Below are 72,089 nucleotides of genomic sequence, written 5' to 3' on the forward strand. Positions count from 1 at the left end.
CAGTTCCCACCTGAACAATGATAATTGTAGAAAAAGGAGATCCAGCACCCGCAGAAAAAAATATTTATATAAAAGACATTTTATTAACATTTTGTCTAAAAATAAGGTAAAAAAAAAATATGAAACACTTTTTCCTACGTTTCGAGAGATATAATATCTTAATCATAGTAATGAACTGATAAGAATGAATACCAGATTCAGGACACACTGCCCAGTGAATGCTGTCTTCATGGGTGAAAATCAATCACACCCACATAAGGAAAAGTGAAGAGAAAAGGCATGCTAAGAATAGAGCTGAACCAATCAAAAATGCTCCAATTAAACAACAAATCTCAAAGCCAGATATATAACTATCGATATAGGATGTCAAGATTCATCTTAACCCCTTATAAACTATTTTTGTTTTTTGCTCCCCTTCTTCCCGAAGCCCTAAGGGACACAGGAAGCAGGGAACATGCTGGCGAAGATGCCGAGTGGCCGGGGCAGTGAACATGTCGCCGTTCCTGCATGGAGGAGAAACGGAAACCATGTAGTGGTGCCAGCCCAGGTGTTACATCCACGGCATTTGCTGATTTGTGATGTTGGTTTTTCATTATTGTTTGGTAATTTTATATGGAGAAAAAGAATCTTATTCTCCCTCTAGAATACAAAGACATCGAAATAAACTGTTATGTACAATGTATAAGTGTAATCGGCCTGTGGAGTCAGAGCTTGTAATACAGCTCAAAAATATAAACTTCTCCCAGAGACATCACCAGAGCCTGTGGATCAATTGGTTTATCGCCTTCATTTAATGATGAATGTTGTGGGTTAGAGTACAGGGGCAACTTGCAAACAAAAAAAAAAACATTCATGTATTTGCTTTTCATTATTTTTTTGTAGTTTTATAGGAACAAAAAAGTCTGACTTTCTTCACCTTTAGTATACAGGATATGTAGAAATATACTGTTATATACAAAGTATCTGTATGTACCTGTATAATCGGTTTCTGGGTTCACTGCCTCCAAGATATGCAAAGATGACCAAATTTTTCTATCTACATCATCATGGGCTTTGGCTCATAACTACAGTTAAGCATATCTAATCCCACTGTATGATACAACCCACAGAGCCAAGTATCTAATCCCATCAGGTGATACCTCCAGCAGAGCAGCATATCTAATCCCATTATGTGTGATACCATCCATGAGCTGAGCATCTAATCCCATCATGTTTTATATAACCCTCGCAGAGGCGTGTATCTAATCCCAGGGTGAGGTACACTATCTAATCCCAGTGTGCAATACACTCTGCATATCTAAGGCTACGTTCACATTTGCGTTGTGCGCCGCAGCGCACAACGCAAACAAAAACGCGGCAAAACGCACGCTAAAACGCTGCGTTTTGCGCCGCATGCGTCGTTTTTGGCCGAAAGTTGGACGCAAAAAAAATGCAACTTGATGCGTTTCTTGCGTCCAACGCTTGCGGCCATGCGGCGCAAAACGCAGCACAACGCATGTCCATGCCCCCCCATGTTAAATATAGGGGCGCATGACGCATGCGGCGGCGCTGACCGCAAATGTGAACGTAGCCTAAGCCAGCCTGTGAGACACTCCATATACTGTGATACCACCCTCAGAACAAAGTATCTAATGCCAATTTCTGTGATACAGCCCACAGAGAAGCGTAGATAAAGCTATCATATGTGATACCGCCAAAGAGCCGTAAATCTAATTCCAGCCTGTGATACAATCCGCGCATCTAGCTCCAGCGAATGATACACTGTATCTAACCCCAGCTCTTGGATACCCTCCACCTATCTAATTTAAGATAGTGACACACACCACGTATCTAACCCCAGCGTGTGATATACTACGAGTAGCTAATCCCAGAGCCTGAAATTAGAAAACTATAGTGGAAAATATAAAATTATTATTTTTTCATATTCTGTACCATTAAAAAAGGTAACATTTAAAAAATATATAAACATGAACACTGTTTTCTTCAGTTGTTGAAAAAAAATTGATGGCACTTTCCCTTTAAGTTTATTGCACATTCGCACTTTACTTCTAAACTTTTCCACCACAGACAATAAATTTAACCTAATAAAGTCCTCAATGCGGGGGAAACATTGATTCCCAAATATTTTACAGACACTTCCTCAGCCACAACTTGTCTCTGTCACATGTATGTATTGGGATGAAGACTGGTTTAGTCCCATTGATTGTTAGATACAGATCACACCACATATTTATTTGTCCTACAGGCCTTCACTAGTGCACCACTAATCTCCTGAAGAAACAGAATATCAGCTTATAATCCTGAAAAAACGCAGTAAAGTAATAATGATTTAAAAAATAGAAGTGTTAATAGTCTATTTGAATCTATTATTAAAATGCAAAGTGATTAAAAACAAGATAAAACAAAATCAATATTTGGTGATGGTCCTTTGTCAGATCTTCTAGGTACTTGTCCCTTGTACACAGTTTCTGAAGGAGCTCAGTAGGAGGTTTTTATAAACATCTTGTAGAACTAACCACTAGTGTTGTGCGATACCGTCCGATACTTGAAAGTATCGGTATCGGATAGTATCGGCCGATACCCGAAAAGTATCGGATATCGCCGATACCAATACAAGTAAATGGGACACCAAGTATCGGAAGGTATCCTGATGGTTCCCAGGGTCTGAAGGAGAGGAAACTCTCCTTCAGGCCCTGGGATCCATATTAATGTGTAAAATAAAGAATTAAAATAAAAAATATTGATATACTCACCTCTCCGGAGGCCCCTGCACCTCACCGCTGTTAACCGGCAGCCTTCTTTGCTTAAAATGAGCGCGTTTAGGGCCTTCCATGACGTCACGGCTTCTGATTGGTCGCGTGGCGGTCACATGAGCGGCACGCGACCAATCAGAAGCCGTGACGTCATGGAAGGCCCTAAACGCGCTCATTTTAAGCAAAGGCGGCTGCCGGTTAACAGCGGTGAGGTGCAGGGGCCTCCGGAGAGGTGAGTATATCAATATTTTTTATTTTAATTCTTTATTTTACACATTAATATGGATCCGATACCGATTGCCGATACCACAAAAGTATCGGAACTCGGTATCGGAATTCCGATACCGCAAGTATCGGCCGATACCCGATACTTGCGGTATCGGAATGCTCAACACTACTAACCACAGATCTTGTGTGGATGTCACTTGTGGAAATACTTGTCTCCTCATGTAATCCCACACAGACACAATGATGTGAGATCAGTAGTGTTGAGCATTCCGATACTGCAAGTATCGGGTATCGGCCGATACTTGCTGTATCGGAATTCCGATACCGAGATCCGATATTTTTGTGATATCGGGTATCGGTATCGAAACAACATTAATGTAAAAATGTGTAAAAGAGAGAATTAAAATAAAAAATATTGCTATACTCACCTCTCCGACGCAGCCTGCACCTTACCGAGGGAAGCGGCAGCGTTCTTTGTTTAAAATTCGCGCTTTTCTTTCCTTTACGTGAGTCCCGGCTTGTGATTGGTTGCGTGCCGCCCATGTGACCGGGACGCAACCAATCACAGCAAGCCGTGACGTAATTTCAGGTCCTTCAGGATTTTAAAATTACGTTCCGGCGTTGTGATTGGTTGCGTCGCAGTCACATGGGCGACGCAACCAATCACAGCAAGCCGTGACGTAATTTCAGGTCCTTAAGGATTTTAAAATTACGTTCCGGCGTTGTGATTGGTTGCATCGCAGTCACATGGGAGACGCAACCAATCACAAGCCGTGACGTCACGGGAGGCTGGACACGCGCGCATTTTAAAATGGGCGCGTGTCCAGCCTCCCGTGATGTCCCGGCTTGTGATTGGTTGCGCCGCGATCAACCAATCACAAGCCGGGAGGCTGGACACGCGCGCATTTTAAAATTTTAAAATGCGCGCGTGTCCAGCCTCCCGGCTTGTGATTGGTTGACCGCGGCGCAACCAATCACAAGCCGGGACGTCACGGGAGGCTGGACACGCGCCCATTTTAAAATTTTAAAATGCGCGCGTGTCCAGCCTCCCGGCTTGTGATTGGTTGCGCCGCGGTCAACCAATCACAAGCCGGGACGTCACGGGAGGCTGGACACGCGCCCATTTTAAAAAGCGCGCGTGTCCAGCCTCCCGTGACGTCACGGCTTGTGATTGGTTAATGGCGGCCATGTTGCCGGGACGCGGACCAATCACAGCAAGCCGTGACGTAATTTCGTCACGGCTTGCTGTGATTGGTCCGCGTCCCGGCAACATGGCGCCGTGACCAATCATAAGCCGGGACGTCACTGGGGGCTGAACACGCGCGCTTTTTAAAAAGCGCGTGTGTCCAGCCTCCCGTGACGTCACGGCTTGTGATTGGTTAATGGCGGCCATGTTGCCGGGACACGGACCAATCACAGCAAGCCGTGACGTAATTTCGTCACGGCTTGCTGTGATTGGTCACGGCGCCATGTTGCCGGGACGCGGACCAATCATAAGCCGGGACGTCACTGGAGGCTGGACACGCGCGCTTTTTAAAAAGCGCGTGTGTCCAGCCTCCCGTGACGTCACGGCTTGTGATTGGTTAATGGCGGCCATGTTGCCGGGACGTGGACCAATCACAGCAAGCCGTGACGTAATTTCATCACGGCTTGCTGTGATTGGTCCGCGTCCCGGCAACATGGCCGCCCTGACCAATCACAAGCCGGGACTTCACGTAACCAAGTAAAAGCGCGAATTTTAAACAAACAACGCTGCCGGTTCCCTCGCTGAGGTCCAGGCTGCGTCGGACAGGTGAGTATAGCGATATTTTTTATTTTAATTCTTTCTTTTACACATTTATATGGATCCCAGGGCCTGAAGGAGAGTTTCCTCTCCTTCAGACCCTGGGAACCATCAGGAATACCGTCCGATACTTGAGTCCCATTGACTTGTATTGGTATCGGGTATCGGTATCGGATTGGATCCGATACTTTGCCGGTATCGGCCGATACTTTCCGATACCGATACTTTCAAGTATCGGACGGTATCGCTCAACACTAGAGATCAGGGCTCTGCGGGGACCATAACTTACTTCCAGGACTCCTAGTTCTTATGTACAATGAAGATGGTTCTTAATGACATTGACTGGATGTTTGCGATCATTTTTCAGCTTCAGAATAAATTATATAGTTACATTTACCATATGTAATTTAACATTTAGATAGTAAAAATAAATTTTTACTTTCTATTTTATACTGTTTTGTGGATTCCTATTGGTGATAATGAGGTATTAGTTGATAAGTTACTCAAAATAGTCAAGCAAGGGAATAACACTTGAATATTTTAAGAAAAATACCGTAAGCTCGCAACCCACGTCAAGGGTCCTCATTGTCTTGCGAGACCCTAACTATCTGAAAAATGGTCTAACTACCTAGTATAAACTGAAGAGACTGCTCAGGTCTACACAATGAGCCAGATATTCAAGCTGTGTTTGTGAGTCTGAGTAGTCTTCTTGGGTTTTCCTTGTAGACCTGAATGTTCCTTTTCAGATCATCCCAGAGATACAGCAGAGACTCGAGAAGAAGTGTTGTCTGCAGCTGGGATGAGCTAAAAATGCAGATCTGAGTGTGCCTAGGTGACCAGGTGTCTGTGTCTCTGTGTTGCTCAGTGGTCCCATTCAGATCATCGAAAGAGCAGAGTCTGAGAAATGAGTCTGTTAAGCAACTGGAATGGATAGAAGTGGGTCACTTGAGTATACTTAGTGAACAAGATATTTTTGCACTCTTGTGGACCTGAGATGTTTTTTTCAGATCATCCCAGGGAAAGAGCAGAATTATGAAAAGATATATGCGATGAGCTGAATAGGCCAGCTCAGATCCACTAGGTGAGCCAGAAATTCTGGCTCCACTCATGGATCTGATGGTCTTTTTCAGATAATCCCAGAGACAGCAGAGTCTTGGAAAGGAGTCTGGTTTGCAACTGGGATGAACAGAAGAGGCCCACTTGAGTCTGATAGATGAGCCAAGTGCTCCAGCTGTGGTCCTGTACAGATCATCCCTGGGACAAAGCAAAGTCCAGAAAGGACTGTGGTCAGGCTGGTGATGAGACCATATTATAGTGATATTTGCTACATCAAGTTATCTGAACTGGCAATGGACATCTGCATATATGTGCAATACTTCCCTGGGTGCAGATGAAGTTTCTGGAACAGGGTGGTGTACACTCCACGGGTAATCCTGGAAGCTCTGATGGATCCACGTCTTTTGTTGTCAGTGGCACTCCCTGGTCTCTTTTCTCCACTTCTTCAGGAGTGTCACGAGGAAGCTGTACATGATATAAGCAGACAGCATTTTTGCAGCAATCCAATTCACAAAAAAACTAATATAAGGCAGTGTTATCCTCCCCAAATGAAGTTCCACACATTCCAGTAAGGATCTCTTGTTACTTCCTACTTTATATATAATAACGGATCCATTACAAAAAAAATCCAAAAATAAAAAAGTAAAAAAAATTGAAGATAAAATTGTTGCTTAAAAAAAACAGTAAATTAAGATGAAGGAAAAACAGGAATAATGCAGATATAAAAAGTGTTTATTCTAAAACTGGATTCAAATTAAAGAATCCTTTTTAAAAAGTTTACTTTAATACTATTTTTTTTCTTCCATTTGTAACAGATGCATGAATATAATACTGATATGTTTCAAATCGATGAATACTTGACAAGTAAACCCAGCCTAAAAGGTAGGATGTGAAGTGAAACAGTCATTAAACTTTACTGACGGGTTTCCATTAACTTACGAAGATTAAAAATCAAGTCGTAATCCATAGCCATCTCTGCATTCTACAACATTCTATAAAAATCACCCATTATATTAAAAATTACAAGTGTTTCATGGAATACTCACACTTTATAAAGCTTTTTTTGCTTCTCATAATTGTGGTCCCCTCCGGAGTTTCGGCCACCAGTATCAGGTTAGAATGATCGCTCTGCGATGTCCTTCCATGAAGCCTTTTGAAATTTCCACTTTGGATCTAAGAGTCAGTGCGATGCTTTCTGCATGAATCAACATGATTGGATTGTAGACTTCTGCTCCAAGACTTAATGTGCTGCTTTCCCGCTTCTGTTTCATCATAGACTGAAGCTATTGGCTGTCCTCCACAACTTCTATTACCAAATCTTCCTCCTGATCCTCCATGTTGGTGCCACACTCCAAGACATTTATTTTCCAGGGAAAATTGAGGTAATCGAAGACAGACAGAATTGGATGACGAGAAGACGGACATTGTCCAAGAAGATTGCCGAACATTTTTATGGCTTCTCTTGAAAACATCTCCCAATGAGCAGGTGGAGGAGCCCGGTCTGGACTTTTCTTCCAGTTTATGTACACTTGGTACATTGTGTCGGTCTCTATTGCTTCCAGCCAGGGGAAATATCCAGTTGAAATAACAAAGAGAAGTACCCCAAAAGCCCAAGTGTCTATAGCAGGGCTCAAGATTAAATATTCCCCTTCTTTCAATTCACATAACTCTGGAGCCATGTACGGTATAATATGTGACATGGACGACACATAGGTTCCCACTGGCTGGGTCAAGCCAAAGTCACTCAGCTTGATTTGATAACAGTCCTTGTCCATGAGCAACACATTGTCCGGCTTCAGGTCCCTGTGCACCAACCCTCTAGCATGCAAATAGTCAAGAGCCCAGGATATCTGCAATGCGCACCTCTTGACTGCCTCCTCGGGAATTCCAACCTGCAGAAAACAAATCAATATCATGAGATTTGCTTATGTATTTCCTTATCTAAAGCAAAAATACTAAAATTTGAACATTTTGATGTTGTTCGGACAGTGAATGCTGCAGTAGGTAAAACTGATGCTGTGATGGTCATGTTGCATCAAAAAGTGCATCGTAATAAAAGCCTATTCCACGCTTGTGAAAGGCTTACTGTATTCCCAAAGACCCCCATACACATTAGTTAGCTAACTGGCTATTATTTATGGGGGTCTATATAAAGTATGGATGTATTGTATGAGAACATCTAGAGTCGGTCTTTCTTACCTCACTTTGGATAATATCATCCAAGGTTCCCGCCGTTGCCAACTCCTGAGTCAGCACATAGTGGTCCATCGTGCCAATAAAGATGGGATATGTGTCAATAATGTTCGGGTGGTCAGAGAGGGTGATTGACAATGACAACTCCATCAGAAAAGTTTGTAGATGAGTTCTGTCCTTCCTCACCAATTTCATGGCCAGTGGTAGTCCTCAAAAAAAAATAATACACAAATAAAGAAAAATGTATAATAACACGAGTTTAATCCCAAGCTTACCACTATAAAAATGATGCCACATGTGTTTGACGTCTACTTATCCACTTTTTACTTCAAAATTACATAAAAATTTGATTAAACAAAACAATTACTTTAGAGGAAAGTCCGGGAATCACAGACTGAGGCTGCCATGAACATTAGAACAAAGTTGACCGAACCAGCCAATTTGGCAGATCAGGCTGAATATCTGATGTGCTTCGGGTCCTTCCAACTCTCAGACAGATAACAGGGAACAGAAAGATAGAAATTGAATACAGTTTTTTTTTTCCTAAATGTCACTATCTTGACGAATACACACAAGATTTATTATTTCTCTGGCAGTCACCTCTCTAAACTCACCAGTACAGAAACATTAGGCTCAGCTGTGGGTATAAAGATTGAGCAATTGGAGTTAAATCTCATGATATTTTATTCCTGCTTGGAGATATTTTTGACAGCCACCGTCTAACATTAAAACACAGGAACTCAAAATAATAATAATTTTTGTGTTCTCTATAGAAGAGCCACTGTCTGAGTTACCTAGCAGCCATCTATCTCCAGTGAGGAGAAGAAAAAAAAAAAAAAAAAAAAAAAAAAAAAAAGGACAGAGACTGAACTCCAGCTTCTTAATCCTTTTGTCTCTCAAGGTCTTCTGTCAGGTAGACAATGGATGGTGCAGTCTATTGATATTTTTAGCTGGACATTTTTATGACATAAGAGAATAAAGTTGACCATACACATGGATATCTGTCTCCAGGCCATTGGCAGATCCAGCTGAATGTGATGAAAGCTGATAACAATCGGATACTGATACACAGAAGAAATAAAGCCCCACATACTGGCAGTTATGAAGGTAACATTTGACCCACACCTATTTCTCCTGACCTCCCTATTGTCATATGATCCCTTTTTAAACCAACTATACACGTTAGATATTGATTAAAATTTGTCAAATTTGGCAGGTTTGTATGATTTTGCTCCTATGTGTATGGGGATTTTTCAGCTGATGTTACTAAAATTATGTGGACCTACCAATCAGCTACAGATAAATCTCATCTCCATTGCCAATTAGTCATTATTAAATTACTATACATGTATATAAATTACCACTTTTATGCCACTAATGTTCATAAATGACCATCTTTGTTTTTGCCTTGTTCACTTACCTGTAAGTTTGGTCTGTGCCAGTAGAACTTTTCCATATGACCCTTGGCCCAGCTCCTTGATGACATTGTAGCATTCAGAAATCTCCAGAAGTTCCAAAATTTGGAAGGCGGCCATTGCTGCTTGAAAGTTGGTGATTCTTTGTGCTTTCCAATAGAAGCTCAGTATGACTCTACAGGAAAATATAAGGAATACGATTAATACAACATCATGTGGTGATCACAATCCTCAGTTCTTTGGTCAGCTATAATAATTTAGAAACCAATCATAAACAGAAAGATGTGCCAGTCAGGGAAAGGATGGTTGACAACGCTTGTAAAAAAATATCTTAATTAGCATATTGGTTGTCAGCAACTTTTCCATGAAGCCACTATAATTACAGAAAAGGTAAAAATTAGAATAAAGCAAAATAGTTCTATGAAAATACAGAAGTGTTTGTATCTAGAGATTACTTTTTTATATTTTTGAGGATTAGGAAAAGCAAGAAAAATAGAATATGTAACCAATGTAATGTTACTACAAATAGGAACAATTGTTGTATGGTTATTTGGAAAGAAGACCCCCAAACTCATAAAAAAGAACACCAATGGATATACTATTGAAGAGTGATCTTACCTGGGTCGAGTTTTTGGTGAAGTTTATAAGATGGGTTCTGCTCCAAAAAGTTGAATGATGTCGCTTTCTTATGGTTCGGTCAGAGAGGTCCTATCTCCACAGAGAAGTTCTCAGGAATAAGTCCACAAGACTCATGAACTTCTGGCTTTTATAGGTAGGCAGCTACCTGGCATTGATGTCCATCCTCCTCATTGGCCAATCGGATGTCAAAAACCCTCCATTGAATTACAGATGAATGTGTCACCTAGAACATGGACATTCAGGAGACTCAACTGTCAATGAATTAGCTGTGAATAGGCTCACTGAAAAGTTGGTTGTGCCACAATGGTGTCAGGGTGGTGCCTACCTTAGTATTGTTTGTGTTTCTATTAAATTGCTAATATACTGTTCTGAATTTATTCTGCCCCCTACAGTCACATCTCACCTTCCCAACCACCTGCTGCTTTCTCTTAAAAAGAAACTGGACCCATGTTTTTATATAAATATACATTTGTCATGTCATGTCAGAGAGGCATCTGTTTTTCTCTTGGGCAAAAAATATCCAAGCTTACCCTACCCATTAAATAGTAAAAACGGACAACACCTGGACAAAAAAACATGGACGTCATCCGAGTACCGTTTAATTTTATGGACCTTTTGTCTTGCAAAACAGATCAAAAATGGAGATGTCACAACCTTTTTTCATCCTGTTTTTCCAGAGAAAAAAAGGACACATGGACAGCCCCATAGCCTGTAATGGGCACGTGATCTATCCATGAAAAACAGACATGTGATTGATAATTAAAGGGTAGGTGCTGCAATATTTTTGTATTAACTTTAAATTTTGCATTGTGTTTATTTACATAATCAATTATTTTCAATCCAAAATTAAAATTTTAACTAATATTTTTAATTATTTTTGCATTATTTTGAGGGAGAAAGGAGCAGTGCGGGCAGCGCAGTGGTGAGGTAAGTATCCGATGTAGTATCTAATCCTATGCGGAGTGATACGGATTCTGAGCTGTGTATCTAATCCTTTTCTGCAATTAAGGAAAGAGAGCGCACATAGGGCAATAAAAGTGATAATTTTGATGACAATATGCGGTAGGTGCACTCACCTTTAATGGTTGTGAAAGGTCACAACCCCTTGCAGGATATGAGAGGAAACAGTGGTCGCTGCAGACTCCCCTGGATACCAATGTCAAAAAGAAGGAAGAAGACGACCCGGTTTTTCCTCAGGGCCAAAAATTTACAGTATCTGTTTACAGCAGTGGTTTTATACAAAACCTTCATGGCATCACAATTACAAACAAACAGACATCACTTCCTGTGGAAACGCCCCCTCCAACGCCAGAATGTCATACGACAGTTACAATGACTTTTTTTCAAAATCTAAACTCTAATAAACCACATTATACACCCAAACAATCAGTCTTTAATTCAAAAGAAATATATATATATAGATAAAAATGATCACAACATATTAAACATTTTTTTGAAAAATGCAGCTAGCTTGAATCAAACTCACAAGTCTTGGGCAAGTCAGAACACTTAGGAATTACCATTACCATCATACCATCTCTCCACTTGATGGGAATTGTCGAGGTTTCATACAAAACCTTCATGACATCACAAGCAAACAAACATCACTTCCTGCGAAAACGCCCTCTCCAATGTCAAGATGTCACACGACAGTCACAATATCTTTATATCAAGATATAATCTCTGATAAAACACATTAAACCCCTAAACAGTCAATCTTTAATTTAAAACCGTGTATAAAACCTATAATCAATATATATTAAGATGTTATAAAATAAAATGGCTGGACTTGAACCCATAGGTTTTAGGCAAGGAAGAACACCAAAGACTTCCCATTACCTTTATACTAAATCTCCATTTCTGGGGAATGGATGTGTGATTAGGAAATCTGTTGGGCCACTAGGGGCAAGAAACCATAAAGGATGGCTTATCAAAAAAGATCTACCAACTCATTAAGACCATTTGGATGAATAGTATCTAATTTGTATATTCAATACACTTCTCTCTTATTTAGACACTGTATTCTATTTGGGGTATCTGCTGGTACATGATCTATCGGTGTAACTCGTATTGGGGCTTTATTCCCATGTTTGTCAAAGCAACGAAAAGACAAGCCATGTTTCAGGTACCCCTGAGAAATGTTGTGTCTATGTGAGTTCATCCTTAGGCCTCTTTCACACTTCCGTCTTTGCAGATCCGTCACAATCCGTCAATTTTTGAGAATGCAGGATCCAGCCAAAAAATTAGCAGGATCCTGCATTTTCCCATAGACTTGTATTAGCGACGGATTGTGACGGATGGCCTTCCGTTTCATCCGTTGTGCACTGGATCAGTCATAAAATAGCGGTCCATCATGCAGAAAAAATGTTCATTGTAAAGTTTTTTGTGCACGTTGGAAAATCGGTCTGCTGACTGTCACACACAGGAATCCAGCAACGGATCCAGTTTTTCCCTACTGAGCATGCCCGGAAGGATTTCCAAGTCCGGGAAAAATTTATCTTTCTTTCTTTCTTTCTTTCTTTCTTTCTTTCTTTCTTTCTTTCTTTCTTTCTTTCTTTCTTTCTTTCTTTCTTTCTTTCTTTCTTTCTTTCTTTCTTTCTTTCTTTCTTTCTCCATTGAAATTCAGGCAAGAACACAAAAGCGACGCATCCGTCAAAACACTGGATGCGTTACACGTTTTTCACAATTTTCAAAACATACGTAGGTCCATCGCAACAATACATTACAGCGCCCGCCAGAAGACGGAAGTGTGAAACAAGCCTTGAATGTTGAGGCTGTGTAGTGCGTCCCACATATTGTTTCCCACAGCAACAAGCAATTAGATAAATCGCAAAACTGGATTGACATGTTAACTTAAAATGAATGTCATCTACTCTATCACTATCATTATTTGAGTGAAAAGTATTCACGTTATCACAAATCCAAAGGCAACACAAGCATTTTTTATTTTTACATTTGAAGGAACCTCTTAGACTTAGAGGCTACTGTGAGGTGCTAATTCCTGCATAAGGGGCTCTTTTTTTTATCTCCCCCATCCCTAATTCTACTGGGGGCTAAAATATTTTTAAGGGATGGCGCCCTCCTAAAGGTAACCACTGGTCTAGTTGGTAATACTTTGACAGACCGGGTCATTTAGTAGAATCTTCCAATGCTTCTGTATTGTCTGGATATACAGTAAAAATTAGATACTATTCATCCATATGGTCTTAATGAGTTGGTAGATCTTTTTTGATAAGCCATCCTTTATGGTTTCTTGCCCCTAGTGGCTCGACAGATTTCCTAATCACACATCCATTCCAGAAATGGAGATTTAGTATAATGGTAATGGGAAGTCTTTGGTGTTCTTTCTTGCCTAAAACCTATGGGTTCGAATCCAGCTATTATATTTTTATAAAATCTTAATATATATTGATTATAGGTTTTATACATGGATTTAAATTAAAGATTGACTGTTTAGGCTGCCATCACACTATCAGGATTTGGTCAGTATTTTACATCAGTATTTGTAAGCCAAAACCAGGAGTGTAACAATTAGAGAAAAAGTATAATAGAAACATATGCACCACTTCTGTATTTATCACCCACTCCTGGTTTTGGCTTGCAAATACTGATGTAAAATACTGACCAAATACTGCTAGCGTGATGTCAGCCTTAGGGGTTTAACACTAGAACTACCGGAGGGGTCATTTTGACCCTTTTGCTATTTCTTTTTCCTATAATTTCTAAAATTTTAACAAATGAGTTCTGAGTTTTTGTGACTATTATTTATTCATGGTAGTGTATATTTTAGGACACAAAAATGAATTGAAACTTTTTCAGGGGTCCGGATTTTACAATTCATACCTATAAGTACTGAAGGGGTCAATTTGACCCCATACATAGAAGTAGTAGTAGGCAAGTCTCCTAACAACAAATACATATGAGACTACTTTGATGAAGAATGGTGACATCACTCTTACAGTTTACCAAGGTAAGCCAAATAAGAATGTAATTTTGCTCAGTAGTCTTCACCCAGATGTAGCAGTTGGAAACAACAAGAAAAAAACGGAAATGGTACAATTTTACAATAAAACAAAGGTTGGAGTGGACACAGTAGACCAGATGGCTCGAAAGTACACCACAAAATCTGGAAGCCGCCGATGGCCTGTTCAGGTGTTTTGTAATGTACTTGATTTAGCAGCTATAAACGCAACTATACTCTATAAAACAGCAACTGGGAGTAAAATTAGCAGACGGGAGGTCATTCTTCAGCTTCATGCTATGACCATGTAAAAGGAAAATGCGTGCTGTACTTGATCTTAACACTGTTCCTACTAAGTTAAAATAAATGTTCTTTAATTTGTTGGCAACAAAAAAGTTATTTTTACTCCAGAGTCAGTACTTTTGAATATGGGTCAAAATAACCCCTAATGGTAGTTATAGGTATTATGAAACCTGCGGTAGTTCTAGTGTTTTTTATCAGAGGTTATATCTTGATATAAAGATATTATGACTGTCGTGTGACATCTTGACATTGGAGGGGGCGTTTTCGCAGGAAGTGATGTGTGTTTGCTTGTGATGTCATGAAGGTTTTGTATAAAACTTCAACTATTCCCAACAAGTGGAGAGATGGTATGGTGGTAATGGGAAGCCCTAAGTGTTGTGGCTCGCCCAAAACTTGTGAGTTTGATTCTAGCTAACTCTACTTTTCAAAAAGATTTTTAATATGTAGTGATCATTGGTTTTATATATATAAATATATTTCTTTTGAATTAAAGACTGATTGTTTAGGTGGATAATGAGTTTCGTTAGAGTTTAGATTGTGAAATAAAGTCATTGTAACTGTCGTGTGACATTCTGACATTGGAGGAGGCGTTTTCACAGGAAGTGATGTCGGTTTGTAATTGTGATGCCATGAAGGTTTTGTATAAAACCACTGCTGTAAACAGATACTGTAAATTTTTGGCCCTGAGGAAGTGGAAGATTGCCACGAAACGCGTCGGCACAATAAAGCTTTTAAGAACATTTCCATTGTTGTGTGGTCAGCACGGATACATTGAAAAACCCGGTATTCTTCTTCCTTCTTTGTGACATTAATACTTTTCTGTGTGATACTGACTCTGAGCCGTGTATCTAATCCTATTCTGGGTGATACTGACTCTGAGCCATATCAACAAAAGCGGATTTAGATCCCATTAACCGCACGAAGAGAACCATATAAATAAAAGCAAGATATCTTTATTAAATAATAAACATAAAAACAAAAAAACAAGATCTGATATATTACAACAAAGTGTCCTGAGAGAAATAAAAGGACCTACACACTATCCATAGAAATAGCGGCAATTTAGCCAGTTACAATAGTATGTCCGCATAATTTACCATACAAAAAGCTAGATGAGTAAGCTATAATACATGCTGGTAAACCATAGTATTATATACAATACAGAAATACAGGGGGAAGTAATAGTTCTCCCACGTGCCTAAGCAATAACCCCGTCCATACATTGAATCCTAAGTCCCCACCATAATCCTCCTTCGCATCTGAGAGAAGGGACCTGCTCCATTACGGTACTATCCTATTCATATATATATATATATATATATATATATATATATATATATATATATATTGTCCATTGTAAATGCATATCATAGGAGCTAGAAGGAGGATTATGGTGGTGACTTAGGATTCAATGTATCCTATTCACCACCAATGTATTCAACAGCAACAGCGCGAAACGGCCGTCGTCCGTCTCGTTCCTGCACAACCCCGCTCCCCTCGTGACGCCCAAGCCTTTCAAGTGCCACAACCTATAATGGTTTATTTTATCTAATAAAGAAATGAAGATTCGCTGGTGAGTGCTGCAACTTTTTCTTTTCTCATATACTCGTTTGGATCGCTGTTAGTTCCTGCACGGCACCACCTTATTCTTCTTTGGATTGCTATATCCCTGTAGCTAAAAGAAAGATCTTCACGCTAAGACAGTTCATAAGTGGTTGCTACTTCTGTGCCAGTGTATTCTCTGTTTGTATGTGTTTTAATAATGTTTAAGTGTCTTATAGACATCTCTCCATTACTAAGCTGTGGGCTTGATGTCACCGGACAATACAAAGGTGACATCAACCCCACAAATATGAACCCCACTTGCCACCACTACAGGGCAAGAGGGAATCGCCGGGGAAAGCGCCAGAAAAGGTGCCTCTAATAGAGGCTCCATTTCTGGGGTGGCTGAGAGCTGATGTTTTTAGCCTAGGGAGGGCAATATCCATGGCCCCTTCCTAGGCTACTAATATCAGCCTGCAGCTGTCTGCATAGCCATTGCTGATTATTAATTATAGGGGTACCCCACATCATTTTTGGGGGGTTCCTCCATTTTAATAGCCAGTAAAGGCTATGTATACACTTGTGTCAGTGTTTGAGTGTGAGCATCAGCACACTCCCCCATAGACCAGCACACTGCTCTTCTGAAATACTCTGTGCTGCTGTCACCCTGCTCATTCCACCATATATCTCTCACTGTGACCCCCTATAGACCAGCACACTCCCATAAAGACCACACATTATACCGCCACATATATATATATTACATAATACTGCCAAATAGATCACACATGATGCCACCATACAGGGGTTGGACAAAATAATGGAAACACCTAACGTTTTGGCATCATGATCTTCGAACATGTGATAAACATGCAAACCGTGACATATGCTAATGTTTTGTAGTTGATTATTTGTGTTATGTGATATGTGTATGTAAATTAACTGTTTGTTTTGCATAATTGTAAGAACATTGATGAGAACCTGATACCAATGGCAGACCTCTCGGATTTTCAAAGAGGCCAAATTGTTGGTGCTCGTATGGCAGGCGCTAGTGTAACAGAAAGTGCCCGAATACTTGGTGTGTCAAGAGGTACTGTCTCCAAAGTAATGACTGTGTTTGAAAGAGATGGAAAAACGTCTGCAGCAAAGCACAGGTCTGGCCGAAAGTCAAAGTTGACTGAGAGAGACCGTCGGACTCTAAAGTGAATTGTGAGAGAGGATCGCAAGACCACGGCTCCGAAAATCACTGCTGAGCTCAATGAACACCTACAGAACCCAGTTTCCACGAAAACTGTTCGTCGGGAGCTGCACAAATCTGGATTCCACGGAAGAGATGCAATTAGAAAACTGCTGCTCTCAATGACAAATGTTTCCAAGCGTTTAGAGTGGTGTAGAAACCTCCAGAATTGGTCGCTCGAGCAGTGGAAACGTGATATTCTCAGACGAATCATCATTTACCCTATTTCCGACAACGGCCGAGTGTACGTTTGGAGACAGCCGAAAGAAGCATTCCATCCAGACTGCCTTCTCCCAACCGTAAAACATGGCGGAAGTTCTGTGATGATCTGGGGTGCTATTTCGTGGAGATGTCCCTTCATGGAAGAATTAACAGCTGAGATTATTTAGGCATTTTGGGCGACCAAGTGCATCCAATAGTTCAAGCACTGTTCCCGGAGGGGAACGCCATCTTTCAGGATGATAATGCACCAATTCATACAGCTAGAATCGTTAAAGCATGGCACGAGAAACATTCTAATTAAGTTGAGCATCTCATATGGCCCCCACAATCCCCAGACCTCAACATTATTGAGCATTTATGGTCGATTTTAGAGATTCAAGTTAGATGTCGATTTCCGCCGCCATCGTCGCTCAAAGAACCGAAGGTTGTTTTAACTGGAGAATGGGCTAAAATTCCTTTGGAAACAATTCACACCTTGTATGAATCCATACCTCGGAGAATTGAGGCTGTAATCGCTGCAAAAGGTGGACCTACACCATATTAAACTAACTTTTGTTGATCTTTCCAGGTGTTTCCATTATTTTGTCCAACCCCTGTATATATTTTTTATATAGTACTGCCATATAGACCACACTTGATGCAGCTAAGTATTATGTGTGATAAGTATTATGGCATTATGTGTGATCTGTATGATGGTATTAAATGTGATCTGTATGGTGGTATTATGTTTGATCAGTATGGTGGAATAATATAAAACTATATGACAGTATTATATGAGAACCATATTGTGGGATTATCTGTGATCTCTGTGGCAGTAGTATGTGAGAATTGTATGGTGGTATTATGTGTGATCTATATGGCGGTATTATGTGTGATCTATATGGCAGCATTATGTGAGAAGTATATGATGGTATTATGTGAGAACACTATGGTGGTATAATAATAATAATAATAATAATAATAATAATAATTAAATTTATGTAGCGACAAGATATTCCGCAGCACCTAACAAATTATAGAGGGGACTTGTACAGACAATAGACATTACAGCATAACAGAAATCACAGTTCAAAACAGATACCAGGAGGAATGAGGGCCCTGCTCGCAAGCTTACAAACTATGAGGAAAAGGGGAGACACGAGAGGTGGATGGTAACAATTACTTTAGTTATTCGGACCAGCTATAGTGTAAGGTTCGGGTGTTCATGTAAAGCTGCATGAACCAGTTAACTGCCTAAGTATGTAGCAGTACAGACACAGAGGGCTATTGACTGCATAAAGTGTATGAGAATATGATGCGAGGAACCTGATTATGGTTTAAGTTTTTTTTTTCTTTGAATGGGCCACACAGGGATAGTTAGGTTAATGCGTTGAGGCGGTAGGCCAATCTGAACAAATGAGTTTTTAGGGCACGCTTAAAACTGGGGATTGGGGATTACTTGTATTAACCTAGGTAGTGCATTCCAAAGAATCGGCGCAGCACGTGTAAAGTCTTGGAGACTGGAGTGGGAGCCGAGGTTCTGATTATTGAGGAGGCTAACCTGAGGTCATTAGCGGAGCGGAGGGCACGGGTAGGGTAGTAGACTGAGACCAGAGAGGAGATGTAGGGTGGTGCTGAGCCATGGAGAGCTTTGTGGATGAGGGTAGTAGTTTTGTACTGCATTCTGGAGTGGATGGGTAGCCAGTGTAATGACTGGCACAAGGTAGAGGCATCAGTGTAACGGTTGGTGAGGAATATGACCCTGGAAGCAGCATTCAGGACAGATTGGAGTGGGGAGAGTTTGGTAAGAGGGAGGCCGATTAGTAGAGAGTTACAATAGTCCAGACAAGAATGAATAAGTGAAACAGTAAGAGTTTTTGCAGAGTCGAAAGTAAGAAAAGGGCGGATTCTAGAAATGTTTTTGAGATGCAGATAAGTAGAGCGAGCCAGTGACCAGATGTGGGAGGGGGAATGAAAGCTCGGAATCAAGTATGACCCCAAGGCAGCAGGCATGTTGATTGGGAGCAATGGTGGTAGGTTAGTAGAGGAAAAGAACACGAGGAGTTCATTTTTTGACAGGATCAGTTTCAGATAGAGGGAGGACATGATGTTAGAGACAGCTGCAAGGCAATCACTGGTGTTTTCTAAAAAGGTCGGCGTGATATCAGGAGAAGAAGTGTATAATTGGGTGTCGTCAGCATAGAGATGGTACTGGAAACCAAATCTACTGATTGTTTGTCCAATAGGGGCGGTATACAAAGAAAAGAGGAGGGGGCCTAGGACTGATCCTTGAGGAACCCCTACCGTAAGGGGAAGGTGAGAGGAGGAGGAACCAGCAAAAGATACAGTGAAGGATCGGTCAGAGAGATAGGAGGAGAACCAGGAGAGAATGGTGTCCTTGAGGCCGATGGAGCGGAGCATAGTGAGGAGGAGCTGATGATCCACAGTGTCGAATGCTGCGGAGAGATCCAAGAGAATTAGCATGGAGTAGTGACCATTAGATTTAGCTGTTATTAGATCATTAGAGACTTTGGTGAGGGCAGTATCAGTAGAGTGTAAAGAGTGGAAACAAGATTGAAGAGGGTTGAGAAGAGAGTTATCTGAGAGATAGCGGGTAAGACGGGAGTGGACCAGGCGTTCGAGGAGTTTAGAGATGAAGGGAAGATTAGAGACAGGTCTATAATTAGCGGCACAGTTTTGATCGAGGGATGGTTTTTTAAGTAATGGATGTATGATGGCATGCTTAAGTGAGGAGAGAAAAATACCGGAAGTGAGAGAAAGGTTGAATATTTTTGTTAGGTGAGAAGTGACAGCCGGGGAAAGGGACTGGAGGAGATGTGATGGAATGGGGTCACTGGTGCAAGTGGTTGGGCGAGAAGATGCAATATAATGTGAGAACACTATGGCGTTATTATGTGTAATCTATATGATGGTATTATGTGAGAACTATATGGCGGCATTATGAGTGATCTACATGGCGGTATTATGTGAGAACTATGACGGTATTATGCAAGATCTAAATGGCGGCATTATGTGAGAACTACAGTATATGTCAGTATTATGTGTGATCTATATGGTGGTATGTGAGAAAACCATGGTGGTATTATGCGTGATCTATATAGTGGTATTATGTGAGAATTATATGACAGTATTATGTGTGATCTATGTGACAGTATGTGTGATCTATATGGCGGTATTATGTGAGAACAATATGGCAGTATTATCTTCAGAAAGGGGACCCATTCTAAGGTGGTTCTTGCTGAGCATCTGCACACAGGTCTGGGGTAATAGAGGGGGCAGCATGAACTCCAGTTAGGTGCAGTCAGGGGAGGGATGGTGAGCAGCTGAAGAGAGGGGTCTTATTTGTATCATTACTATATGGCTACATTTCCCCCAGCTTGCTTCCCAGCGTCACCCTGGACTATGCCTGTCGCCTCGCTTTCACACATTGCCAGGACAGGATGGAGAAGACAGGATCTGAGGAGGGGAATGGGGTCTTTGATGGCTTGTTCTGATCCAGACTTTGCATGCAATCAGCAGAAATGTTTCCTTGATTTCTGCGGAGCAGACAAGCAGACTGTCCATCCATGTGTATAACAGACAGCGCTCTACATACAATCACTGGCTGCTCTGCTGGATACTGTACTGTTGAGCCTTGTATCTAATCCTTTCCTGTGTGATACTATTTGCTGAGCCTTGTATCTAATCCTCTCCTATGCACTCCTCTCCCCCCTACATGTCTCTCTCCCCATGGGTCGCTCTCCCTCCTATGCACTCCTCTGCTCCCTGCATGTCTCTCTTCCCATGGGTTGCTCTCCCTCCTATGCACTCCTCTGCTCCCTGCATGTCTCTCTTCCCATGGGTTGCTCTCCCTCCTATGCACTCCTCTCCCCCGCATGTCTCTCCCCACGGGTCTCTCTCTCTCCTATGCACTCCTCTCCCCTGCATGTCTCTCCCCCCATGGGTCTCTCTCCCTCCTATGAACTCCTCTCCCCCCTGCATGTCTATCTCTGGACCAGCAGTCTTCTCTCCCGACCACCTGACTATCCTCCATTTTAAATGAATCTGCTGTTGGGGAACAGTGAAGATTCTGGCCAATATTAATATGATTGTTATTTATAAGGCAGTAACTTTGGGGGTTTGTCAAGTAATGTATAGAGGGAAACTCCTCTCATAACTCTGCTGCCAGCTCTGAATTTTCACCCATATGGGGATGAGGTTCTGAAATCTTAATGTATTTTCACCTGTAAATTGTTGCAGGTTTACAACATAAAATCCACACAAGCTTCATCCACAGCTGTAATGCTTGGACACTTTCTTAAGATGCTCATGTCAGCTTTACCCCGATACTACAAGTCATTTGATTTTCGGATTGCTGGCAGAATAAAGCCACACACCTACATTTCACTTTTCTCCTCTATATCCCTGTGTTATGTCACATGGATCTATAATAAATAAGAAATGGAGGGCACCGCAAATAAATACCAAGAGGGAAGGTTCACCGTGGGCTTGAAATGAAACATGAAAAAAAGGAAGAAAAAGATCATGCCCACATAAATAGGAACACCTCCACGTATAACAATATCAAAGTTGTGTTTTATTGGCAAACCTCAAAAGATATATACATGTGAAGAACAAAAACACACAACGCAGTTAAAAACATGTAAAAATTGCAAACATGCAAAGAGTACCTATTCATATGTCATGCCCTAGTATAGGGGAAATGACAACCCACAAAACATGTATCACCCACAACAAAGATGTCAAAATAATATAACTGCAAAACCATAGATGATACAGAAACTCATGGCCACTTTATGCAAAAAAGAAGCGAAGAGGCGAGCAGCGAAACGGCGCCCGTTGGGCAGGAGGGAAGGACACCAGGCACAGGACACTATCTGGCGGTAAGCTCTCTGATTATATCAAGTCTACCTATTGGCATTAGCACTTGCTATCAATACGATCTTGCGGCAAGCTCTTTGACCACATGAAACTGTCATTATCGGTATCAGTAACTATTTCAGAATTTACACTAATATATGGGATAATGACTGTCTTCTGTGGTTAAACCGCACATTTGTATATCCACACATGGGGATAAGATATTGGCCCCTATTATAGAGAGGATTTGGTAGACTGAGCTTCATTACACTATTATATATTGAGAAATATATCTGCCTGCTTTCTTTATAGTTTATTAATTATTTGTTACATGCCATCTTTGGTACATATAGCAGGAGCAATTATTGGTTGCTAATTTATATATATTTTATCTTACAAATTGTCCCTCCCTATGGAGGTTTTTTAGCCCTGTTTACTGATTAGGTTTTTACAAAAAAAATTTCTTTGTAATAAAATATAATTTTTTCAAAAAAATTTGCTGCCTACATCACTTACTATCCATGTGGGCAATTGTACCTAGATGGATATTGTTGTTTAGGTATATAGATAGGTATATAGATATAATTACGTGAACAATGCTTTCATGTTTGGGTTTTTTTTAATCGAACTTCAATTTTTTTTGCACATTTTTTTCTATCAATCACGAACTTGCCACATATGTAATCAATATTGAGTGATAGTCTCACGCTCTACACAGATCCATCTGAGATCTCGTCCAAACAATTTATTGATATCTAACCTAATACGATACATTTTAAAGAAATTCACATGGACACAATTTTCTTTTTCTTTATGAATAATTATTTTTTTACCGACTTTATTTAATGATACTTGTGTTTTTTGTTATATTCATTTTTGATGTATGAACTTTATTCTCTACAGGCAGCAATGTGGCTCAGTGGTTAGCACAGCAGCCTTGCAGTGCTGGAGTCCTGGGTTCTAATCCCACCTTGGACAGCATCTGCAAAGAGTTTGTATGTTCTCCCCGTGTTTGCGTGGGTTTTCTCCGGGTTCTCAGGTTTCCTCCCGCATTCCAAAGACATACTGATAGGGAATTTAGATTGTGAGCCCCAATGAGGACAGCGATGATTATGTGTGTAAAGTGCTGCGGAATATGTTAGCACTATATAAAGATTATTATTATTTCCATTTTTCCTTGGCACCCTTTTTGAATTTTTCATTTTTTCATCCGCATGCTATATGTTGTTTTTATTTGTGTTTGTCCTGAAGGAGGCGAGTGACTCTGAAACTCGTGGACATTAAACCAGCATTCCTTCCTTCCATCTTGGCTTGTCATTCATTCAGCAGCGCAGGATACTTCCATCTTCCTTGACATATTCCACATAGGTGTCCTTTGGAAGCTGTGGCAGCTGGGATTTATGCATCATTTACCCTTTGATTCCCCTTTACTACTCAGATAAGACCCTATTTCGCGTTTGCATTCTTTTAATGAAAAAATCTCCATTGAATTACTGACTAAGGCGTCTCCTAGAAGATGGACATTCAAGTAGTTCTAATTGATATTTAAGTAGTTAATAGACAAAGGAGCTGGTTGTGCCACATTGGTACCAGGGAGGCCCCACCTTAGTATTGTTTGTGTTGTTGGTAAATTGCCAAATGCCAATGTAATCAGTTCAGAATTTATTCTGCCCCCCCACAGTCACATCTCACCTTCCTGACCGCCTGCTGCTTTCACCAAAAGAGAAACTGGTCCCATGTTTTTATATAAATTAGTCATTTGACCCAACATATCTTGTAGGATTGTCTTGTCCCAACTGACATTATTATTACATGAAAATAACAGAATTGTCTATTTGTCCTATTGTGAAGCTGCTAATACAACTAAGAGGAAAGGCCCCACACACATTAGATGAAAATGGGGCAACAAACGATCGTTCAGGGATGATTGATCAAAACACAACACAGAATATATTGGCCAATGTATTTTTTTCCGGACATTAGATCTAATTATCTGCCTAGAAAAAACAACTCCTGTGTTTTGAACAATTATAAACGTTCATTGGTCGATATGAACAATCGCTTGTTTCCACCACACACAACGGATTCTCATTATGGCTGAGATCAGACATTTCATTCAAGACAAATCTAATGTGTAGGGGATTCAGAAGTCCACACAGCCCAGAATTGGCAGATTTATAAATTTTTCTGAAAATCTAAGAACATTCTGCTGGATAATTAGTAAATTAAATCTATGCCAAATTGTGCGGATAATGAAGGAGCCAAAGAAATACTTCACTTAAAATTCATACAAAACTTTGCAAAGAAAATATTTTTTTCAAATTTGATTTGAGATTAATTAACTTAAATGAGGAAGAAATAATTTGTTAGAATTGACCTAAAAATCCAGACTCATCTCAGATTCTGCACTGAGTATTTAGGGGGCATCTGGTTGAGATTTGTAAAATGTCTCCCTCTTATCTGCTACATTACCTGCAGAAACAAAATATTTCCAGGAAAGTCTCGTTCAGATAGGCAAGGTTTGTAATAAAAATCAAGCAGGCTGTTTTTGATCAGAGCGCTTGATCTCATTTTTAATCCTCTGGTTTTCTCTTATGTAAAAAAAATCAAAGCATTTCCTAGTCATAAAATAGTAAAAATGGACACCATTTGGATAACACATGGACGCCATCCGAGCACTGTTTCTTTTCTAGACCCTTCTCTTGAATGGGCAAGTCTTGATCTGCAAAACAGCTTAGGCTGGTTTCACACTTGCGTTTTTATCTGCATGCGTTTTTTTAAAAAAACGCATGTAAACGCGGTAAAACACATGCGTTTTTAGACGCATGCGTTTTTATAGAAAAACACAAGAAAACACAAGAAAACACAAGAAAAAACAAGAAAACCCTAACCCTAACCCTACCCCTAACCCTAACCCTAAACGTGACTGAAATACGTGGCACTGAAATACGTGCAACTGAAATACGTGGTACTTAAATACGTGGCACTTAAATACGTGGCACGTGGCACTTAAATATGTGGTACTTAAATACGTGGCACTTAAATACGTGGCACGTGGCACTTTAATACGTGGCACGTGGCACTTTAATACGTGGCACGTGGCACTTAAATACGTGGCACGTGGCATACGTGGCACTGAAATACGTGATACGTGGCACTTAAATACGTGGCAATATGACTGTCAGAAAATGTTCATTAAACGGTTAGGGGTGAGGTTAGGGGTAGAGTTAGGGTTAGGGTTTGGATCCCTTTATCACCTTGATGGTGGTGGGTGGCTTTTCAGTGTGTTTTCTGGTTTTTTTCTATAAAAACGCATGCGTTTTTAGCGCAAACAAACACATGTGCTTAAAAACGCATGCATTTACATAGACAGCAATGCATTTTTTTGCCGCGAAAAAACGCATGCGTTTTTTCGCGGCAAAAAAACGCGCAAGAAAATACTGCAGGTAGCATTTTTGAAAATGAACGCATGCAGACAAAAAACGCATGCGTTTGAAAACGCAACCAAACGCATGTGCAAAAAAACGCATGCGTTTTCAATGTTAAATATAGAAAAAAAACGCATGCGTTTTTTGTGCAAAAAACGCTGCAGACAAAAACGCAAGTGTGAAACCAGCCTTAGAAATGGAGATGTCACTTTTTTTTCCTGTTACACAAGAACAACTCATGTGAACAGCCCCATAGACATCAATCGCAAGTCTGTTTTTCACAAAAAGATCAAGTAACCATAACAGGCTAAGAGTGAACTGGACCAGCAGCCTTCTCTCCAAATCCCCTGACTAAGCTTCATTTTACGTAAATCTGCTGTTGGGGGACAGTGAAGATTCCGGCCAATATTAATATGGTTGTTATGAATAAGGCAGTAACTCCGGAAGTTCGTCAATAAATGTATAGAGAAAAACTCCTCTCATAACTCTGCTGCCAGCTCTGATTTTTCAGCCATATGGGGATCAGGTGTATGAAATCTTTATGTATATTCATCTGTATTTTTTTGCAGATTTACAACATAAAATCCACACAAGCTCCTGTCCACAGCTTTAATATCCGGATGTGTTCTTAAGATGCTCATGTAAGTTTTTTCCCCGATACTACAAGTCGTTTCATTTTTGGATTATTGGTAGAATACGGCCACACACCTACATCTATCCTGATATGATCAGTTTTTACAGACAGGTGAATTTCCTTCTAGAGCAGGTGCAGACGAGTATATTTTCGATGCAATTGTGATCCAACAAACCATGAGATCGCACTCGGATCAATGTTATTTTATGGGGCTGTGAAAATGTCCCATTTTTTTTCTTCAGAGCGAGTTTTCCTGAGGAAGAAATCGCAGACTGCATTATTTTACATCCACTTTTCGCGTACTGATGAAATGGAGAAGATGGAAACCTTTTTTTCCATCTTCTCCACATCTGAGAAAATCAGGTCACACTATGATCACAGTCTTATCAGCGTCTAATCACAGTGCAGTTAGCATTATCGGGCTGATTTTCTCAGATGAGAGTAAATACGGTCCTGTGACCCTAACCTAACAGAAATATATTCACCATAGCGAAAAAAACAGAATAATATAAATCTCAACTAAAGCCGAATCCATATGTTACTGGCATGATGACAGTCATTTTACACTTGTTAGATCCCTCCATTGTCTCTCTGGTTGTCTAGTCTCTTGGGGTAGAGATGGATCGGGCATATTGTTAGATGAAAAGAGGAGTGCCACCATGGGTCTTGTGCCTGCCAACAGTAAAGCATCCTGACCATAGTAAAAAAATAGGATGAAAATCTTGAAGTCACCACGCTCATGTAGACACCTCCATTATAAATCATTATGGCTGCTGCTTTCACCACTGACCAACAGGAGCAGATACAAAAAATGAAGAACCTGGCAGCTAATCCACTTCTTTATTCCAATACCATTAAATAGTTTCTCATGCTGTCCAAGCCATAATCTCTTAGATGGCTCTTAGAGGGATGGTAGCTTGGGCAGCACGAGAAACTGTTTAATGTTATTGGAATAAAGAAGTGGTTAGCTGCACATTTTTTAATTTTTGCATCCTGAGACCACTCATGCGTGGGTTCTTCTCATCCATGGAGAGGGCAAACCACATTTTTGCCTAAGAACATGGCCAAGAATAAAGAATGTGATCTAAATATCCTTCAAGAGCAACTTCTCCCATCATCCAGGAGCAATGTTTTTTTTTCCAGCATGATGGCAACAGCGTCCCAAGGCAAGAGTGATAACTAAAGGTACCTTCACACGAAGCGACGCTGCAGCGATAGCGACAACGATGTCGATCGCTGCAGCGTCGCTGTTTGGTCGCTGGAGAGCTGTCACACAGACCGCTCTCCAGCGATCAACTATGCCGAGGTCCCCTGGTAACCAGGGTAAACATCGGGTAACTAAGCGCAGGGCCGCGCTTAGTAACCCGATGTTTACCCTGGTTACCAGCGTAAAATCTAAAAAAAAAAACAGCACATACTTACATTCACGTCCCCCTGCGTCCACTTCCTGACTGACTGAGCGCCGTACAGTGAGAGCAGAGCGGTGACGTCACCGCTGTGCTGCTTTCACTTTCACTTTGCGGCGCTGAGTCAGAGGAGGAAGCAGACTGCAGGGGACGCAATGTGAGTATGTGCTGTTTGTTTTTTTTACATTTTACGCTAGTAACCAGGGTAAACATCGGGTAACTAAGCGCGGCCCTGCGCTTAGTAACCCGATGTTTACCCTGGTTACCAGTGTAAAATATCGCTGGTATCGTTGCTTTTGCTTTCAAACACAACGATACACAGCGATCGGACGACCAAATAAAGTTCTGGACTTTATTCAGCGACCAGCGACATCACAGCAGGATCCTGATCGCTGCTGCGTGTCAAACGAAACGATATCGCTAGCGAGGACGCTGCAACGTCACGGATTGCTAGCGATATCGTTATAATGTCGTTTCGTGTGAAGGTACCTTAAGTGGATCTACCTTGCATCATTGTGCTGACCATTATCTGATGTATATGGGGACATCACAGTATTTGGCCTTGTCCCCATTACAGATGTTCTCACAATAAGGAGCCATTTCTGATCAATGTTCTCGGTGCCAAATGACTTTTCCACAGAACAGATCACCTGTGGAGAAGACCACCATAGATCCTGAATAACATGTGGATTTTCTCAGAAGGGCTTCACTTTTAGCTATTAGCATCATAATAGCCCCTCCTTGTTGCTCCTATGTAGTCACTAGTGTTTTTGCCACTCATTAGTACAATCAGGCGTTTCCCATCGCCTCAGGTGTCTCCTCCTCTATGGAAGCCAAACATTTACATCTGCCCTAGAGTCTTCTTCCATATTCCGAGCACAACCACAACGACTCTCATAACCGGTCTCTACAAATATCCATTAAGTACATATTTATAAGTGAAGGAAGATTTTAAAATATTAATTAAAATGTAATTAAATTCTAATTATTTTTAACTAATTTTATTATTTCAGTGATCTATGGCCAGTTTAGCTCAAATTTTTATATGTATTCTACCCAAGTGCACAGCATTACTTTGACCGGCCTCAGATTATTATTATACCTTTTTTATAGCACCATTTATTTCATTGTGCTTTACATGTGAAAAAAGGGGTGCAAATATAGACAAATACAATAAACATGAGCAAAAAACAAGGCACTAACACGTACAGAAGGAGAGAGGACCCTGCCTGCGAGGGCTCACAGTCTGCAGGGGATGGGTGAGGATACGCTAGGAGAGAGTATCAAGATACCTCTTGATATGTTTTGTTCAAATAGAACGTGGCCAGATGTCTCATGGCCAATCTTATTTATGACTCTGAAGCACGTGGAAATCGCTATCTCCCGTGTTTGTTAGATCACCTCCATTGCCATCTGGAAACTGGTGATTCTGTTGCTTAGATCAGAGATACATTCAAGATTATTAAGGAAACTTGGGATACATTTTATATACTTGAATAACCAATTAAATGTGTAAAAAAAACCACCACATCTTTAAAAGAGAAATAGAACAAACATATCTGCTCATTATCGTGTTACTAGAAAGGTGATTGATCATTGTATGACCATAATTCCAGAAGAACCTCAACCCATTACAAGTAAAACCAATAGATATGTAATTGAGGAGTGGTCTTATCGATTTCACCAAAAACCCAAGTTATACCTCCTACAAGCAGTAAACAGGAGTAACACCGTCAAGAGCAAATCTTTATTGATTACATAATTTATTAAAAGATGTGTATATAAAAACAAAAACAGAATCGCCAAACACGAGACCTTACAATTTGTTATGAATATTTATCTTAATGATATGATGTAATGTAGATACATGACTAGTACCACCTACTGCATGAGCAAATGTCACAAGATGGGAGATATAGAGAAATACATAGATACATTACATATCCATAAATATGTAGTAATCTTAAAGGTTGCCAAGAAATTTCCACTACATACAAATATAGACAAAGCTCTTATTGATAGGAGTGAATGGTTAATAAGACCACATCAAAAGAAAAAAATATGTATTGCTCCAGGGCACACATGTAAAGTGCTTTTGCAAAACCTCAAAATGGTGGACATAGTCCTACTTTGAGTGTACTCAAAGATCAATACATATGATTCTGGGGTATAATATAGAACAATAATGGCACGAGACAACCATTTAACTATATCGCAGTGGACATAATCCTAATAAAAAAAATGACCCTTGATTTGTAACTGAGCCAAGTCAATAAATCAAATGTGGCACTATTGACATAAATAAATTCCTAGGGATAGGCTTTCACATACCTGAAAAGGAAAAATGTATACGCAAGGCACATTCAAGGCATATGTAAACGTGGGTGTATCAACCTGTGTGGACCCTGAAGGAAATAAACCCAAGGGTATGTATCTTGCTTATAAATGTCAGACAAAACCAGCTGTATGTCCCTGGAGCTAGAAATGGCTTCCTCTGAGACATGCAATGCCCCCTCCATTCTCCACTACAGTCTACTTGTCCTTTCCTGCAATGACAATGAATTCGTATTCCAAATGTTCTATCTCAACTTTAGCATCTACAATCTTGTGGGAATTTTTCAGTACATCATCTTCTCCCCATGTCAAGTCAAGATAGTTCATGAAAGTGTTTCCTGGACTCCTGGTGGTGGACTCTTCAGAGAGCAGTGCATTGAATAATTCAGGAGCTTTATTGGCACATTTGGCCCAGTGTCCTGGAGGTGCAGTATGTTTTCAAAATCTTTCCAATAGATAAATTCATCAAACACAGGATCATCTTCTACTGCTCGTTCACACGTAAAATATCCAGGAAATGCACTAAAGGCTCACGTGTCAGTCCTGGATCTCAAGACGAGACCATTGATTGATATCAGAGGATATGAATGGAATGATAGGTGACATCGATGGTTTTAGAGTACCGATAGCTTGTGTCCGAACGATTTTGGCCTATTTAATGTGAAGCAGTCTTTGTCCATGAGAAACAAGTCAAGTTTTGAATCTTTATGCATCAGTTCTTCATCATGCATATATTCTAGCGCTCTGGTCAACTGTAGCACACAATGCTTCACCATCGCTTCGGGAATTTCCATCTAGAAAAAGAGAAGAGACCATTGGATATATGCGCTAACTCATACACCTTTTCTAATTGAGAAAATAGAACTTTATTTTGTTTTATCACTGGATAGTAGTGTTGAGCATTCCGATACCGCAAGTATCGGGTATCGGACGATACTTGCGGGTATCGGAATTCCGATACCGAGATCCGATACTTTTGTGATATCGGGAATCGGTATCGGGATTAATATCAATGTGTAAAAGAAAGAATTAAAATAAAAAATAGGGATATACTTACCTCTCCGACGCAGCCTGCACCTTACCGAGGGAACCGGCAGCCTTCTTTGCTTAAAATGCGCGCGTTTACTGCCTTCCGTGATGTCACGGCTTCTGATTGGTCGCGTGCCGCCCATGTGACCGCGACGCGACCAATCACAACAAGCCGTGACGTAATTTTCAGGTCCTGAATGCCTAATTCTAGGCATTCAGGACCTGAAAATTACGTCACGGCTTCTGATTGGTCGCGTGCCGCCCATGTGACCGCGACGCGACCAATCACAACGAGCCGTGACGTAATTTTCAGGTCCTGAATGCCTAATTCTAGAATTAGGCATTCAGGACCTGAAAATTACGTCACGGCTCGTTGTGATTGGTCGCGTCGCGGTCACATGGGCGGCACGCGACCAATCAGAAGCTGTGACGTCACGGAAGACAGTAAACGCGCGCATTTTAAGCAAAGAAGGTTGCCGGTTCCCTCGATAAGGTGCAGGCTGCGTCGGAGAGGTGAGTATATCAATATTTTTTATTTTTATTCTTTATTTTACACATTAATATGGATCCCAGGGCCTGAAGGAGAGTTTCCTCTCCTTCAGACCCTGGGAACCATCAGGGATACCGTCCGATACTTGAGTCGAATTGACTTGTATTGGTATCGGGTATCGGTATCGGATTAGATCCGATACTTTGCCGGTATCGGCCGATACTTTCCGATACCGATACTTTCAAGTATCGGACGGTATCGCTCAACACTACTGGATAGGGATTCCTAACATGATTCCTATGTGTAGTAAGATACTGTTATGCTAGTGTAGCAACTTACTTTGGAAAATAGGCAACAAATTAGAAATTGCAACTGACCCTGCCGATTCCTGTACAGACTAGAGATCTTGACACAGCAGTCCCTAGTGGTTTCTGCATGAGCAGATATTGCCCTAACCACTAGCTAGAAGATGGCAATTCGGAGCGATGTCTTTCTTATAAAGCTGTTGAGTTCTTCACGTTCCTCCTAAAGAATGGAAGGGCAGAGCAGAATGTGAACTACCTACAAAGGGAAAGTGTGCTGAGCAAACAAAATATCACAGAGTGAATAAAGTAAATCATAAATTCCACACAAAGAATAAAGCAAGGACTGAAAATATACTGCCTACATCCCCTTAGGCCCCTTTCAGACATCAGTGTGTCTGGTATGCATGGTGACAGTTTTCACGCGTACCGGAGACACTTACATAGGTAGACTTATTGAATTAAATGGGTCTGTGCCAATGTCAGTGTGTTTCCACGAACAGTGTATCCATGGGCAAAATGTGCTGACATGTCCGTTTAACAGCAGCAATGGCCACAAAAGTCATGCACCCATGCACACTGATGACATACGCATGTCAATGAGACACATATCAACATCTGGCAAGCAGCGGTACTGTTAGAGTTGTTCCTTGGCGCTGGATGTTGAAGGCCTCTCATCATTCTCCCCTGCTCTGCCTGATATCAGTATGAGTAGGAGAGAACGTTGAAGGCTTTATTCAACTGATAACAGCGAGAGCAGGCAGCGGCTAATTGAACTACTACACTTATCAGCTACACCCGCTGCCATTAATAACAATGAAAGAAAGCGGAGACTGATGGGAATATTCATCAGCTGATGCCTTCGTTATAAATAAATGAATAATCCGGTGTGGGTTTCCCTGTATTTTTTATTACAATCCATACAAAGTTGACAGCTGCGTGCTGCAACCCTCTGCTATTAGCAAGGCTGGTTATCAAGAATAGAGGGGTCCCCATGATTTTTTTTTTTAATTATTTAGATAAATAATTCTAAAAAACGGCATAGGGTCCCCCCATTTGTGACAGCCAGCCAAGCTAAAGCAGACAACTTATTGCTGTTATTCTCAGGCTGGTAAGGCGCCATGGATATTTCCCCCCCCCCCCGCTATTAGATGGGTCAATTCTGGCACTTTGCCTGACTTTTTCCACTTACCCTGTGGTAGCGGCAAGTGGGGTAATATTTGTGGGTTTGATGTCATCTTTTTAATATCGATGTCTGGGGATTAATAGTTTTCAACCTGGACAATACCAAGATGCGACCGTCCAGGCAGAGAACCACTGATGGATTACTCCTTATATTAAATGACTAATTTACACTTGCAATGGTGGGCTTTCCTGTCTTCTCAGTAGCCATGACCACTCTGCCATAGGTTCAGCTGCCCAGAGTCTTAAAAATCTGGAAATCCTTCTCACTAGTGCGGGTGAGCTGAAATGTTTGAACTGATTTCATTGTAGCTCAGGAAATATATATATATCCCGTATTTTTCGGACTATAAGGCGCACTGGACTATAAGGCGCACCCAGGTTTTAGAGGTGGAAAATAGGGAAAAAAATATTTGAAGCAACAAAATGTGGTAAAATATTTAATAACATAAATAACATACTATTATATATAATAACACCACATATAATAGTATGTTATTATGTTGGAAGTTGCGGGACCAGTGTGGTGTCTGTGAAGTACTATATGAAGATGCTGGAGGGTGAGTATAAGAATGGGGGCACAGGGCTTATATTGAAAGCACCACTCCAGCACTTCAAAATAACACTGGAGTGCTGCTTTAAAATCTCCCAGCATGTCCTGCAGATCCTATGACATGCTGGGAGTTATAGTTCACCAAAGGAGTGGCAGAGTGCTTTATTGTGTTTTGTAAAGACTAACCTCTTAATTGTGGCAGCCAGCCAGCCACTGTGGTGAGGTAAAAGCATCCATTGACTGCACACAGAGCCCTCCCTCTTGTTGCCTTTCCACAGCACAGGTTATAAGAGGAAGCCTGCATATTCTAGGTGGGAGTCTGAAGGGCCTGTGATGATGTCAGGAAGAGGGAGGGCTCTGAGCTGCCATGTGATGCTCCAGCTCACCCACTTCTGACATCACACAGGTCCTCCTTGTGCACAGCACTCAGCGTCCAGCCCAGGCAGGTATGCAGCAATCTCCTCTCCCCTGGCCCCTGCTGCTGCTGCCTCCTCCTCCCCCGGACACACAGATCTCCCCAGCGGCTGCAGGAATCCAGTGCTGAGGAAACCATGTGTGTCACTGCTTAAGTGCAGTATTCATTTGCTGCTCCCGGCTCACCACTCAGCTGATAGGTAGGAGGGGAAGCAGCTAATGAATATTCACTGCACTTAATCATCAGGACCATGTGGTTTCCCCAGCTCTGATTCCAGGCAGCGGGGACATTTTTCTGCCTCCTGAAGTGGGATAACAGTGCGATCCCACTCACTGCTGCCCCCCTCACCACATGCTACATCCCTACCATAAGACGCACCCACACTTTCCTCCCAAATTTGGAGGAAAAAAGTGTGTCTTATGGTCAGAAAAATACGGTATATATATATATATATATATATATATATATATACACACACACATACATACATACATACATACGCACACAGTGTTCCAAACTATTATGCAAATTGGATTTAAGTGTCATACAGATTTAATTGTTCTGTTTTCCAAATGAACTCATGGACGGTATTGTCTCAGGGCTCGATGCATCACTGAAATGAATCTAGTTTTCCCAGGTGATTCAAATTAAAGAAAAACTACTTAAAAATGATGTTCCACATTATTAAGCAGGCCACAGTTTTCAAGTAACATTGGAAAGAAAAAGGATCTCTCTGCTGCCAAAAAGCATCAAATAGTGCAATGCCTTGATCAAGGGATGAAAACATTAGATATTTCCCAAAAACTTAAGTGTGATCATCGTACTATTAAGAGATTTGTGGCTGAATCTGACCACAGATGTGTTTGTGCAGATAAAGGCATAATGAGGAAGGTTTCTGCCAGGCAAGTTCATTGGATTAAGAGAGCAGCTGCTAAAAAGCCATTACAAACCAGCAAACAGATATTTGAAGCTGCTGGTGCCTCTGGAGTCACTTGAACCTCAAGGTGTAGGACCCTTCAAAGGTTTGCTGTGTTGCATAAACCTACTATTTGGCCACCCCTAAACAGTGTTCACAAGCAGAAATGGTTGCAGTGGGCCCAGACATACATGAAGACTAATTTTCAAACAGTCTTCTTTACTGATGAGTGTCGAGCAACCCTGGATGGTCCAGATGGATGGAGTAGTGGATGGTTGGTGGTAGGCCACCATGTCCCAAAAAGGCTGTAATGTCAGCAAGGGGGTGGAGGAGTCAAGTTTTTGGCCAGAAATGTGCATTCAGGAGCAAAATAATCTTCATGCGTGACACTGCACCATCTCATGCTGCAAAGAATACCTCTGAGTCATTGGCTGCTATAGGCATAAAAGGAGATGAACTCATGGTGTGGCCACCATCTTCCCCTGACCTCAACCCTATAGAGAACATTTGAAGTATCATCAAGCAAAAGATCTATGAGGGTGGGAGGCAGTTCACATCAAAACAGCAGCTCTGGGAGGCTATTCTGACTTCATGCAAAGAAATACAAGCAGAAACTCTCCAAAAACTCACAAGTTCAATGGATGCAAGAATTGTGAAGGTGACATCAAAGAAGGGGTCCTATGTTAACATGTAACTTGGCCTGTTAGGATGTTTTGGAGTTAAATAGCTTTTTGTTCAGTGAATGTGACCTCCTAATGCTGCAAATTCCACAAATGAGCATTTTCAGTTCTTTAACCCCTTCACCCCCAAGGGTGGTTTGCACGTTAATGGCCGGGCCAATTTTTACAATTCTGACCACTGTCCCTTTATGAGGTTATTACTCTGGAACGCTTCAACGGATCTTGGCGATTCAGACACTGTTTTCTCGTGACATATTGTACTTCATGATAGTGGTAAAATTTCTTCGATATAACTTGCGTTTATTTGTGAAAAAAGTGAATATTTGGCGAAAATTTTGAAAATTTCGCAATTTTCCAACTTTGAATTTTTATGCCCTTAAATCACAGACATATGTCACGCAAAATACTTAATAAATAACATTTCCCACATGTCTACTTTACATCAGCACAATCTTGGAACCAACATTTTTTTTTGTGACGGAGTTATAAGGGTTAAAAGTTGACCAGCAATTTCTCATTTTTACAACACCATTTTTTTTTAGGGACCACATCTCATTTGAAGTCATTTTGAGGGGTCTATATGATAGAAAATACCCAAGTGTGACACCATTCTAAAAACTGCACCCCTCAAGGTACTCAAAACCACTTTCAAAAAGTTTATTAACCCTTCAGGTGTTTCACAGGAATTTTTGGAATGTTTAAATAAAAATAAACATTTAACTTTTTTTCACACAAAATTTATTTCAGCTCCAATTTGTTTTATTTTACCAAGGGTAACAGGAGAAAATAGACCCCAAAATTTGTTGTACAATTTGTCCTGAGTACGCTGATACCCCATATGTGGGTGTAAACCATTGTTTGGGCGCAGGGCAGAGCTCAGAAGGGAAGGAGCGCCATTTGACTTTTCAATGCAAAATTGACTGGAATTGAGATGGGACGCCATGTTGCGTTTGGAGAGCCCCTGATGTGCCTAAACATTGAAACCCTGTACAAGTGACACCATTTTGGAAAGTAGACCCCTTAAGGAACTTATCTAGATGTGTGTTGAGCACTTTGACCCAACAAGTGCTTTACAGAAGTTTATAATGCAGAGCCGTAAAAATAAAAAATCATATTTTTTCACAAAAATGATCTTTTCGCCCCCATTTTTTTATTTCCCCAAGGGTAAGAGAAGAAATTAGACCACAAAAGTTGTTGTGCAATTTGTCCTGAATACGAAGATACCCCATATGTGGGGGTAAACCACTGTTTGGGCGCATAGCAGAGCTCGGAAGGGAAGGAGCGCTATTTTACTTTTCAATGCAAAATTGACTGGAATTAAGATGGGATGCCATGTTGCGTTTGGAGAGCCCCTGATGTGCCTAAACATTAAAAAACCCCACAAGTGACACCATTTTGGAAAGTAGACCCCCTAAGGAACTTATCTAGATGTGTTTTGAGAGCTTTGAACCCCCAAGTGTTTCACTACAGTTTATAACGCAGAGCCGTGAAAATAAAAATTATTTTTTTTCACAAAAATGATTTTTAGCCCCCAGTTTTGTATTTTCCCAAGGGTAACAGGATAAATTGGACCCCAAAAGTTGTTGTCCAATTTGTCCTGAGTACGCTGATACCCCATATGTGGGGGGAACCACTGTTTGGGCGCATGACAGAGCTCGTAAGGGAAGGAGTGCCATTTGGAATGCAGACTTAAATGGATTGGTCTGCAGGCGTCACGTTGCATTTGCAGAGCCCCTGATGTACCCAAACAGTACAAACCCCCCACAAGTGACCCCATATTGGAAACTAGACCCCCCAAGGAACTTATCTAGATGTGTTGTGAGAACTTTGAACCCCCAAGTGTTTCACTACAGTTTATAACGCAGAGCCGTGAAAATAAAAATTCTTTTTTTTTTTCACAAAAATGATTTTTAGCCCACAGTTTTGTATTTTCACAAGGGTATCAGGATAAATTGGACCCCAAAAGTTGTTGTCTAATTTGTCCTGAGTACGCTGATACCCCATATGTGGGGGGGAACCACTGTTTGGGCGCATGACAGAGCTCGGAAGGGAAGGAGCGCCATTTGGAATGCAGACTTAAATGGATTGGTCTGCAGGCGTCACGTTGCATTTGCAGAGCCCCTGATGTACCCAAACAGTACAAACCCCCCACAAGTGACCCCATATTGGAAACTAGACCCCCAAGGAACTTATCTAGATGTGTTGTGAGAACTTTGAACCCCCAAGTGTTTCACTACAGTTTACAACGCAGAGCCGTGAATATAAAAAATCTTTTTTTTCCCACAAAACTTATTTTTTGGCCCCCAGTTTTGTATTTTCCCAAGGGTAGCAGGAGAACTTGGACCCCAAAAGATGATTTCCTATTTGTCCTGAGTACGCTGATACCCCATATGTTGGGGTAAACCCCTGTTTGGGCACACGGGAGAGCTCTGAAGGGAAGGAGCACTGTTTTCCTTTTTCAACGCAGAATTGGCTGGAATTCAGATCGGATGCCATGTCCCGTTTGGAGAGCCCCTGATGTGCCTAAACAGTGGAAACCCCCCAATTATAACTGAAACCCTAATCCAAACACACCCCTTACCCTAATCCCAACAGTAACCCTAACCACTCCTCTAACCCAGACACACCCAACCCTATTCCCAACCGTAAATGTAATCCAAACCCTAACCCTATCTTTAGCCCCAACCCTAACTGTAGCCCCAACCCTAGCCCCAACCCTAGCCCTAACCCTAGCCCTAACCCTAGCAATAACCCTAACACTATCACTAGCCCTAACACTAGCCGTAACACTAGCCCTAACCCTAGCCCTAACCCTAGCCCCAACCCTAGCCCTAATCCTAACCCTAGCCCCAACCCTAGCCCTAACCCTAACCCTAACCCTAGCCCCAACCCTAGCCCCAACCCTAACCCTAACCCTAGCCCTAACCCTTGCCCTAACCCTAACCCTAGCCCTAACCCTAGCCCTAACTCTAGTCCTAACTCTAGTCCTAACTCTAGCCCTAACCCTAACCCTAATGGGAATATGGAAATAAATACATTTTTTAATTTTTTAATTTTTCCATAACTAAGGGGGTGATGAAGGGGGGTTTGATTTACTTTTATAGCGGGTTTTTTAGCGGATTTTTATGATTGGCAGCCGTCACACACTGAAAGACGCTTTTCATTGCAAAAAATATTTTTTGCGTTACCACATTTTGAGAGCTGTAATTTTTCCATATTTGAGTCCACAGAGTCATGTGAGATCTTGTTTTTTGTGGGACGAGTTGACGTTTTTATTGGTAACATTTTCGGACACGTGACATTTTTTGATCGCTTTTTATTCCGATTTTTGTGAGGCAGAGTGATCAAAAACCAGCTATTCATGAATTTCTTTTGGGGGAGGTGTTTATACCGTTCCGCGTTTGGTAAAATTGATAAAGCAGTTTTATTCGCCGGGTCAGTACGATTACAGCGATATCTCATTTATATCATTTTTTTTATGTTTTGGCGCTTTTATACGATAAAAACTATTTTATAGAAAAAATAATTATTTTGGTATCGCTTTATTCTCAGGACTATAACTTTTTATTTTTTTGCTGATAATGCTGTTTGGCGGCTCGTTTTTTGCGGGACAAGATGACGTTTTCAGCGGTACCATGGATATTTATATCCGTCTTTTTGATCGCGTGTTATTCCACTTTTTGTTCAGCGGTATGATAATAAAGCGTTGTTTTTTGCCTCGTTTTTTTTTTTTTCTCTTACGGTGTTTACTGAAGGGGTTAACTAGTGGGGCAGTTTTATAGGTTGGGTCGTTACGGATGCGGCGATACTAAATATGTGTACTTTTATTGTTTTTTTTATTTTATTTAGCAAAAGAAATGTATTTATGGGAATAATATATATATTTTTTTTCTTTATTTAGGATATTTTTTTAATTTATTTTTTTACACATGTGGGGAATTTTTTTTAAACTTTTTTACTTTGTCCCAGGGGGGGACATCACAGATCGATGATCTGGCAGTGTGCACAGCACTCTGCCAGATCTGCGATCTGCTGTGCAGGGCTGCAGGCTTACCAAGTGTCTGCTCTGAGCAGGCACTCGGTAAGCCACCTCCCTCCCTGCAGGACCCGGATGCCGCGGCCATCTTGGATCCGGGACCTGCGGCGAGGAGGGAGGTAGGAGACCCTCGGAGCAACGCGATCACATCGCGTTGCTCCGGGGGTCTCAGGGAAGCCCGCAGGGAGCCCCCTCCCTGCACGATGCTTCCCTATACCGCCGGTACACTGCGATCATGTTTGATCGCGGTGTGCCGGGGGTTAATGTGCCGGGGGCGGTCCGTGACCGCTCCTGGCACATAGTGCCGGATGTCAGCTGCGATATGCAGCTGACACCCGGCCGCGATCGGCCGCGCTCCCCCCGTGAGCGCGGCCGATCGCGTATGACGTACTATCCCGTCGGTGGTCATACGGGCCCACCCCACCTCGACGGGATAGTACGTCAGATGTCAGGAAGGGGTTAAAATATATCAAATGTTTAGAAATTCTACTGTTCCTAATAATTTGGAACAGTGCATTTTGAGTTTTTATTCATTTTGGAGATTATACTGTTAATATTGGAAGGTTTCTTCAATAAAATTCTATGTATACTCTAACGAGTTATGACTTTTATTAGACTGAGTGTCATTTGCACCGACCATTTAGGAAAATCCGAGAAAAATATAATTTGCATAATAATTTGGAACATGGTGGCAATAACAACTGTGTACTTATTGTTTTGTTTTTCATTCAAATATGGATACAATAATGTTTATTTTTGTTATACAGTACAGAGCAAAAGTTTGGACACACCTTCTCATTTAAAGATTTTTCTGTATTTTCATGACTATGAAAATTGTACATTCACACTGAAGGCATCAAAACTATGAATTAACACATGTGGAATTATATACTTAGCAAAAAAGTGTGAGACAACTGAAATTATGCCTTATATTCTAGGTTCTTCAAAGTAGCCACCTTTTGCTTTGATGACTGCTTTGCACACTCTTGGCATTCTCTTGATGAGCTTCAAGAGGTAGTCATGAAAATACAGAAAAATCTTTAAATGAGAAGGCGTGTCCAAACTTTTGCTCTGCACTGTATAATATATATATATATATATATATATATATATATATATATATATATATATATATATATTCGAGTATAAGCCGACCCGAGTATAAGCTGAGACCCCTAATTTAGCCACAAAAAACTGGGAAAACTTAATGACTCGAGTATAAGCCTAGGGTGGGAAATGCAGCAGCTACTGGTAAATTTCAAAAATAAAAAATAGACACCAGCAAAAGTAAAATTGAGACCTCAGTAGGTTGTGATTTTGAATATCCATATTGAATCAGGAGCCCCATATAATGCTCCATAAAGTTTATGATGGGCTCCATAAGATGCTTCATACAAAAATATGCCCCAAATAATGCTGCAGAAAGGTTGATTATGGCCCCATAAGATGCTCCATAGTAACATTTGCCCCATATGCTGCTGCTGCGATTAAAAAAAAATGACATACTCACCTCTTGTCCTGAGCAGGCAGGGACACCAGCACTTGCGATATTCACCTGTCCCTGTTCCACTGCCGCTCTGTCTTCCGCGTCCTCTGCAGTGACTGTTCAGACAGAGGGCGGTGCGCACACTAAACACGTCATCACGCCCTCTGACCTGAATGTCACAGCCAGAGGTCACGGAAGACGGAGCGGCGGGCAGCAGTGGAACGGGGACAGGTGAATATCTCAATGCTCACCCTCCCCCGTTATACTCTCACTCCCGGCGCAATCCCTGGCAGCTTCTCCGATGCGATGGTCTCCGACACCAGCAGCTTCTTCCTATGTTCAGCAGTCACATCGTACCGCTCATTAAAGTAATGAATATGCGGCTCCACCCCTATGGGAGTGGAGTCGCGTCCATATTAATTACTTGTGACCACTGAACACAGGAAGAGCTGCGGGCGCCGGAGAAGCAGGGACATGCAGAGACGCGCCGAGAGCAGGCTAGTATGATTTGACAGCTGCCCCTCCCCCGCCGACCCCCTGGGACAATGACTCGAGTATGAGCTGAGAGGGGCACTTTTAGCCTAAAAAAATGGGCTGAAAATCTCTGCATATATATATATATATATATATATATATATATATATATATATATACCGAGATTTTCAGCCCATATAATTATATATATATATATTTTTTTTTTTTTCAAGATCCCACAATGAAGATTTAGTGCAACTAGTTTTTGTGCAACCAAAGCACAGCATCAGAAACTCAGCAAAGGGAATAGGATTCATCAAAGTCTTGTGGCCGTTTTATTGTTGTCGTTTTTACTTAAAGCTTCAGATACCGATCTGTGGTGCATTCAACTCCACAAAATGTCAAGTTCCTTTGTAGCAAATATGGATTTTATTTGCAAAATTTTCTCCTTAAACTTAAATGAGATTAAAACGATCCGCAGATTAAAATAATAAATGGCTGTGTGTTTTTAACACTTTTCCACTAAAAACTTGTATAATCCTCACGTGACGATATGGATAATGTTTTATCAGAGCGAAATTACAGGTTTTGGAACCTTCTTATCAGAGAAAAAGGAGGCAAACAACTGCAGTGGAAAAAAAGAGATTAAAAATGCGAGAGACCAAATTTTTCTATTTGGTGAATTTTTGATGTTACAGAATTTCTGCACCAAATTCTCATTGTGGGAGTTTGGCCGTAATATATTCATATCCTCACATGGGGAATGGTCGTTTGTTTCCCCGATTCATAGGTCACCCGTCTCCCCCAGACACATGAACAACTATGGCGATTTCAATTCTAACTGGAGATCATTTGATTCTCCCCATCAGATGATTTTGAGAAAAGGAGACCCCCATACTCATTAGATGGTGGGAACACTATAGTAGCATGCACATCACATCCATTGACACTGAACATTGATAAAAATGAAACTCAAATAACTGGCATTTTTTTCACCAGATTTTGCTTTTCTCTAATTTTTCAGCATAATACATTGTAAAGTGATGTCATTCAATATTACAACTACTCTCTAAAAAACACAAAACAAACAACAACTCTGTAAAGAAGAAGAGGAAAAAAACCTGCAAATTTCTTTGGCGTTAAAACCCCCCACACACCTTCATCCTCCATATTCGTAAAAATCCAAAAAAGAAATGAAATATATGAGCGTCATGACTTGCACATGGATATTCTCAGAGGGGCTTCGCTTGCAGCCATTTGCATCACATTAACCCCTGTTTAGGCTCACTTGGTGAGATGGATCCATTAAGCCTCAGCTCTGGGTGGGCATACGGACCCTGGGTGTTGGTGCAGGAAGGCAGATTGGGACAGAGGACTTGAGAGCTGCAAGACGGAGGCAGAGGAGCCCGGCAGGGACTGGAGGAAGGTAAGGCACGGTGTGCACAGAAGGTGGAGCACACCAAACCACAGTCTTGAGTCTCAATCCTAAAACACAGATATGTGTCTTGATGGGCCTTGATGAGAAGGTGCCAAAATTTGTATTTTTTAATTAATGAATAATTATTGATTTCATAATCAATTATTCTTCATATAAAATGAAATGTCCTGTTTTAACATGTTTTTTTTTTATGATTTCTTTCTGCAGCCGCTAGGGAGCAGCCATTTGCATTTGCTGTTGTGTAGGAGTCTGACCATGACACTTACACACTGCATATACAGCAGCCCCTGGGCATAGGAGCCGTGGCTGACTCCAGCTGTGAACTGGTCTCACCCCTTGGGCTGCACAGGTGAAAGCCATTGGTGATGCCAGGGGCCATTTTATTGTAGCTTGCAGCTGTGTTGTGAGGTACAAAATATCCCCCGTCATCGCTCATAGTGCTCAACAAAAGTGGTAACAGAAGGTGCAGAGATGCAGTGTAGGTCAACAGCCTGACATTGAACTACTAATCCCAGGCTTCTGAGCTGATCTCAGTGCTGGAGAAATTACCACCAGATCGCTACTCTGAGCGGTGAGAACAGGTCTGCAGAGGTGACTTCTTCCAGGGGTGAGATTAGCAAGATAGCCTTGGATTAGTAGTACAATACCAGGCTGCTGATCATCGCTCTCCAATGCTGTCAATACAGTGTTCAGAGAAAATCAGAGTAAATTACCCAAAACAATCAAACATGAAAATAACCTTTGAATATTTTTTATGAGATACTGTAAGCTTGCAACCCATACAAAACAAAATGAGCAAAAACCCTGCTGTAACTAAATAAGTAAAAAGCAAAAGTGCATTTAAATAACACAGAGTGGACACTAGTGATGAGCGAGTGTACTCATTGCTCGGGTGGTCTCCAACTGTTTGTAACTGCTCGGAGATTTAGTTTTCATTGCCGCAGCTGAATGATTTGTTGCTCCTAGCGAGCTTGATTACATGTGGGGATTCCCTAGCAACCAGGCAACCCCCACATGTGCTCAGGCTGGGTAGTAGCTGTAAATCATTCAGCTGCCGCCATGAAAACTAAATCTCCGAACACTAACAAATACTCGCAGATCACCCGAGCAACGAGTACATTCGCTCATCACTAGTGGACACCAGTCTGGGGTAGCCTTTAAATGTAATTTCCAGCTGCCTAGGGCCCCCACTCCTCCAGGGGCCCCCAGCCAGTGGTGTGTCGCTAATAGTGGCACACCACATGGCCTCTATGGGGCCCCTGAGTAAGAGGGGCCTGGCGCCAATACCCCAGAGAGCATCATGTGACGCTCCCTCTCCTATCACTCCCCCTCTGCCTAAGCATTTGCCAGTGGTGCCGATTAGACACTCTGCAGAAGCCAGAGCAGCAGGGGAACAAGGAGGAGAAGTAAGTAGTGTGTGTGTGTCTGCTGCACTGTACTGAATTGTGTGTGTGTGCTGCACTATACTATGTGTGTGTCTGCTGCACTATACAGTGTGTGGAAGGCTGCATTATACTGTGTGTGTCTGAGGGGGCTGCATTATAGTGTGTGTGAGAGGCTGCAGTATACTGTGTGTGTGTGAGGGGCTGTATTATACTGTATGTGGGCTGTTTTATACTGTGTGTGTGTGGGAGGCTGCAATATACTGTGTGTGGGGGCCTGCATTATACTGTGTTTAGGGGGCTGGACTAAACTGTGTGTGTTTGTGGGGGACTGCATTATACTGTGCGTGTGGGGATGCATTATACTCTGGGGGCTGCTATATACTCTGGGGGTGCTGCATTATACTGTGTGTGAGAGGACTGCACTATAGTGTATGTGTGTGTTTGTGGGAATGTTAAATTATACTGTATGGGGGGCTGCATTATACTGTGTGTGGGTCTGCACTACACTCTGAGGGGGCTGTGTAACACCCCAGGTAACAGGTTGTTACAGTGATGTTGCCTTCCCTCCGGGGAGGGTGAAAACATACTTGGAGGCAAGGAGGATTCTCTTGATCAGGTAAGGTACTCACATTCAACACATTCTGAATCTAGGCCAGAAGGGGGAGCTCTGACCCGGATTCAGGGGAGCTTCCCTTATCTATAGGCATCCTTGTCTGGATGAGGAGCTAGTTAGTCTCCGGAGGGAGAGATAGGAGAAGGATGTCTGGATAGATAGGTAGGCCAAGCAGCCATGTGGGAGCTGCAGCCTCTGGAAAGAGAGATAACCTGAAGGGTTTAATAATGGAGGAGCTTAGAGGAAAGGAGCACAGTGGAGGAAGAGGCTCAGAGGGGAACAGCGGCCGGACACGCTCAGAACCAAAGCGCAGAAACCGGGCATCGGGAGCTCGAGGTCGTATTGTTCTCCAGGACGCGTGACAGAACCGGAGGGCATAGGACTGTATGTCAATTGCCCACACCAAATCTAAGGTGAAGCAGTAACCTGAGAGCCTGGGTCATGATAGATAACGGCTCACACTGCCTATAGTACAGACAACTGTCTTAGGACAGGAGAGAGGGGACTTTGCCAGCAAGCTTCAAGCATCAGGGACCTCGCCAATCTGTGTAGTGCAGGTGGGAACGGCTTACGGAACTCACCTGGGAGAGGGGTTCCCTAGACCACAGCTACCCCTGTTGCTGGTACCCTGGACTGAGGACTGCTACCATCAATAAACCAGGTAAAGACTGAAAACCTGTGTCCTCGTTCTTTGCCATACAATCCACCACAACATTGGTGCACTACCCTGGGAGCCCTTGGGACCTAGTGAGAAGTTGTGCCATCTAGCTGCCATACCATCACCCCAGAGGACCCCTTAAGCAGCGTCGGTCCCTACTGATCAAATACCACAGGTGGCGTCACGAACATATACTTTACAAAACCCCTTAAAGACATTCCCTTTAATTGGGCTCCCATGCCACGGACTGGGTCGCAGTCACCGTGACATTCCCTTTAAGTACCGGACCCGTTACTGAGTACCCCACGGCCCTGGCGAGTGACTCAGCTGCATGATACTCTGAGGGGGCTACATTTTACTCTGAAAGGGCTTCATTATACTCTGAGGGGAGCTGCATTATGCTCTATGAGGGAGCTATATTATATTCTGAGGGGGGCTGCAGTTACTCTATGATGGGGGCTTCACTACACACTATGAGGGGGGCTGCAGTATAATCTATGAGGGGGTTGCAGTATATTCTCAGGGGGCAGCAGTATACTCTGAGGGGGCTGCATTGTACTCTATGAGGGGGGCTGCATTATACTCTATCAAGGACCATGGGGAGTGCATTATACTATATGTACTATAGAAGACCTGCATCATACTGTATCAAGGACTATCTGTACCAATCATTCTTCCTCAGGCGGAGTAAGGTTAGGTGCACATAGGCAGAAAATGATGCGGGTTGGATGCTGTGTATTTGTGCAGCATCCAGACGTTACAGCATAGTGGATTGCATTTCATGAAATCCCATGCCCACAATGTGTGCACAGATGCCCGCAGCTCACCCGTGGAGACAGACATGCAGCACGTCTCTCCAGACCTCAGCATGTTTATTTATCTTGCGGAGACGTGAGTCTCTGCAAGATAAATTTCACCCATACAATGTATTGGACGGCGTGGATCCGCACAGTTCAGTAACCACATGTGGATTCACCTGCGTTCAGTAGCTGGCAGTGCTTTGGACACAGCGGACATGTGCTGTGTCCAAAGCACTGCCAATTATTGACAATGTGCACATACCCTAAAGAGGATGGGAAAAAAGCGTTGAACTACTTTAATATTGTTGATCACTTTCGTTTAGCGGCCTGAACTTAGCTCTTGTAAATACAACATCAATGTTTCTGTGCGATGGTGCAATATTGTCAACCTTTGGGGCTCCACTTTGTCTAAAACCATCCCTGTCCATAGGCCACAAAAAATATTCTGTTCCTAGTGTCATACAGTAGAGGACATGACTTTCAAATTGTTTGCAGCATATCTTCTTTGTCATACAGGCCTCATCCACACTCAAACAATTCTTTTTTCTGTACTAACAAGATACAGCACGTCATGTTACAACTAGTGTTGAGCATTCCGATACCGTAAGTATCGAGTATCGGCCGATACTTGCGGTATCGGAATTCCGATACCGAGTTCCGATATTTTTGTGATATCGGAAATCGGAATTGGAAGTTCCCAGTGTATGGTTCTCAGGGTCTGGAGGAGAGGAGACTCTCCTTCAGGCCCTGGGATCCATATTCATGTAAAAAATAAAGAATTAAAATAAAAAATATGGATATACTCACCCGTCCGGCGGCCCCTGGACCTTACCGCTGTTAACCGGCAGCCTCCGTTCCTAAGAATGAGGAGTTTAGGATCTGCGATGACGTCGCGGCTAGTGATTGGTCGCTTGAGCGGTCACATGAGCGGTCACGCGACCAATCACAAGCCGCGACGTCAGCCGCGACATCATCTAAGGTCCTAAACTCCTCATTCTTAGGAACGGAGGCTGCCGGTTAACAGCGGTAAGGTCCAGGGGCCGCCGGACTGGTGAGTATATCCATATTTTTTATTTTAATTCTTTATTTTTTACATGAATATGGATCCCAGGGCCTGAAGGAGAGTTTCCTCTCCTTCAGACCCTGGGAACCATCCAGGATACCTTCCGATACTTGAGAGTCCCATTGACTTGTATTGGTATCGGGTATCGGTATCGGCGATATCCGATATTTTTCGGGTATCGACCGATACTATCCGATACCGATACTTTCAAGTATCGGAAGGTATCGCTCAACACTACTAACAACTTTTAATTTACTGTCGCTGAATTTCAGCTGTTTGCAGAGGTGGTGCAAACATTAAAATCAAATTTTTTGTTGATATTACTGTGCTCCTACCACACTATCTGAGCAACATGACAGGGAAAAAGGGAGGCCGTAGTGGAAGGGTAATTAGGCTTGGTGTTCAAGGTGTACATGGTGTAGGTGGTAATGTTTGTGAAAACACTAGTGAAGCAAAGTCACGTCCTATGCAAAGAAAACTGACAACCTCTGTTATTGGACAAGCTACACCACTACCTTTCTTTGGCAGATTCACAGCAGTATGCCGTGTTGATGATGCCCAGAAAGAGCATGCACTCGAGTGGATGTCAAGCGCACCTTCAAGTGGCCTCTCCTCCTCTTTCTCCACCTCAACATCACACCCAGTACAGTCCACAGAGGTGGCATTCAAATTCCCCTTGCTTCCCCTCGCATCCTTACTCTCCTCCAACCGTACAACTGACTGTACAGAACCTCAGATGGGTGAGTCTGAAAAGCTGTTCACACATTCTATGCCATGGTCATCAGAAGTGTACTCAAAAGCTTCACAGAGTCAAGAGGACCTCCAAGCACAGAGTAAAACAGCCTGGCTCACATTGCTAACCCGATTTCTCCAGCGATGCTCTAGGTGTGCGGAATTCTTATGGAGGAAAACTCGCAAACCAGAAGACTTCATCCACTTCAAATTTATATTAAGAACCTATAATTCTGCCCTTTACCTTGCCAAACAGACCTACTTCACCACCCTGATCTCCTCACTATCCAACAATCCCAAGAAACTTTTTGACACCTTTCACTCCCTCCTCAGGCCAAAAGCACAAACCCCATCACAGACATTTGTGCTGATGACCTGGCCATCCCCTTTTTATGGAGAATATAGATAATATCCATCAGGAAATCCACTTCCAGCCATTAAGTTCTGTGACTCCCATCCCTGCCTATGTTTCCCCTGGCTCACTCTCCACATTCGATCCCATAACATAAGAAGAAGTCTCCAGGCTCCTCTCTTCTTCTCATCCGACTACATGCACTACTGACCTCATTCCCTCTCATCTCCTCCAGTCTCTCTCTCTAGTTGTCACAACTCACTTAACTACAATCTTTAATCTCTCCCTCTTCTCAGGCATTTTCCCATCCTCCTTCAAACACTCTATCATTACTCCATTATTAAAGGAACCCTTTCTCGATTCATCCTGCACACATAACTACAGACCAGTCTCCAACCTCCCCTTCATCTCTAAACTCTTGGAGCGCCTGGTCTACTCCTGCCTTATCGATACCTCCTCACTCCCTCCTAGACCCTTCACAGTTCGGCTTCCACCTCCTACACTCGACAGAAACTGCACTCATCAAAGTGACCAATGACCTTCTGACAGCAAAGTGTAAAGGTGACCACTCTCTGCTCACTCTTCTCAACCTCGGCAGCTTTTGACACTGTTGACCACCCTATCCTACTCTCTAGGCTCCAGTCACTAGGCATTAAGGACACTGCTCTCTCCTGGTTCTCTTCCTATCTTTCTGACCGCTCTTTCAGCGTTCTGTTAACTGGCTCCACTTCATCTCCTCTTCCTCTCACTGTTGGGATACCTTAGGGCTCAGTCCTTGGCCCCCTTCTCTTGTCTCTCTACATGGCCCCAATTGGACAAACCATCAGCAGATTTGGCTTTCAGTACCATCTTTATGCCGATGACACACAACTACAGTTAGGTCCATATATATTTGGACAGAGACAACATTTTTCCAATTTTGGTTATAAACATTACCACAATGAATTTTAAACAAAACAATTCAGATGCAGTTGAAGTTCAGACTTTCAGCTTTCATTTGAGGGTATCCACATTAAAATTGGATGAAGAGTTTAGGAGTTTCAACTCCTTAACATGTGCCACCCTGTTTTTAAAGGGACCAAAAGTAATTGGACAGATTCAATAATTGTAAATAAAATGTTCATTTCTAGTACTTGGGTGAAAACCCTCTGTTGGCAATGACTGCCTGAAGTCTTGAACTCATGGACATCACCAGACGCTGTGTTTCCTCCTTTTTGATGCTCTGCCAGGCCTTCACTGCGGTGGTTTTCAGTTGCTGTTTGTTTGTGGGTCTTTCTGTCTGAAGTTTACTCTTTAACAAGTGAAATGCATGCTCAATTGGGTTGAGATCAGGTGACTGACTTGGCCATTCAAGAATATTCCACTTCTTTGCTTTAATAAACTCCTGGGTTGCTTTGGCTTTATGTTTTGGGTCATTGTCCATCTGTAGTATGAAACGACAACCAATCAGTTTGGCTGCATTTGGCTGGATCTGAGCACACAGTATGGCGGCTCTGAATACCTCAGAATTCATTCGGCTGCTTCTGTCCTGTGTCACATCATCAATAAACACTAGTGACCCAGTGCCACTGGCAGCCATGCATGCCCAAGCCATCACACTGCCTCCGCTGTGTTTTACAGATGATGTGGTATGCTTTGGATCATGAGCTGTACCACGCCTTCGCCATACTTTTCTCTTTCCATCATTCTGGTAGAGGTTGATCTTGGTTTCATCTGTCCAAAGAATGATCTTCCAGAACTGTGCTGGCTTTTCTAGATGTTTTTTAGCAAAGTTCAGTCTAGCCTTTTTATTCTTGATGCTTATGAGTGGCTTGCACCGTGCAGTGAACCCTCTGTATTTACTTTCATGCAGTCTTCTCTTTATGGTAGATTTGGATATTGATACGTCGACCTCCTGGAGGGTGTTGTTCACTTGGTTGGCTGTTGTGAAGGGGTTTCTCTTCACCAAGGAGATTATTCTGCGATCATCCACCACTGTTGTCTTCTGTGGACGCCCAGGTCTTTTTGCATTGATGAGTTCACCAGTGCTTTCTTTCTTTCTCAGGATGTACCAAACTGTAGATTTTGCCACTCCTAATATTGTAGCAATTTCTCGGATGGGTTTTTTCTGTTTTCGCAGCTTAAGGATGGCTTGATTCACCTGCATGGAGAGATCCTTTGACTGCATGTTTACTTCACAGCAAAACCTTCCAAATGCAAACACCACACCTCAAATCAACTCCAGGCCCTTTATCTACTTAATTGAGAATGACATAACGAAGGGATTGCCCACACCTGCCCATGAAATAGCCTTGGAGTCAATTGTCCAATTACTTTTCGTCCCTTTAAAAACAGGGTGGCACATGTTAAGGAGCTGAAACTCCTAAACCCTTCATCCAATTTTAATGCGGATACCCTCAAATGAAAGCTGAAAGTCTGAACTTCAACTGCATCTGAATTGTTTTGTTTAAAATTCATTGTGGTAATGTCTGTAACCAAAATTAGCAAAATGTTGTCTCTGTCCAAATATATATGGACCTAACTGTATATACATCATCCCCTGACCTTACCCCCGCTGTACTACAGAACGCCAGTGACTGTCTGTCCGCAGTCTCCGACATCATGTCCGCTCTCTATCTGAAACTCAACCTCTCCAAAACTGAACTTCTTCTGCTCCCACTATCTACTAACCTCCGTAAACCTGACATTTCCCTCTCCGTGGGTGGCACCATAATAACACCACGGCAGCAGGCTCGCTGTCTGGGTGTCATGTTTGACTCCAATCTCTCCTTCACTTTCCATATACAATCTCTTGCCGCTTACACCTAAAGAACATTTCTAAAATCCACCCTTTTCTCACCATGGAAACAACAAAAACCCTCACTGTCGCCCTGATCCACTCCAGCCTGGACTACTGTAATGCTTTATTAATTGGCCTCCTCGTTACTCGACTTTCCCCTCTTCGGTCTACACTTAATGCAGCAGCCAGGGTCATCTACCTGGCTAATCGGTATTCAGATGCAGCTTCTCTTCACCAGTCGTTACACTGGCTACCCATTATAGGATCCAATTCAAAGTACTTGTTTTTAAGTGTCGAGTTCCCGCCACTGCACTAACCAAAAAGAAATGACCTAGTCACAAATGGCGCTTCCAAAATAACATGCTACCTACAAATAAACTGAAGCATATGCCAAGTAAAAAATTAAAAAAAAAAAAATTATTTAACAAATATCGACACACAACTGTTTAAAAAGATTCGGTGGATGAATACACACATATGGACCTGAGAACACCGGGATTACTATACCCATGCCATAAACATTTTCAAAAAATGGATAAATATCCAGAGCATATAAAGAAAAAAAAATGTCTCTATTGTTCCTCAGAAAGGGCCACCTTATATATGGAGCAAAGCTTTCTTGAATGTTAATCAATGTTATATAATTCAATATATTTCTCTTTGTAAGTAATGCTTTTGGACTCATATGTCAGCCAAATTTGGTATTCAATAAAACATTCATAAAGCATGAACACATAAATAAGGAAAATAATGTTCCCATATAGCTCTATTTAGATGCCCATATAGCTTATGGCTCTATGTGAAAACCTTTATGGCTCCGCACAGCAAAATTGTCTACATATATAGTTATAAGATTGCTTGCTATCTCTATATCCAAAGACAATACATAACATTAAAGTGCATAGTGCTAAATAATGTTCAATATTAGTGCAAAACATGCTTTAGAATGCTTGAAGAGACAAAACCATATTGTAAGGTGCAAAAACAAGCTACTAAATGTGGCAGCAATCAAATAAGGATGACATAAAATGAGGTTAAGGTGCAGTGGTTAAAGTGCAACCAGGTCATGTATACCCCTTGAATTTAGCTGATTGGCTTCCTCCTTCATGTCTAGCTGACCATTACAAACCTTCAGTAGCATGCTTGCACTTTAACCACTGCACCTTAACCTCATACATACGTACTTGTTCAGAGCGGCCTATCATGTTCCCTAATAAAAGTCATTTTTGGTTTGTGTGTGTGTGTGTAGCTGTCACGATCCATTTTTGGATTTGTGGCAGATCTGGTTCCTCACACATTAAAACTTTTTTCCTTTCAGGCCATTGGGGGTTAAATGCAGTTTTTCCCCCGCTGGCAACCTGGTGTTACTGCAGTGTTGCTGGGTCAGCTGATGTTGCTGGTGACCATGCCCACATCCTTTAAAAGGTCACCTGGTGCATCAGCTGACTGTTTTTGATACAGGTCCTTTCTGGAGACCAACCTAGCAGGAGCAGCTTGCTGGTGTCAGCCAAGTCTGGTGTTTGGAGCTCTTTTCCTGTACTATCTGTGGTGTGGAGTGTAGCAGCGGTGTGCTCAAGCTAAGTGCTGATTTTTTGTTACCTTGTCCCTTTGTAGTTTGTGCATTCACCTTTTGGTAATGTGTCACCCTGTTTATTTGCTTTGTGGTGCTGTTTACTTTGTTCACCTCCTGGGGTTGGGGTTGGGGGTTTAGCTCAGGGTTTAACAGGAGATAGGGACAGGTCGGTGACTTGGGCCTCCCTACCTTCAAGGGTACCCCCAAGTTAAGTAAAGACAGGGCTCCCCCTAGCCTGAGGGGCAGTTTAGGGGCCCAGATTCCTCATCTCCTGTTTTCTCATTATTGCCCCGTGACATTATCACCAACCGACCTTACAGTTTTTTTTATTTTTTTCTGGTGAGCCATGACTCAAATGCAGGCTTTTGCCCAAATGCTCCACTCCATCACCGATGAGCTTAAGGTTCTTAGTGGTGAGGTGGTGCAGCAGCTGTTGGGTTTCTGGGCCTCAGCTCAGGTGCAGGCTCAACCAAAACCCAAGATATCTCACACTGACAGGTTTTCTGGAGGGAGAGATACATATTTGGTTTTCAAGGAAGCCTGCAAGTTGTACTTCAGGTTCCTCCCTCGTTCATCAGCGACTGAGGAACAGCGTGTGGGGATTATAGTCTCCTTTCTCAAGGGTGATCCCCAGTCCTGGGCCTTCTCCCTGCTGACCAGTTAACCATCCTTGCGGTCGGTGGACGAGTGTTTCGTGGCAATGGCGCTGGTGTCTGGTGTTCCTGATGGTGTCTCTGGCAGAATCCCGACTCCGTAAGATCAAGCAGGGGGCTGGCCTGCAGAGGGGTACTGCTAAGAGTTCATGAGGTGGGCCACGGATACACAGGGGAATGACCCTAACATTAGGAGCCATTTTATATAGGGTCTGTCCTCAAGGTTACAGGATTCTCTGGTGCAGTACGCCAACCCCAGGTCATTGGAGGCAGCCATGTCCCTTGCCATTCGGGTGGATAGATGCTTGAGGGAGAGGCATACACCTAATGTTCCCCCTGCAGTCATTGCTAAGGAAGAGGACACATCGGTGCAGGTTAGCGAAGGTGGGAGAAGTTGGTTCCCAAACGGGGTTGCCTGCGGTTCATCATGGTGTGGGGGCATATTTTTACTGTGGGCAGACTGGTCATTTCATCAATGTCTGCCCAGCTCATGCCAAAATACCATCATCCACTCAGAAACTGCGTCCCCCTGGTCGTGTGGAGGCAGGTGACAAGGGAGTGTACATTTCCTCCATCTTCTCATCTCAGTGCACCCTGCTGAAGTGGTGGTTGAGACAATTCCGGTGCTTGTGGACAGTGGAGCAGGTGTCAGTCTGGTGGATGCTCACTTTGTCCAGACCCATGGCATGAGGTGTAGGATCCTAGCGAAACCCCTAAGCGTCCAGGCCATTGACTCTGTACCACTCAGCCAGGGGAACGTTACCCAAGTAGTAGACAATATATATCTGCGTATAGGGGCTTGTCATGAAGAGTCCCTGTCATGCTACATCTTAGAGGGTATGTCAACTCCCATAGTCTTAGGATTCCCTAAGAAAAAATACAACCCGGTCATAGATTGGCGGTCAAGGGAAGTGGTCAGCTGGGGTCAGTCATGTAAGGACTGCTGCCTGGGAGCTATGATCTCTGCTGTCCTTCTACAACCTACCCCTTCTCCAGTGGAGGCAGCAGAGGTGCTGCCAGGGAGTAGGAGCAAAACTCTATCCTCACTATACTGTATGCTAACCCGGTGTGTCAGATACCTCTTGGGAGGAGAGGTCAGAGGGTGGTGGTTCCCTCTGTGCATAGTGGGGGTGTGAGTTTGACACAGGGGGATGCCTCTTTTGTCGGTTCTGAAGAGTTCACCATCTTGTGGCAGGCACATGTGTGGAAATAAATGTTCAGGTCCAGACCTTTGTTTGAATCAATACATATGGGTGTCCACCAAAGACATCAGGTGGAAGTATGGTGCTCGAATCTGGAGTTCGAGGGTAATCGGGCCATATCGAGTGTCAGCCATTCTCAGTCCAGGAACTTACCAGCTGGAGTTACCCCCAGTAATGCCTGCATACAACTCAATCCACAGGTCAGCGCTCTGGAGATTTGTGCCTTCTACATTATCTCCATCATACTGCGTTCACCATAAACCTAAGGGTAAGGTGATGGCCAAGGTGAACTCTGGTGTATCGAGGCATCCTCACCTTATGATGTTTGCTAGTAGGGTCCAGAGGCCCCTCATTGAAAGGGGGGTACTGTCACGATCCATTTTTGGATTTGTGGCAGCTCTGGTTCCACACACATTAAAACTTTTTTCCTTTCAGGCCATTGGGGGTTAAATGCAGCTTTTACTCTCTGGCACCCTGGTGTTACTGCAGTGTTGCTGTGTAAGCTGATGTGACCATGCCCACATCCTTTAAAAGGTCACCTGGTGCATCAGCTGACTGTTGGTGATACAGGTCCTTTCTGGGGAACAACATAGCAGGAGCAGCTCCCTGGTGTTTCAAGTCTGGTGTTTGGAGCTCTTTTGCTGTACTATTTGTGGTGTAGAGTTTAGCAGCGGTGTGCATAAGCTAAGTACTGATTTTGTTACCTTGTCCCTTTGTAGTTTGTGCATTCACCTTTTTTTTATTTTGTCCTCCTGTTTATTTGCTTTGTGGTGCTGTTTACTTTGTTCACCTCCTGGGGTGGGGGTTTAGCTCAGGGTTTAACAGGAGATAGGGACAGGTCGGTGACTTGGGCCTCCCTACCTTCAAGGGTACCCCCAAGTTAAGGAAAGACAGGGCTCCCCCTAGCCTGAGGGGCAGTTTAGGGGCCCAGATTCCTCATCTCCTGTTTACCCATTACTGTCCCATGACAGTAGCCCAATCACAACTTCCATCTATCCCCATCCCCTGAAAATGGCTGGATCATCATTGGAAATACGTCATTGTAAATGCACACCTGCACTTTGTATCTCCCCCACCTCATTGTAGATTGTAAGCTCTCACGAGCATGGTCGTATTATTTTGCTTTAATTATTGTATTGTTAACACTGTTACTTATGACACATTTGAAACTGTTAAACTGTAAAGCACTGCTGAATATGTTGGCGCTATATAATTAAATATTTATTATTATTAGGAAATCTGCACTGATGCATAAATATTTTTTAGCTTGGATACAGGGCATGATGACGTAGGGTCCGAACAGCATCCTGACCCTCGTCATCAAACGTTAACCCCTGGGGGGAGGTGATCCTGATGAGACTCAGATATCAGAGGCTCACGCAGACTTTACTGTGCTGTCGGGGCAAGAAGAGGAGGTAGGTGACTCCAAGGGTGAGGAATGTGATATCACAGAGGATTATGATGTGTTAGATCCCAGTTGGCATGATTATAGAGGCACACAGCTGAGTAGGTCATCTGAGGAGGAAGACTAGGTTACATTGCACCGTATGTCGCAGACACGAAGTGATACAGCCACGATAAGCAATGCATCCTCAGCCACAACTGTGGCTGTGACCAGCAGCATTCTCGGGTCTGCAGCTCACAGGGGTGGCAAGGGTTGCCTAGTCTGGGCCTTTTTTGACACTGCAAAGGATGAGCCAACTCACATAATCTGCCAACTTTGCAAAAAAAATGGTTTGAGGTAAAAAGTGCAATAATTTGACTACTATATGTATAAACCTTCAAATGCGCTATTAACATGCCTTACTGTGGGAATCTCACTGCTCAAAAATGCAAACCAGCTGACCCCATCAATCGCATCTGCTGCTTCTTCCTCCTCATGTTACCATTCTAACTATTGAGATGCAGGTCTTCGACCACAGAACCTCGGGTTCTTTACCCACTTCAGTCACACTGACTGAGAACCCACCGTCAGCTGTAACCCAATTGGACATGCCTGCTTTTTTGTTACCATTTATAGAGAACGAGCACATCACAATTTTTCTCAATCCTCTGTAATATTTCTGCCTGCACCTCTCTCTTGGTCCAGCAGTTTGTCAGGTTCACCGTACTCTGCCCTCTCTCAACACTAAGGGGATATGGGTCACAAGGGCCCAGACAAAACGACCAATAAGTCCGAAGTAAACTCATGTATGTAAAAATTCAAAAAACTTTATTATTCCACAAAATTCATATAAAATAAGACATACATTACATATACAAGGTACAGGTGAGTATCAGGTGCTGCAAGGTGTGCCTCAACACCGCATATTAATAAAAACAAACAAATAAAGGACGCACGGAGCCCAAGACGCACACACCCATATTAATCAAAGCATGTGCCAATTGGAACCTAATAGATGAATCAGTCAATATATTTATACTACACATCTTGGACTATACAAAGCCTCAATCGGACTTGAAAACAAGTCCCACTAGTGCGAGCAAGAAAATAGCTGTCCAATGCAGTATAGCCATTAGGGGCAAAAACAAAGTCCAATTTACCTTAGGTGGAAAGCTGGGTGGAATGTCCACAGGATCCGTGCGTCCTCCCCGACGCACGTTTCGGTTATTACACCTTCCTCACCTTCCCTGAGGAAGGTGTAATAACCGAAACGTGCGTCGGGGAGGACGCACGGATCCTGTGGACATTCCACCCAGCTTTCCACCTAAGGTAAATTGGACTTTGTTTTTGCCCCTAATGGCTATACTGCATTGGACAGCTATTTTCTTGCTCGCACTAGTGGGACTTGTTTTCAAGTCCGATTGAGGCTTTGTATAGTCCAAGATGTGTAGTATAAATATATTGACTGATTCATCTATTAGGTTCCAATTGGCACATGCTTTGATTAATATGGGTGTGTGCGTCTTGGGCTCCGTGCGTCCTTTATTTGTTTGTTTTTATTAAAATGCGGTGTAGAGGCACACCTTGCAGCACCTGATACTCACCTGTACCTTGTATATGTAATGTATGTCTTATTTTATATGAATTTTGTGGAATAATAAAGTTTTTTGAATTTTTACATACATGAGTTTACTTCGGACTTATTGGTCGTTTTGTCTGGGCCCTTGTGACCCATATCCCCTTATTGTCTCATAGTAGCGACTGGTCCTGTACTTAGTCCCATTAGATGTTTGTATGGCTGTAACTAGTGGCTAGCCTGCACGGCTTCCCTACCAGCTATGTGTTTCTTTGTTGTTATTTTGCTTATTCCTCTCTCAACACTGCAGCTAGGCCACGATTCCGCATTTGTGGTCACGTAAAAGATTCTTTCCTCCTATGCATGACAAAGCTAAGAGGTTAATCTCCAATCTGTTGGTCAGGGAAATGGTGCCTTTCCACCAGACGGTTTCTGAAAGCTGATGGCCGTCGCAGTCCCCAGTAACAATTGCCCAGATGCCATTGCTTTTCTTAGAAAGCTGCACCTGTGTTACACTAGCATGTCACAAATGTTGTTGATTTTTAGTTCTGACCCAAAGCTTGATATGTTGGATCACCAGAGAGGCTGAATTAAGAAATTAGGCCCCAAATAATGAGCACTTGGAGAAAAGAATGCACACTGGTTGTGAGCAAGTCACTTTTCTGTTTATTCACACAAGAATGCAGTATTTTATACTATTTACAGCAATGTGACTCATGTAGCCCCCTGTAAACCATGTATTGATTACTTTACTTGCCATGTACCAAAACATGTTTTTACAGACTCTTAAAAACATTGCTTATGAGATAAGTATAAAATCCTTGAATCAGAGACGATAAGGCTACGACAATGTAAAAACAAATTCTAGCAAAAGGACAAACATTAACTTTTATATCCATTTCCCCCTTTTGTAAATGGTATAACCTTTTGCCACAGGGTTAGTTGGTGTCCACAAAGGAGCTACTGTCTCATGGGTCTAGTACCCACAAGGGGGCTTCTTACCTGCTTTGCCAATCCACCCTCAGTGTGGACATTCACTTCCCCCACCAGCAGTGGTTATCTGGGGTCTATGATACACTATAGAGGTTTCAGCCTTAGATTCTTTTCTTACAATCCCGCTAGGCCACTAAACCAGTTGGCTGGATTTAAAAAGTAGCATGTGTTGCCCCACCAGGAATCTCTGTTGCACTGTGTTGCTTTAACAATTGGTCTCCAAGTTCACATATTTAGTCTATGCTGGCCCTGACCTGGAGATTGCTTGTGGGGTCAATAAAATTGCAACAGGTAGAATCAATTTTGACCCATTCCTTCTTTTGCTGTCAGGTAATCTAGTGCTTGTAGATTGTGAGCCTTCGCGGGCAGGGTCCTCTCTCCTCCTGTACCAGTTGTGACTTGTATTGTTCAAGATTATTGTACTTGTTTTATTATTTATTGTACCCCTCCTCACATGTAAAGCGCCATGGAAAAAATGGCGCTATAATAATAAATAATAATACTATAGTGTGTTGGTTAGTAACTATGATTAATTGTCTCTGTATTAGTTTCATAAAGAACCTGGAAAATCTGATCATCCAGGTAGTCGGTAGCTTCCACTAGCTTTTCCTTCATTTGTGTTATGAAGGGATATATTAGCATACTACTGAATATTTTATTTCTACTAAATGTGGCCTACCATTTGGACAGGGCTTATTGTCTGCAACCCTTCTATACAAGGTGTGAATTGGGACTGCTGCTGTCTATTTTACTATGAGGAACTATGAAAATGGCTGGGGTTAGCTTGGCAAGAGTGCAAACCCATCTTATGTCTGGGCTCACCCACCTGTAGGCTCGATGTCCGCAAACTAAGAATACTCCTTCTGGGAGAACACAAATGTGACCAGCGTCTGTATAGATTAGTATACATTTAAAAGTCCCAATATAGGTTTATGGGCGCACCAAGTATTATTAATTTGTTTTCCATTTATACCAAATGTACATTTACCCCATTCTTTCCTTACTATTTTACCGATGGATGGTTTTACAGACTTCAACACCATCTTGGTACACTGTCTCATTATCCAAGGTTCGATCATGAGGGTATATACAGAAGCAATTATTGTCCTCACCACAGGTATTTGCTCCATTGTGTTGAAGACTGACCCACAACCCATCGTTGGGAATGGGGTTTGAATGAGGGATATCAGTCACCCTCTTGGTAACAACATTTCCAACTTCTGAATCATACTCCCACCCCCGCATTTGTAACTAAGGTCGCCTTGTATTTAGCTGGAACCAGGGATTAGTTACCTATCCAACTACAGACAATGAGGCAGATACATTACGGGGAACATCTTCTCCCCAAAACATAGACTGAGTCTAGGTTTCTTTGTGTATGCAGTGTGGTGTTAATACCTTCCATGGTTCCAGAGGTAATGCTAAGTACGAGAACCAACAAATTACAAAAGACCTAAAACAATAACTTTTAATTATAATGATTAAAATCTCATAGAAAAAAAACACACACAAAAATTGGTGGGATACCTTATAGTGTGGTCAAACACTTGGTAATACAGCCTAACTTCCTATGCAGAATATATGTGTATTACATAGTTACAGGAAAATGGACTAGGGAGGATAGAGTTGCTTTTCCCTAATAGAGTCCCTTTGTAGCAGTGGAGGTTGGCACCCTGGGATATGATATGGCGCCCCTGCTCAACGTAGGCTGACCCTAAGAGTCCCTGAAAAGGTGTCCCAACTAAAAAAGCCACCACCAAGCACCAAAAAAAATGAAAATAAAAGTTCTGTTAGTAAATAATTTAATATACAAGTGCAAAAGATTCTATGGAGTATATCAAATGGGTATCTCCTTAATATCCTGACTATTGATGGTGTCTAGATATAAGAGAGTAAATGATGCAGATCAGCAAATATTGCCACAATTGTCTGTTAGTTATTGTTAATCATTGCTTCTGCTCAGTGATATGCTGATTCTTAGATGATACAGTAATTGGTGTAGATACTGACCACAGATTATCTATAATGTTTTAAACCCGACTGAAGTTCAATAGATAATAGTCTTATTCTGCATAGAATAATCTGTGCATTTATCTGTGTATCACACAGTATTTTGTGATAGTAGAGTTTATAAAATACAACGGCATCATCGCCAGAGAACAAAACAAAGATGTTGAGTAGACCTATATATGGGCATAAACGCCAGAAATGGCAAAAAATATTCAGCTGAAGTTTGCATAGTATCACACAGAAAATGCACTCATGTATTAATGTATACCTATATATAAGAACATGGGGGCATCATCGCCAGAAAAAACAAAAATTAAGTCCCTTTTGCATATTGTCATATATAAAAGATGAGACCATGTGCAGACATACAGGCATCATTGCCAGGGATATCATCAGGATAGTCATCCCAATCAGTGAACGGTGATGTCAACAGAGCAAATAAATATCAGCACATCAAGCAGCACCAGTGTGTTTCTCATAATACACTTATCTTAAGGGATTAGTGTCCCTTCCGACGTGTTTCCCTCCTTAGGCGATCCCACGGGGTTCATCAGGGGAATGCCAATGATAGGCGACGGTCAGCTAGAAAATGAGGACCCTGCACATAGTCCGATGGTAATGGATCCTGTAACATGCTGTTCACAGCGGTAAATACCCGGTGACCCCGGAAGTATAACAATCACTTCCGCTAGCAGTGGAACGCTAAGTGCGCTCCACGATCAGCACAGCATGTGACGCACTATTGAAGCGCACAGCGTCGCATCACTTCCAATGTAGGTGAAACGCACAATGCGCTCCCCAAGCATAGCGCTGTGCTAGAATGCATCACCTCCCATAACACGCTATATTAGAATGTGCGCTATATATACATGACAGCAGCACATAACCAATTACTTGGGCTTATAGATAGTATAAAAAATAATGGCAATAATAGAAACTTTTAATACAAGATATTTGTTTAGCATAAATAGGTGGTATCTATAATATATAACTAAGCAAATCACTATACCTCATTAATGTTAGTAATAAAATAAAAAATGAGGCATGCTCAAATCCCGCATAGCTTAGTGACCCACTATAATGGAACCGCTCACAGAACCATCAAAGACAAAGGTATGGTTCTAAAATAAATATAAAATATAAAAGGCACCAAAATGGGAAACATAATGGTCAATCTATCATGGTCTGTAAGGACCAATGTGAAAAAGGCAGAAAATGTTTTTTGACAAAGTTAATCAAATCAGATGAAGCAACCAAAATTAAGTTGCTCATTAAGGCCCCCCGGACTTGTTGACTCCATCCAGAATATCCATCTAGTCTCCCTCTGGGTGATCCTCTTGTCCCAATCTCCTTGTCTCTCTGACTGTACCACAGTTTCAATTACCCTAAAGGAGATCGATTTAAGATCTCCCAGGTGTACATCATTGACATGACGAGCTAGAGGGGTATCTCTTTTATGGGTGATGTCCCCAATATGTTCTCAAATTCTGACCCTTAGTTGTCGTTTTGTCTTCCCCCACATAATCAAGGGGGCAAGTACAGGTAGATATACACCACCCCTACTGTCTTGCAATTCGCAAAATGTCTATTCTTGTAAATCCTGCCCGTCACAGCACTAGTGAAGGTTTTACTGGGTTTCACATATTTACAGAAACTGCATGAACCATATCTAAACGTTCCAGATTGCTGTGATCCAACCATGTACCCAACGGTTTTGGAGCGCTGTAATGGCTATGGGATACAAAATCACGAACAGATTTACCCTTCCTGAATGTGACACTAGGCTGGGATGGAATGACACTACCGATATCTGGGTCTGCATTGAGAACCCCCCAGTATCTCCTAAGGATCCCCATGACCTTGTTGTTCTGGTCATCAAAAGTTCCAATCACTTGTGTAATTTGGTCTTCCTCATTGTTGGTTTTGGGAATAAGTAGTTCACACCGATTACGGCCAGCCGCATGCCTGTATCCCTCATTAACTATATTTTCGGGGTATCCACGATCTCTAAACCTTTTCTTAAGGTTATTAGATTTGGATTCAAAATCTAATTGAGTAATTTCTTCTCAGTCTTAGAAATTGCCCTTTAGGGATCCCCCTTTTTCAAGCTAAACGCATGGTAACTCTCCCATCTGAGTAGGCTATTGGATGCCGTTGGCTTACGAAATATGGATGTCTCGAGGTGCCCATCTGGACATCTCGAAATATAGACATCCAAAAAAGGAATCCTCCTATGTGAATTTGAGTCCTAAATCGTTAAGATTAATTTGTTCCTAAGGAAATTAAAATGGAGAAAATTCTTTATCAATAATGACAAATATAAATGTGCACAATTGGACATTTCCCCTGACTCTTTCTCAGATGTCAACCTCTTTGCTGAACTCTGAGGAAGGAGCGAGGGGGGTGGGAGAGGAACGTGATTCAATTTTTGTTATTTCTGGCGACTATGCCCCCATGTTCTTATATATAGGTTTACATTAATACATGAGGGCGTTGCTTTGTGATGCTATGCAAACTTCAGCTGAATATTTTTTGCTATTTCTGGCGTTGATGCCCATATATTTCTGGTGATGATGCCGTTATGCTCTTATATACAAAATAGCAATAAAGTGCATGTGCAGTGGACAAGTCAACTTATAAGACCGCAATGGGTAATCTAATCATGATGAAAAAGATACATACTGTATATCTTTTTCATCATGATTAGATTACCAATTGCGGTCTTATAAGTTGACATGTCCACTGCACATGCACTTTATTGCTATTTTGTACCTGATGCCGCTGCACTTTTGGAGTCTTATTGATTTTTATTTTTTTTTGTGCCTGTTCAGTTCATTACCAGGTATGTCATGCTGACATTCTATTATGTTTACCTTTAAACAGACACACATGTATCTTGTTGTAATTTATATTTGGTGCCCTCTCTTTATTCTTTGCAGGATATATTTTAGAGATTTCATGATTATATTTAATTATATATGCTATTATAATCTGCAAGTACACAAGTGTACGTGTATATACATCTACCTATATACATTTTTGAGTGCACCTATCATCTTTATAGTTGTATCACGTTTTAATTGATGTCAGTTTTCACGGTTTTCTTTATGGTCATTTGTATAATGGGCAGGTACACACGTTGTGGTGTTAATACCGTGTTATTATCCTTTGCTTCCCCTTTCTGTCTTCATTAAATTTTGTACCATATTATTTATTGATTTTATTTTTGTCTATTGGACCACACAGTTCATTTTTTTTTTTTTTCCTTCCGTCTTCACCTATACTGAATGAAGATAACCAAATGTCTGAGGTCCTCAATAAATCAGATATTAGCTTTTTTTGCCAGAAAGTCATCTACACTAGGTAGCTTCCTCTCACCTTCTTATTTCTCAATGAATCAATCTATACCACATTCTACATGGCTCTCCCTTAAAGATTTTTAGAAGTGTGGGCACACTATATGTAAGGCTTGTGCTTAGGCCGTCATCACACTAAAAGTGTGAAAAATTGGTCAGTCTCCCTACTGAGTCGCACATGTGTTCTCCGTATCGTCATCCCTGTGTAATGCATTTGCAATGCGATAATGCAATTTCCTCACACCTATGCATCCGTATGGCTTTACATTTCTCACTGCTTCTCCCCACAGAGTTTAATGGCTCAATGGGCTGAAATGTAGAAAATATGTGCGTATTTCTCGCAAGTCACACGGATTGTCCATGTGGTGTCCGAGTTTCTCGCACCCATAGACTTACATTGGCGAGTCTCGGACGCGTATAATTGCAGCATGCTTCGATTTCTCACGCACATCGAATACGCCTGAGGAAAAAAATACGGAGATGTGAGCTGTCCCTAAGATGAACACTGGTCCGAGTACTATGTGATGTTTTCTCGCATAGCACTCGCCTGTATTCTATGCTAGTGTGACCACGGCCTTCTACTGAGAATGGTGAAAACACATTTAAATCCATTACTACCAAGCTGAATTTCACAATCAAAAACTTCATCAATTGCAATACAGCAGGAGTGATTTACTTTGTCATATGTGAGGAGAGTAACATATAATACATCGGCTGTACTACAGGACCGCTCAAGGAATTGATTGAGTAGTGATGAGCGAGTGTGCTCCTTGCTCGGGTTTTCCCCAGCACGCTCAGGTGTCCTCCGAGTATTTGACTGCTCGGAGATTTAGTTTTAATCGCCTCACCTGAATGATTTACAGCTACTAGACAGCTTGATTACATGTGGGGATTCCCTAGCAACCTGGCAACCCCCACATGTACTCAGCCTGGCTAGTAGCTGTAAATCATTCAGCTGCCACGATGAAAACTAAATCTCTGAGCTGTCATAAATACTCGGAGGTCACCTGAGCGTGCTCGAGAAAAACCAAGCAATGAGTACACTCGCTCATAACTAATTATGAGGCATTTGTCAGATGCCGTTAATACCGTTACAGCTAATACCGTACTCCCACCGTCTCTAAACATTTTTATCCTATGTCCATCAGGGTAATACCAACTCCTTTAATTTTTGTGGCATTGAAAGTGTTCAGACCGAAGAGAGGAGGAGATCTAAAGAGATTCTCAACCGAGAATCTTTTTGGGTTTTCAAGCTTCAAACTAGAGTCCCAATGGTATGAATTCCAGACAAGATTTAATTTCACAGTATAACTAGATTATATATTTGTGTATCTAACTTTTCCCTTTTCTGATTAAACATTATCTGTACATAATGTTTTGTTTTTATCAGTGTTTTTTCCTTTGCTGTTTTCCATTATTTGTCTGTGCAGCCTGTTTGTACTTTCCAACCCCATCATATAGGGTTACATTTTGTTGCAATTATCCAGTCCCTATACAACTCGCCTGTGTTGGGAGTGGGTGAAGTATAACAGAATCCTGTTCAGTATGCTCTGACGCACACCATGGTTAAGGCACTTTGCTGAAACGCGTCGATTTCTATACATGCCATCCCCTCAGGTGGCCAGTTTTTACATTTTATTATGTTGATATAATAAAAGGCGATTCTTTAAAATTCTAACTGGATCATCAATTTATATAGTGGATATTTGCCGCTGGAGGACCACCTTCTTTTTTTGGTGCTAATAACAAGGTGCAAGTCCCAGACCCCCGACCCTGCGCCTCTAATAACAACAGAGAAACAAACAGGCAGAGATGCAACAATGGAGCCTAATAAAGTGAGAAACTTAAGGCTAAATGCCCATGATCAGGAAGAGCAGCATTATGGACGTAGCTCACCACCTGCGCTGCATCCAAAATGCTGTGTTTTGCATGAAATGCAGTGGATGGGATTTATAGAAATCCGATGCCCACTGTGCTCTATTTGACGCCGCGATACCTCACCGGCGGTGCGGGTTTACGAGCAGCAGCATGACCATTCCTGCTGTGGAAACGCTAGTCTCCACTACAGAGATTTCCACAATAGAATGTTATCAGATGCGGTAAATCCACAATGTTCACTGAACACATGAAGATTTATCTGTGTGATTGGAACGCAGCATTTTGGAAACCCTAAAAATATGCTGCGAGCAAAGCGCTGCTATGTCCTGATCATGGGCACATAGCCTTATTGGCCAAATACATAGAACATTTTTTAACTTTCAAAAGACATTAAGCAGAACAGAAACATCACGTGAAGGAGTCACTAAAATATCACATGATTTTATCTGTCAATCTTGCAAAAAGGTGAAATATAGCAGCACTAAAAAAACATAAAGTAGTTTATTTCAAAACATGTGAGACGCAGCAACGTTTCAGATCTTCTATAGAATTTTCAAACCCTGTCATTTCCATAATGGCAGGAACTTTCCTTCTTGGTGCTGCAATTTCAATGTTGAGAAGAGTATTTTCTCATATATATATTTTCTAGATATGTGTCTATTTAGAAAGATAGATATGGGATAGGCAATGTTCCAACAATATGCAGCTGTAACATTTTTCCCATTGGCTTTTGTATCTCATTATTTAATAATCTACATTTTGAATGATCATTTTGGGACGACTTGGATCTTTATTAAAGTAAAATTTGTGCAGTTTCTTGTGTAAAAATGTAAATGATGTACAACACCCAATTCCAAAAAGTTCTAAAAAGTCGCACTTTTTTGGGAATTAGGGTTATGTTATATGATGATGGGAGCTGTGCTGTGCAAACAGATGATCAATTTAGGGAATGACATGCATATTTGTAACCATCTATAGTCCCCAGGGGACCAATGTTCTCCGATTGTTTGATGGCCTCTGAATGTTCCTTGTTAGCTTTCTGCTGTAAATCGCTGTAATAAATCCTTGCGGATTGTCCTTTATCATAAACAGTTATCTACTAAATTCAGTATCGTCTACGGAGTTGTGATATCCAGACGTCTGTTTTCACTTCGCCTTCCACCTCGTGTTTGACCTGATATAGATGAATTTTTTGTCCGGCAGGCCATATTCTATTTCTAATATTAGAAAATATTGAATACCATTTTGATCCATAGTGAGTATCCCCTTATTTCCCAAAATGTGAAGTTTATTGAATTCCATAAGACTGACATTGCCCAGATAGAAGAAAATTCTAACTTCTGTTTTATTCCATACATTTGTCTTATCATATGCCAGACACAAACCATCTGTAGAACTTGAGGATTTTTTCCATTTATATTGTCAAAAAGTTTTAATCTCCGATATTTGGTAACTGTGCAATTTTGACTCTGTCGATACATTGCCCATCCCAACGTGCCGGGTGCTTCAGGTGGGGGGCTATAAAGTAACCATCACAGAAATCCTCTGGACATTGTAAGAATTGAATCTTCATTCTTGGCTGTCTTCCCATCCATACTAACTCTATAAATCTATTGAAGACATTTCTGGTGTCCATTACAGTAAATATGAGAGTGTGTAGAATAATGGGTAGACTGCAGAACACTATTGACTGTTGTGAATTCCGCTCTTGAGCTCCCTCCGGTGGTTATACAGTGGGGCAAAAAAGTATTTAGTCAGTCAGCAATAGTGCAAGTTCCACCACTTAAAAAGATGAGAGGTGTCTGTAATTTACATCATAGGTAGACCTCAACTATGGGAGACAAACTGAGAAACAAAAATCCAGAAAATCACATTGTCTGTTTTTTTTATCATTTTATTTGCATATTATGGTGGAAAATAAGTATTTGGTCAGAAACAAACAATCAAGATTTCTGGCTCTCACAGACCTGTAACTTCTTCTTTAAGAGTCTCCTCTTTCCTCCACTCATTACCTGTAGTAATGGCACCTGTTTAAACTTGTTATCAGTATAAAAAGACACCTGTGCACACCCTCAAACAGTCTGACTCCAAACTCCACTATGGTGAAGACCAAAGAGCTGTCAAAGGACACCAGAAACAAAATTGTTGCCCTGCACCAGGCTGGGAAGACTGAATCTGCAATAGCCAACCAGCTTGGAGTGAAGAAATCAACAGTGGGAGCAATAATTAGAAAATGGAAGACATTCAAGACCACTGATAATCTCCCTCGATCTGGGGCTCCACGCAAAATCCCACCCCGTGGGGTCAGAATGATCACAAGAACGGTGAGCAAAAATCCCAGAACCACGCGGGGGGACCTAGTGAATGAACTGCAGAGAGCTGGGACCAATGTAACAAGGCCTACCATAAGTAACACACTACGCCACCATGGACTCAGATCCTGCAGTGCCAGACGTGTCCCATTGCTTAAGCCAGTACATATCCGGGCCCGTCTGAAGTTTGCTAGAGAGCATTTGGATGATCCAGAGGAGTTTTGGGAGAATGTCCTATGGTCTGATGAAACCAAACTGGAACTGTTTGGTAGAAACACAACTTGTCGTGTTTGGAGGAAAAAGAATACTGAGTTGCATCCATCAAACACCATACCTACTGTAAAGCATGGTGGTGGAAACATCATGCTTTGGGGCTGTTTCTCTGCAAAGGGGCCAGGACGACTGATCCGGGTACATGAAAGAATGAATGGGGCCATGTATCGTGAGATTTTGAGTGCTAACCTCCTTCCATCAGCAAGGGCATTGAAGATGAAACGTGGCTGGGTCTTTCAACATGACAATGATCCAAAGCACACCGCCAGGGCAATGAAGGAGTGGCTTCGTAAGAAGCATTTCAAGGTCCTGGAGTGGCCTAGCCAGTCTCCAGATCTCAACCCTATAGAAAACCTTTGGAGGGAGTTGAAAGTCCGTGTTGCCAAGCGAAAAGCCAAAAACATCACTGCTCTAGAGGAGATCTGCATGGAGGAATGGGCCTACATACCACCAACAGTGTTTGGCAACCTTGTGAAGACTTACAGAAAACGTTTGACCTCTGTCATTGCCAACAAAGGATGTATTACAAAGTATTGAGATGAAATTTTGTTTCTGACCAAATACTTATTTTCCACCATAATATGCAAATAAAATGATAAAAAAACAGACAATGTGATTTTCTGGATTTTTGTTCTCAGTTTGTCTCCCATAGTTGAGGTCTACCTATGATGTAAATTAGACGCCTCTCATCTTTTTAAGTGGTGGAACTTGCACTATTGCTGACTGACTAAATACTTTTTTGCCCCACTGTAAGTAGCATTTTTGTGAGTTCTGCTCTTGGGCTCCCTCCTGTGGTTTTGAGTGGTATGGCTGCTTCTTGGATTTAGCATCAGCAGCTGTTTTCACTGATCGTCTTTCTGGCTCTGCTATATTAGTCTGGCCTTTTCCCTAATTCAATGCCAGTTGTCAATTGTTGAGCTTGGAGTCATGGCTCTCTGAGGACTTCCCTGTCACTCTGACCATTTCAGCAAAGCTAAGTCCTTGCTTGTCTTTTTGCAGTTCACTTGTTGTGGACTTTGTTGTTTAGCACTTTCTATGTTTTGCTCATTTGTCCAGCTTATCAGTATGTATCTAGTCAGCTAAGCTGGAAGCTCTGGGCAGCAGAGTTTGCCCTCCACACCTTTAGTCAGGTGTGGAGATTTTTGCATTTCTCTGCGGTGGACTTTTTCTAGTTTTTATTACTGACCGCACAGTGTTCTGTCCTGTACTAATTCTTTCTAGCTAGTAGTGGCCTCCTTTGCTAAATCTTGTTTCATACTATGTATGTCATTTCCTTCTCCTCTCAGTCATTATTTGTGGGGGGCTGTCCTATCCTTTGGGGATTTTCTCTGAGGCAAGATAGCTTTCCTGCTTCTACCTTTAGGGGTAGCTAGATCTCCGGCTGTGACGAGGTGTCCAGGTAGTGACAGGAACATCCCACGGCTACTGCTAGTGTCTGTGTTAAGATCAGGAACTGCGGTCGGTATAGTTACCACCTGCCCAGAGCTAGTCACATGTTGCTCCTTAATCACGAGACCATAACAATTGACGCAATTCTACCCAACTTGGAAAGTTTGTTTTTTTTTCCCACAAATTGCATTTTTCTTCTCACTTTATCTACCAGGGATGATGACTTGAAAGTAATAAAATCCTCAATGCAGGGTGAAACATTGACTCCAGATATTTTATGGAACGTTCCTCAGCCACAACTTGTCTGTCACATGTATGTGTTGGGATACAGGCTGGTTTAGCCCATTTGATTGTTACATCCAGATCTGGCCACATGTTCTTCATTTCTCCTACTGGCCCTCATTATAGCACCATTAGTCTCCTGAAGTACTGTAATATAATATCAGCTTATAATCCTCTCTTCATTTTCACTTCCATATCTATAACCTCGGTATCGTTATCCTGCCTAATCAGCGTTAGTAAAGGTTCCAGCAATATTGCAAATAATAATGGGGAAAGGAGACTCCCCTGGTGAATTCCTGATTGTATAATAAAGGGGATAAAAATACAGTACTGTGGAAAAGTGTTAGGCATGTGTGGAGAAAAACCTCTAAAGAATAATTTTAAAAAATAAATGTGACTAGTTTTTTTTAATTAATAAAATACAAAATGATTAAACAAAACATAAATCTTAATTACATCTATATTTAGTGACCCCCCCACTTTGCCTTCATCAGCTCGTCTAGGTATTTGTCACTTGCACACAGTTTTTGAAGGAGTTCGGTAGGGAGGTTTATCCAAAAATCTTAGAGAACCAAACACAGATTTTTTGATCTTGTTGCTTGTGCAAATCTGTTTGTCCATGTCCAGGCAGGTGGAGAAGCAGCTGCTTCCTTCTTTTTGTCCATGTCCAGGTAAATGAAGGAACAGCTACTGCCTGCTTTCTGTCCATATCAGGTTGTCTTCTCCTTACCATCAAGTTGCAGATGAGCCAACCAGATGGTGACATAGCAAGTATGGCTGAAATAAGTCCTTCAATTTCAGCTTTTTATAACTTGGTATTTAGATCCAGAGAAAAGAAAAAGCTAACCCAGAGGACCCGATCTTAGATTATCTTCATATCTTTGGGTGAAGCTTCATTCATGGATGGTACTTGCATGGGGCTGCTTGTTATCAGTCTAATGCTCCTGTAAGAAGAGAAATATACATGTCTGAGAATCAGCTGCTCATGTATATACAGTATAGTGGGGGATATAACGATAAGGTGTATAGTGGGCCAGTGTGTTACTGGGCAGTGATCACACCATGGATGTCCCTACATATTGTACTTACAGAAGTCCCATCTGAATGATGGGTCGGATCTGCCGGACTCAACATCACTCCAGTCTATAGAGTCGAAGAATGGGTGGGATCTGAAGAACGATGTTATGGCAAACCGTAAAAAAGGAGTTTTGCACAGAAGCTAGAAAAGGAATGAGACCATTAGTCATTATATTATGTATTCTTACTAACAAGTTATTACACTATCTCTTCACTGTCCACATTTTATCTTTTATCTCTCCTTATAATACTACATCACCCATCTTCGTATAATCCTACTCACCCCTTCTATGATGTCAACGGCATCAAAGCACATTTCGGGTGGGAAATTCGGAACGTCCTCATCCAGAGACTTGCTGTACTCCTCCAATGATCCTTGGCAATAGAATGGCTGATAACCAACAGCCATTCTATATAGGATAACGCCGAAGGAAAAGGAGTCTGCTAGATGGTTGTACCCCTGACCATCCATTATCTGTAGGAACATAAGATAGGAGATGAGCTGAATATACCATTGAGGGTATTTAAACACACTCAGCGAGGAGCGGTCTGTGATTAGATATGAGCAGGATATATTGGGATCAGATTACTCCGCAGTCCTACTATCGGCATTAATCATACAGGGATGTTCCTTACCTCGGGCGCGATGTATCCCTTAGAGCCAATTAAGTTCTTTAATAGGACACCCTCAGGCACATTAATGGCTGATAAGCCAAAGTCTGTGATTTTTATGTGTCCGGTGTCATCAAGTAGA

At 41.9% G+C, this 72,089-nt stretch overlaps 1 long non-coding RNA gene and 1 pseudogene across 1 annotated transcript; both read right to left on the bottom strand.

Moving 5' to 3' along the window:
* Positions 1-6,929: 6,929 nt before the first annotated feature.
* LOC143804044 (serine/threonine-protein kinase SBK1-like) lies at positions 6,930-60,003 on the bottom strand (annotated as a pseudogene).
* Positions 60,004-70,751: 10,748 nt separating this feature from the next.
* Positions 70,752-71,806, bottom strand: LOC143810191 (uncharacterized). Its single transcript, XR_013222696.1, has 3 exons — positions 71,619-71,806; positions 71,348-71,477; positions 70,752-71,202 (listed from the first exon to the last, which is right to left on the bottom strand). It is a non-coding gene; the product is annotated as an uncharacterized LOC143810191 (long non-coding RNA).
* Positions 71,807-72,089: the final 283 nt, after the last annotated feature.

The sequence above is a fragment of the Ranitomeya variabilis genome, chromosome 2 (assembly GCF_051348905.1).
Source record: "Ranitomeya variabilis isolate aRanVar5 chromosome 2, aRanVar5.hap1, whole genome shotgun sequence".
Taxonomy (NCBI): domain Eukaryota; kingdom Metazoa; phylum Chordata; class Amphibia; order Anura; family Dendrobatidae; genus Ranitomeya; species Ranitomeya variabilis.